Source organism: Capra hircus, chromosome 3, assembly GCF_001704415.2.
Source record: "Capra hircus breed San Clemente chromosome 3, ASM170441v1, whole genome shotgun sequence".
Lineage (NCBI taxonomy): Eukaryota > Metazoa > Chordata > Mammalia > Artiodactyla > Bovidae > Capra > Capra hircus.
Window position 1 is genome coordinate 88138330 of NC_030810.1, and position 72089 is coordinate 88210418.

The window sequence follows — 72089 nt, forward strand, 5'->3', positions numbered from 1 at the left end:
ACATAAATTGCAGCAATATTTTTCTTTGGGTCTGTCCCCTAGAGTAACAGAAAAAACACAAATATAAACAAATGGGACCTAATGAAACTTAAAAGCTTTTGCACAGCAAAGGAAACCATAAACAAAACAAAAATACAATCTACAAACCGGGATAAAATATTAGTAAACAATGCTATCAACAAGGATGAATTTTCAAAATATACAAACAACTCATATAGCTTAAAATTAAAAAAAAAAAAGTCAAAAAATTGGCAGAAGGCCTAAATAGAAATTTCTGTAAAGAAGACATACAGGTGGCCAACAGGCACATGAAAAGACACTCAAATTGCTAATTATTAGAGAAATGCAAATCAAAGCTATAAGGAGGTATCACCTCACACTAATCAAAATGGTCATCATTAAAAAGTCTACAGATAATAAATGCTGGAGAAGGCGTGGAGAGAAAGGAATGCTCCTACAATATTGGCAGGAACGTAAACCATTGCAGCGGCTATGCAAAACAGTACGGAGATTCCTTAAAAAACTAAAAATAGAACTACCATATGATGCTGCAATCCCACTCCTGGGCATATATCCAAAGAAAACTCTAATTTGAAAAGACACATGCACTCCAGTATTCATAGCAACACTATTTACAACAGTCAAGACAGTATCAACCTAAACGTCCATTGACAGATAAATGGGTAAAGACTATGTGGTATATATATACACAGTGGAATATTACTCAGTCATAAAAAAGAATGAAATAGTACCTTTTGCAGTAACAGGCATGGACCTGGAGATTATAATACTAAGTGAAGTGAGTCAGATAAAGACAATCGCCATACAATATCACTTACATGTGAGATCTGAAAAATGATATAAATGAACTTACAACAGAGAAATAGACTTTTAGAACTGGAAAATAAACTTATGGTTACCAAAGAGAATACTGGGGGTGGGAGGTAGATAAACTAGGAATATGGGCTTAACATATACACACTGCTATATATAAAATAGATAAACAACCCTAACCTTACTAGCATGTGAAATGAGCACAATTGTACGGTAGTTTAAACATTCTTTGGCATTGCCCTTTTTGGAGATTGGAATAAAAATTGACCTCTTCCAGTCCTGTGGCCACTGCTGAGTTTTTCAAATTTGCTAGCATATTGAGTGAAGCACTTTAAGAGAATAATCTTTTAGGATTTAAATAACTGAGCTGGAATTCCATCACCTTCACTAGTTTTGTTTGTAGTAATACTCCTAAAGGCCTACTTGATTTCACACTCCAGGATGTCTGGCTCTAGGTGAAAGAACACATCATGTGGTTATCCAAGTCATTAAGACCTTTTTTTGTATACAGTTCTATGTATTCTTGTCACTTCTTCTTAATCTCTTCTGCTTCTGTTAGGTCCTTATTTTTCTGTCCTTTATCATACCCATCCTTGCATGAGACGTTTCCTTGATATCTCCAATTTTCTTGAAGAGATGTCTAGTCTTTCCCACTTTACTGTTTTCCTCTAGTTTTTTTGTGTTGTTCATTGAAGAAGGCCTTTTTATCTCTCCTTGCTATTCTCTGGAACTGTGCATTCAGTTGTATATATTTTCCCCTTTCTTCCCTGCTTTTCACTTCTCTTCTTTCTTCAGCTATTTGTAAAGCCTCATCAGACAACCACTTTGCCTTCTTGTGTTTCTTTTTCTTTGGGATAATTTTGGTCATTGCCCCCTATGCAGTGTTACAAACCTCTGTCCATAGTTTTTCAGGTACTCTAACTACTAGATCTAATTCCTTGAATCTATTTGTCACCTCCATTGTATAGTCAGAAGGGATTTGATTTAGGTCATAGCAAAATGGCCTAGTGATTTCCCCTACTTTCTTCAATTTATGCCTGAATTTTGCAGTAAGGAGCTCACAGCCTGAGCCATAGTCAGCTCCAGGTCTTTTTTTGTTTACTCTATAGAGCTTCTTCCTCTTTGATTGCAAAGAATATAATCAATCTGATTTTGGTATTGACAGTTTGGTGATTCCCATGTGTAGAGACATCTCATGTATGTTAGAAAATGGTGTTTACTATGAGCAGTGTGTTGTCTTAACAAAACTCTGTTAGCCTTTGCCCTGTTTCATTTTGTACTCTGAGGCCAAACTTTCCTGTTACTCCATGTATTTCTATTTTTTTTTTTTAGAATTATGACTGATCTTTTTAAAAAATGTATTTATTTTCATTGGAGGCTAATCACTTTACAATATTGTAGTGGTTTTTGCCATAGATTGACATGAATCAGCCATGGGTTTATATGTGTTCCCCATCCTGAACCCCCCTCCCACCTCCCTCCCCATCCCATCCCTCTGGGTCATCCCAGTGCACCAGCCCTGAGCACCCTGTCTCATGCATCGAACCTGGACTGGCAATCTGTTTCACATATGATAATATACATGTTTCAATGCTATTCTCTCAGATCATCCCACACTCGCCTTCTCCCACAGAGTCCAAAAAACTGTTATATACATGTGTCCCTTTTGCTGTCTCGCATAAATAAAAGACGCTTACTCCTTGGAAGAAAAGTTATGACCAACCTAGATAGCATATTCAAAAGCAGAGACATTACTTTGCCAAGAAAGGTCCGTCTAGTCAAGGCTATGGTTTTTCCTGTGGTCATGTATGGATGTGAGAGTTGGACTGTGAAGAAGGCTGAGCGCCGAAGAATTGATGCTTTTGAACTGTGGTGGTGGGGAAGACTCTTGAGAGTCCCTTGGACTGCAAGGAGATCCAGCCAGTCCATTCTGAAGGAGATCAATCCTGGGATTTCTTTGGAAGGAATGATGCTGAAGCTGAAGCTCCAGTTCTTTGGCCACCTCATGCGAAGAGTTGACTCACTGGAAAAGACTCTGATGCTGGGAGGGATTGGGGGCAGGAGAAGGGGACGACCCAGGATGAGATGGCTGGATGGCATCACGGACTCGATGGACGTGAGTCTGAGTGAACTCCGGGAGATGGTGATGGACAGGGAGGCCTGGCATGCTGCGATTCATGGGGTTGCAAAGAGTCAGACACGACTGAGTGACTGAACTGAACTGAACTGATATAGGGTTATCATTACCACCTTTCTGAACTCCGTATATATGTGTTAGTATACTGTATTGGGGAGAAGGCAGTGGCAACCCACTCCAGTACTCTAGCCTGGAAAATCCCATGGACGGAGGAGCCTGGTAGGCTGCAGTCCATGGGATTGCTAACAGTCAGACACGACTGAGTGTCTTCACTTTCATTTTCTCCTTTCATGCATTGGAGAAGGAAATGGCAACCTGCTCCACTGTTCTTGCCTGGAGAATCCCAGGGACAGGGGAGCCTCCTGGGATGCCGTCTATGAGGTTGTACGGAGTAGGACATGACTGAAGCAACTTAGCAGCAGCAGCGGCATATTGTATTGGCGTTTTTCTTTCTGGTTTACTTCACTCTATATAATAGGCTCCAGTCTTGACTTCATCCTTTTACATTCCAATTCCCTGTGATGAAAGGACATATTTTTTTGGTGTTAGTTCTAGTAGGTCTTCATAGAACTGTTCAACTTCAGCTTCCTCAGCATCTTTGGTTTGGGCATAGACTTGGTTTACTTAGGTTTTAGGTTTACTTTGGTTTACTTAAGTTTGGGCATAGACTTGGATTACTCTGATGTTGAGTGGTTTGCTTTGGAAATGAACTGAGATCATTCTGTCGCTTTTGTGGTTGCACTCAAGTACTGCATTTCAGATTCTTTTGTTGACTATGAGGGCTACTCCATTTCTTCTAAGGGATTCTTTCTCAATCCCTTAGTAAATATAATGGTCATCTGAATAAAATTCACCCATTCCTGTACATTTTAGTTCACTGATTCCTAAGATGTCAATAGTTCTTTGTCATCTCCTGCTTGATGACATCCAATTTACCTTGATTCATGGACCTAACATTCCAGGTTCCTATGCCATATTGTTCTTAACAGCTCAGATTTTACTTTAACCACTAGACACATCCACAACAGAGGATCATTTCCTCTTTGGCCAGCCGCTTCATTCTTTCTAGAGCTATTTGTAATTGCCCTCCACTTTTCCTCCATAGCATAATGGACATCTTCTGACCTGGGTGGCTCATCTTCTGGTGTCAAATTTTTTGTCCTTTGAAACTCTTCATGGGGTTTCACAGGAAGAATCCTGGAATGGTTTGCCTTTCCCTCCTCCAATGGACCAGATTCTCTCAGAACTCTTCACTATGACTCATCCATCTTGGTTGGCCCCGCATGGCAGGGCTCATAGCTTCACTGAGTTACACAGCCCCTTTCCCATGACAAGGCTGTGATCCATGAAAGGGTTGCTTACGCTCATCATATCAAAAAAAGTCACCAAATCAGAACACACCACAGAAGAGGAGAAAATATCTGCATCACGGAGAATGAAAAAAGTCTTATATTCAAAATTGATAAAGAATTCCTGCAACTGGATAAGAAAAGTATAATACAGAGAAAATGGGCAAAAGATTTGATATAAGTTCAGTTCAAGCGCTCAGTCATGTCCGACCCTTTGCGACCCCATGGACTGCAAGCCAGGCTTTCCTGTCCACCACCAACTCCCAGAGCTTACTCAAACTCATGTCCATTAAGTTGGTAATGTCATCCAACCATCTCATCCTCTGTCATCTCCTTCTCCTCCCGCCTTCAATCTTTCCCAGCATCAGGGTCTTTTCCAATGAGCCAGTTCTTCACATCATGTGACCAAAGTATTGGAGCTTCAGCTTGAGCATCAGTTCTTCCAAAGGATATTCAGGACTGGTTTCCTTTAGGATTGACTAAAGTTTGATCTCTGGAGAAAGAGATGCAACCCCTCCAGTGTTCTTGCCTGGAGAATCCCACGGACGGTGGAGCCTGGAGGGCTGCCGTCTATGGGGTTTCATAGAGCTGGACACGACTGAAGCGACTTAGCAGCAGCAGCAGCAGCAGCAGCAGCAGCAGCAGTTTGATCTCTTTTCAGTCCAAGGGACTCTCAAGAGTCTTCTCCAACACCACAGTTCAAAAGCATCAATTCTTCAGCACTCAGCTTTCTTTATAGTCCAACTCTCACGACTGGAAAAATGATAAGCTTTGACTAGATGGACCTTTGTTGGCAAAGTAATGTCTGTTTTTTAGCATGCTATTTAAGTTGGTTATAGCTTTTCTTCCAAGGAGCAAGCATCTTTTAATTTCATGGCTGCAATCACAATCTGCAGTACTTTTGGAGCCAAAGGAAATAAAGTCTCTCACTGTTTCCATTGTTTCCGCATCCATTTGCCATGAAGTGATGGGACTGGATGCCATGATCTTAGTCTTCTGAATGTTGAGTTTTAAGCCAACATTTTCACTCTCTTCTTTCACTTTCATCTTTAGTTCTTCTTCACTTTCTGCCATAAGGGTGGTGTCATCTGCATATCTGAGGTTATTGGTATTTCTCCCAGCAATCTTGATTCCAACTTGTGCTTCATCCAGCCCAGCGTTTCTCATGATGCACTCTGCATATAAGTTAAATAAGCAGGGTGACAATATACAAACTTGATGTACTCCTTTCCCGATTTGGAACCAGTCTGTTGTTCCATGTCCAGTTCTAATTGTTGCTTTTGACTTGCATACAAATTTCTCAGGAGGCAGGTGAGGTGCTCTGGTATTCCCATCCCTTTAAGAATTTTCCATGGTTTCTTGTGATCCACACAGTCAAAGGCTTTGGCTTAGTCAATAAAGCAGAGTAGATTTTTTTTTTTTTTTTGGCGGGGGGAACTCTCTTGCTTTTTCAATGATCCAGCAGATGTTGGCAATTTGATCTCTGGTTCCTCCGCCTTTTCTGAATCCAGCTGGAACATCTGAAAGTTCACAGTTCACAAATTGCTGAAGCCTGGCTTGGAGAATTTTGCAATTATTTTGCTAGCATGTGAGATGAATGCAATTGTGCAACAGTTTGAACATCCTTTGGCATTGTCTTTCTTTGGGATTGGAATGAAAACTGACCTTTTCCAATCCTGTGGCCGCTGCTGAGTTTTCCAAATTTGCTGGCATATTGAGTGCAGCACTTTCACATCATCAGCTTTTAGGATTTGAAATAGCTCAACTGGAATTCCATCACCTCCACTAGCTTTCTTCTTAGTGATGCTTCCTAAGGCCTACTTGACTTTGCACTTCAGGATGTCTGGCTCTAGGTGAGTGACCACACCATCGTGGTTATCTGGGTCATGAAGATCTTTTTTGTATAGTCCTTCTGTGTATTCTTGCCACCTCTTCTTAATATCTTCTGCTTCTGTTAAGTCCATACCATTTTTGTTATTTATTGTGCCCATCTTTGCATGAAATGTTCCCTTGGTATCTTTAATTTTCTTGAAGAGATCTCTAGTTTTTCCCATTCTATTGTTTTCCTCTATTTCTTTGCACTGATCACTGACGAGGCTTTCTTGTCTCTCTTTGCTATTTTTGGAACTCTGTATTCAAATGGGTATATCTTTCCTTTTCTCCTTTGCCTTTCGCTTCTCTTCTTTAACAGCTATATTTGTAAGGCTTCCTCAGACAGCTGCTTTTCCTTTTTCCATTTCTTTTTCTTGGGGATGGTCTTGACCACTGCCTCCTGTACAATGTCACAAACCTCCATCAATAGTTATTCAGGCACTCTATCAGATCTAACCCCTTGAGTCTGTTTGTCACTTCCACTGTATAATCATAAGGGATTTGATTTAGGTCATACCTGAGTGGTCTAGTGGTTTCCCTACTTTCTTCAATTTAAGTCTGAAATCTGCAATAAGGAGTTCATTATCTGAGCCACATTCAGTTCCTGGTCTTTTTTGCTAACTGTATAGAGCTTCTCCATCTTTGGTTGCAAAGAATATAATCAATCTGGCTTCAGTATTGACTATCTGGTGATGTCCATGTGTTGAATCTTCTCTTGTGTTGCTGGAAGAGGGTATTTGCTATGACCAGTATGTTCTTTTGGCAAAACTCTGTTAGACTTTGCCCTCTGTTAGACTTTGCCCTCTGTTAGACTTTGTTTCATTCTGTACTCCAAGGCCAAATTTTCCTGTTACTCCAGGTGTCTCTTGACTTCCTACTTTTGCATTCCAGTCCTCTATAATAAAAAGGATATCTTTTTTGGGTGTTAGTTCTATAAGGTCTCGTAGGTTTTCATAGAACCCTTCAACTTCAGCTTTTTCAGCATTACTGAAAAAGGGTATAGACTTGGATTACTGTGATATTGAATGATTTGCCTTGGAAACAAACAGAAATAATTTTGTCATTTTTGAGATTGCATCCAAGTACTGCATTTCAGACTCTTTTGTTGACTAGGAAGTCTACTCCATTTCTTCTAAGGGATTCTTGCCCACTGTAGTAGATATAATGGTCATCTGAGTTTAACTTACCCATTCTATTCCATTTTAGTTCACTGATTCCTTAAATGTCGACATTCACTCTTACCATCTCCTGTTTGATCTGGACCCAACATTCCAGGTTCCTTTGCAATATTGTTTTTCACAGCATCCTCCTTTACTGCCATCACCAGTCACATCCACAATTGGGTGTTGCTTTTGCTTTGGCTCCATCTCTTCATTCTTTCTGGAATCATTTCTCCACTGATCTCCAGTAGCATATTGGGTACCTACTGACTCAGGCAGGTCATCTTTCTGTGTCCTATCTTTTTGCCTTTTCATGCTGTTCCTGGTGTTCTCAAGGCAAGAATACTGAAGTGGTTTTCCATTCCCTTCTCTAGGTGACCACATTTTGTCAGAACTCTCCACCATGACTCATTTGTCTTGGGCGGCCCTACATGGCATGGCTTATAGTTTCATTGAGTTAGACAAGGCTGTGGTCCATGTGATTAGATTGGTCAGTTTTCTGCAATTGTGGTTTTCATTTTGTCTGTCCTCTGATTGAGAAGGATAAGAGGCTTATGGAAGTTTCCTGATGGAAGAGAGTGACTAAGAGGGAAACTGGCTCTTGTCCTGATGTGGGGCTAGGCTCAGCAAATCTTTAATCCAATTTTCTGTTGATGGGTGGAGCTGTGTTCCCTCCCTGTTGTTTGGTCTGAGGCCAAACTATGGTGGAGGTAAAGAAGATAATGTTGACCTCCTTCAAAAGGTCCCATGCATGCACTGCCACACTCAGTGACCCGAACCCTGCAGCAGGCCACTGCTGACCCACATCTCCACCAGAGGCTGACGTGGCACTTTACAAAAGAGGAAATTCAAACAGCTGGTAAACATAATATATTACTCAAATTCATGAGCAATCAGGGAAATAAGATATCACTGCATACATATTACTTTGGCTAAGTAAATAAACAACAGAGCTGACTAGTTTCTTTATTAAAATATGAAATATTGGGAAATCTTATATATTGCTGATGAGTACATAAATTAATACAATCCCTTGTACAACAGTGTGACACGTTCTTTGATGCAGTAATTTCACTCTTAAATAAACATCCTACAGAAATACATAGTGAAATGCTCAGGGACATAGTATAAATTTGTTTTAGAGAAACACTGTCTATAGCAGCTGAACACTGGGGAAATTCCCAATGCCTATCAACAAAAGAGTAGATAAATCGTGACATATTCATGATGAATATTAGATGTGATGAATATTAGATCATGATAAAATATTAGATGTCAATGAAAATGAATTAACTAAATGATGATTTTTAAAACATAATACTGAATTAAAAAACAACACTCCAGTAAATATATACAATATATTTCTATTGAAAATCTTTAGACTTATGCTATATTTTCCATCAAAAAATTTAATTATCATTTTTAATAGAGGAAAAATATAAGTATCTAGAAATAAATTTCTAAAAAGTTATACAAGAGCTTCTTGGAGAATATTTTAAAACTCAGTTGAAAATCATTATAGAAAACTTAAATAGAAAAATACACCATGCTTAGAGATTGTATCTGTTAACATTATACAAGATACTAAGTCACTTTAGTCGTGTCTGACTGTGTGTGAACCCATAGACGGCAGCCCACCAGGCTCCCCCGTCCCTGGGATTCTCCAGGCAAGAACACTGGAGTGAGTTGCCATTTCCTTCTCCAATGCATGAAAGTGAAAAGTGAAAGTGAAGTCGCTCAGTCGTGTCCGACTCTTAGCGACCCCATGGACTGCAGCCCACCAGGCTTCTCTGTCCATGGGATGCTCCAGGCAAAAGTACTGGAGTGGGGTGCCATTGCCTTCTCCGATTATACAAGATAATACATGTTAATTATCTCCAATTTAATCTATTGATATAATCCAACCTGAATACATACCAACAGATTACATTATGGAATTTGAGAAGATATTCCTAAAATTTATGTAAAGATGCTAAGGATCAAAACACCAAGATACTGCTGATCAAGAAAAGTAAGATAGGGTACATGCCAAGATTTATATTAGAGCTATTGTAATTAAGGCACAAGTACTCACTGAGTTATAGATAGCACTTAACTTAAGTTAGGTACAGCTATACTAATATATATACATAGATATACTAAGAGAAAGACCAGAAAACAAACCCATACATGTACGGACACTTGCTATACGATAAACTTGATATTACCTGTCAAAAGTGAAAAGATGGACTTTTCAATTAAGAATCTTGAAACAATGGGTTAATCATTTGGAAAGAAATGGAATTGAACTCATTCACACTGTACATACATGAAAACCAATAGGAAGCAAGTTAAAGAACAGACTTGGAAAGGAAAAAATTCTAAACTCTTAGCAGAAATTGTTGGAGAATTTTAAAGTAAATTCAGGGTAGTGTATAAGTCAGAGTTCAATCAGAGAAGCAGAATCACTAGAATGTGGAATATGTATGTTTGTGTATATGCAAAAGGATTCATTCTAGGAATATAATCTTCTTGCCTCCTTGTGAAGAGCTATTGTCTCCCTATCTGATCGTGAAACTTCAAGTCCACAGGGCAGGAAATCAGCAAGAAATTCTGAGGGAGAGGAAGAACAAGTTGGAACATACAAGGACAAGCTGAGGGCCACAGGACAGATTGAAATTTGTGTCGATTCCTGTTGTCTCTGACCTTGATGGTATGCATGTCTTCTTTGTCACAGACCTAAACTTAGTAATTTGGCCAATAAGTAAGAGAAGCTGAAGAAAGATACAGGGAAGATGAAGTAGTTCCAGATCTGGCCACACCTCACAACAAAGAGATGTGCCAGTAGATCAGACAATCTGTGTGAGCAATAAAATGGCTACTGCTTTGCTTTTGCCTCCCAAGTTTCCCACAGAAGTCTTTCTTGTAGTCCACCCTAACTAGAAATACTACATACAAAAGGAAGTTCTAGGAAATGTAGCTTAGCCTAGCCAAGCTTAGTACAAAGCCACTGTTGTTCAGTCACTCAGTCATGTCCGACTCTTTGTAACCCTATGGACTGCAGGACACCAGGCTTCCTTGTTCTTCTCTATCTCCAAGAGTTTGTCCAAACTCACGTCCATTGAATTGGTGATGTCATCAAACCATCTCATCTTCTGTTGTTCCCTTCTCCTTCTGCCTTCAATCTTTCCCAGCATCAGGGTCTTTTCCAATGTCAGCTCCTCGCATCAGGTGGCCAAAGTATTGGAGCCTCAGCATCAGTCCTTCCAATGAATATTCAGGGTTAATATATTTTTAAAACACATTATGCAAGGAATACCCTGGTGGTCCAGGGTTAGGACTCCGTGCTTCCAATGCAGGGGACTGGGTTTCAACCCCTGGTGGAGGAACTAAGATTCTGCAAGCTATGGGGCTAAAACAAAAGCCCTACAATGAATGAGCTGTAATAGCACATGTTAAAATAGTTTTATTCAATAAGGAAACCTGAGAAGCGTATTTTCTGGGCTCTTGTATATTTGAGAATATCTTGTTATAGATATCATTTTTCATTCAGAACTTCAGTTCAGTTCAGTTCAGTTCAGTTCAGTCACTCAGTCATGTCTGACTCTTTGCGATGCCATGAATCACAGCACATCAGGCCTCCTTGTCTATCACTAACTCCCGGAATCCACTCAAACTCATGTTCATTGAGTCGGTGATGCAATCCAGCCATCTCATCCTCTGTCGTCCCCTTCTCCTGCCCCCAATCTCTCCCAGCATCAGAGTCTTTTCCAATGAGTCAACTCTTCCCATGAGGTGGCCAAAGTATTGGAGTTTCAGCTTCAGCATCAGTCCTTCCAAAGAACACCCAGGACTGATCTCCTTTAGGATGGACTGGTTGGATCTCCTTGCAGTCCAAGGGACTCTCGAGTCTTCTCCAACAGCACAGTTCAAAAGCATCAATTCTTCGGTGCTCAGCTTTCTTCACAGTCCAACTCTCACATCCATACATGACTACTGGAAAAACCATAGCCTTGACTAGACGGACCTTTGTTGACAAAGTAATGTCTCTGCTTTTGAATATGCTATCTAGGTTGGTCATAACTTTCCTTCCAGGGAGTAAGCATCTTTTAATTTCATGGCTACAATCACCATCTGCAGTGATTTTGGAGCCCCCAAAAATAAAGTCTGACACTGTTTCCGCTGTTTCCCCATCTATTTCCCATGAAGAAATGGGACCAGATGCCATGATCTTAATTTTCTGAATGTTGAGCTTTAAGCCAACTTTTTCACTCTCCTCTTTGACTTTCATCAAGAGGCTTTTTCGTTCCTCTTCACTTTCTGCCATAAGGGTGGTGTCATCTGCATATCTGAGGTTATTGATATTTCTCCTGGCAATCTTGATTCCAGCTTGTGCTTCTTCCAGCCCAGCGTTTCTCATGATGTACTCTGCATAGAAGTTAAAGAAGCAGGGTGAACTTAGGTATGCAGAAAATTCTTAAAAAAAAATTTTTTTTTTTTTTGGAGCATCATTGATTTACAGTGTGAGGTTTCAGGTGTACAGCAAGGTCAATCAGTATTACATATATCCACTCTGTGTTTGTTTGTTTGCCACACCTTGCAGCATGTGGAATCTTGGTTCCCTGATCAGGGATTAAACTCATGACCCCTGCAGTGGAACTGTTAACCAGTAGGTTGCCAGGAAAGCCCTGCACTTTTTTTTTTTAAGATTCTTTTCCCATATAGGTCATTGCAAAGTATTGAGTAGGGTTCCCTGAGTGAAGTCAAACACAGAAAGACAAATATCATATGGTATTGCTAATAGGTGGAATATAAAAAAGGGATACAAATGAACTTATTTAAAATACATAAGTAGAGTCACAGATGTAGAAAAAAAATTATGGTTATCAGGAGATAAGGGGGAAGCGGGGGAGGGATAAATTGGGAGATTGGGAAAATTCTTTACACTTTATCGCTCAGAACCATAAAAGTTGTGCTTCCCCTTCTTCTTAAAATTATTGAAACAAAAGTATAAATTTATGAAACATTTAGCTACCTCTTAAGTAATATTATATTTGTCTAAATAGTTTAGAATATTCATTCTTTTTCCCTCTAAACCTAAATTTTTTTTATAAAAATGTAGATATGGTTTTTGTGGCAGACATTATCAGTAGCCTACCCAGTAACCTCTTCCTTTCTTCTTTATTCAACAGAAACTAAATTTTGTTTGAATAGTAATATTCCTAGGTTAAAAAAAAAATCCCAGGCTTCGTTACAGATGGTCATGTAAAATATTTCGGCCAATAATCTAATAACACATGAAGATATGATGAGATGTTTTGCTTTCCTAATATATTTCTTCTTTGAGTGTGTGTGTATGTGTGTGTGTGTGTGTGTGTGCGTGTGTGTCTTTCTTCCTGCATTTGAAACTAGAATAAGACATTGGAGATGAAGCAACCTCCACATGACTATTCATTCTCTCTTCATGTTCACTGGGAATACATCAGTGAAAAAAAAATAGACCTCTCTCTAACTTTAACTTAGGTGCAACTTAAACTCTGCTGTATTATCAACATACAATAATATAATTAAGTATTAATAAAACATTCAGTATACCGATAATGAAAACAAGAGCAATGGAAAAAGTAATATCAGAATATGGAATTCCAGGTAGCTGGTGGGTATAAAATAAAATAGGGTAGTGAGAAATGTTTCACTGATAAAATGATATTTAAGAAAAGACAAAAAATGTGAAAGAGCAGGTCATGCAGTTATTTAGAGGAAGAACAGCCAGTGGTATTGGGAATAAACCAATGCAAAGACATAAGCCAGAAATGTGCCTGCTATACTAAGGAAAAATAAGAACTTAGTTTGGCTGAAGTTCAGTGGAGAGGGGGAGACCAATAGAAGATGAAGTTAGAGAGGAAGCAAGGGAACAGTGAGTATAGGGCTTCCTATAGGAAATTAGTATAAGGCTTTCCCATTGTACAGAATTTGGCATCTAATTTGAGTGAGATAGAAAGCCACTAAGAGGATTTTGAACAGGGGAGGGAATATTCTGATCTTCATTTTTTAAAGATTTTGTTTTGTTTATAAACTTTTTGATCTACTTTTAGAAAAACAGAAAACTTGAAAAAATTGTACAAAGAGTTCCTTTATATCCCTTATCCCACTTCCCCTATGTTAAGATCAAAAACAGGAAATTAATACTAGCACAATACTGTTAACTAAGCTATAGATCTTTTTCAAATTTCACATTTTTCATTCATGTCCTAGAATCCTACTCTAGGTCCCATATTGCATGAAGTTTTGTGTTTTTTTTTTTTCCCCCCTCTAGCCTCTCCCAGTCCACAACTGTTCTTTACTCTTTTCCTTGTCTTTCATGACCTTGACAATTTGGGAGAATACTAATCAGTAATTTTATAGAATGCTCCTCAAATGGGGTTTACTCATATTTTCTCATGGTTGGAAAGAGTATTAATTCAGGCTTCCATAACAAAATATCACAGACTGAGTGGCTACAGTAACAGATATCTATTTCTCAGTTTTGAAGGCTCAAGTCCAAGGACAAGGTTCCAGTCAATTCAGTGTCTAGTGTGAACTCCAATGTGAACTCTCTTCCTGGTTTGCAGATGGCTGCATTCTCACCATGTCTTCACTTGATCTTCTTCAGAGCAAGCATGCTGGTTCAGTACATTCTTGCTGGGAGGGGTGATTGTGGGGGATCATTCTAAAGTTTCATGAGGACACTAATCATTAAATCACAGTCTCATTCCTATTACCTCATTTAACCTCATTTACTTCCTTAGAGGCCTCATCTCCACACTGGGGGTTAGGGCCTCAGTGTATGAATTTTAGAAAGGACACAAACATTCAGCCCATAACAGAAAGGTTTTGTATTTGGAGGAAGACTACCACATACAAAAATGTCTTTATGCATCATATCAAGGGATTCATGATAATGATATGTCTACTTACTAGCGTTATTTATCTTGATCATTTGGATAGGTTGGTGTCTGCTGTTTCTCCCCTAAATTATAGTTACTTTATTTCCCTCTCAGAGAAGGCAATGGCACCCCACTCCAGTACTCTTGCCTGGAAAACCCCATGGATGGAGGAGCCTGGTAGGCTGCAGTCCATGGGGTTGCTAAGTCAGACATGACTGAGCAACTTCACTTTAACCTTTTGCTTTCATGCATTGGAGAAGGAAATGGCAACCCACTCCAGTGTTCTTGCCTGGAGAATCCCAGGGATGGGGGAGACTGGTGGGCTGCTGCCTATGGGGTTCCACAGAGTCGGACACGACTGAAGTGACTTAGCAATTATTTCCCCTTATAGTTAATAAGTATCTTTGGGGAGGTATTTTGAGATTGCAAATCCTTCTCAAACTTTTGCCCCCTAATTTTAGCATGCATTGGTGAATCTTGTCTGCAACAAATATTACTAGGGCACTTAGAATGATGATTCTCTATTTCCCCTTTCCATCTACATTTAATTGAAATTCAACTGTAAGGAAGAGCTGTCTCTTTTCCTTCATTTATGCATTTGATTTTTATATTTGCATATACTTCCTGAGTATACTATTCTAGGGGTTAAAGTCAAACACTATTATATTGTTATTCACATTATTCCAGTTTTGGCCATTAGATGCTCCTTTAGATTGGCTTCTCTGTTTCTAATAAGCCTCCATCTTTTGTAGGAGCATTTCCTTACCTTCTGACATCACAATATGCCCCAAGTTAATCTTCTATTTTCTTTGCTCCAGGCTGCCCTGGAATCAAATTATCCAAGGAACTCTGGTTCCTTATGTTGGAGCATGGCATTTAGACACCAAGATCTGGTATTAGGTGTGCTCATTGTTCTGGAGTGTCAACTGCTTCTAGGCCTTCTCAGTGAGTGAGTTAGGAAATATGAATGTATACTAACCCACACATATGCCCATATTATATATTTATGTGTCTGAATTATATACTAAAAACCATGGATCTATGTGGATGCCTCTTATTCTAATCCAATACCACAGGCTTGACTTTATCCTTCTTCCTTTCTTTACAAAGTAACAGTAAGAAGCCTGGCTCTCACTATCCACATATATGTACTTACTTGTTCAATTCTAGTGCATAGTAGGCAAATGCAGTTTCAGGGTTACTAACTCATATACCTGTAAGAAAAACATTTATTAACCAGAGCACAGTGCTTAAGACTTTAGCTTTGTGCCTAGTGAAGATACTGCTTCTAAGTTGCTTAGGCTGATTTTTTTTTTTCTCCCATCTCCTTAAGTATGGTCATGTTATTCTTTCACAATACATTTACTTTCATTTGTTAGTATTGGCATTCCAATTTTGTCATTTCCTGCTTGTGTTTTAGTCATTTGTTTATTTAAGGATATGTGAAGCGTATGCAAGATTGTAAGAATCATACAAAAAGATATCATCAGAGAAATGTTACTCTACTTCATTCTTGCTAACATTATTGTCATTCTCTTCTTCTTTCTACCCCTTTCCTTTAGGTAGTCTATCTTGTTAGCTTTTGGTTTATGCTCCTTGTATTTATTTTGTACAAATGAGCAGATGTTTGTTTTCTTATAGCTCTTGTGCCTGCTCAGTCACTTCAGTCATGTCTGACTCTTTGTGACTCCAAGGACCACAGTCTGCCAGTCTTCTCTGTCCATGGGATTTTCCTGGCAAGAATACTGGAGTGGGTTGCCACGCCCCCCTCCAGGGGGTCTTACCCACCCAGGGATCCAACCTATGTCTCCTGCATTACAGACAGATTCTTTACTGCTGAGCCACAAAGGGGAGATATGATATTATGAAGGGTAGATACATGGAGGGTAACATGCTATACTCTTTTTTTTTTCCATTTTAAAGCATGTCTTAAAAATTACTCCATGTCTTAGAAATCACTTATCAGTTCATAAAGCTCTTCCTCATCCCACTATGTAGACATATGTTTTTTTCAACTACTCTCCTATGAATGGGCATTTAAGTTGTTTGCAATACACTGCAATTAAAAACTATTATAATTAATATATTTTTGTATATACTTTAATACTGTTGGAGGGATATCTTCAGGATTCCTGAAAACGGAGGAGCTGGCCCCACTGATTGAATCAAAATTGGTTCATATGTTGTTACATACCATCAAATTTCCCTCCAGAAAAACTGTATCCATTTGTAGTCCCATCAGCAACATGTGAACATGACTATTTCTTTACAGTCTTGCCAACATGTGTCGCCATATTCTTAAGTATTTTCCATTCTTACCAATGAAAAATGTTGAATTTTAATTTGCATTTAAACCAGTCCATTCTGAAGATCAACCCTGGGATTTCTTTGGAAGGAATGATGCTAAAGCTGAAACTCCAGTACTTTGGCCACCTCACGCAAAGAGCTGACTCATTGGAAAAGACTCTGATGCTGGGAGGGATTGGGGGCAGGAGAAGAAGGGGACGACAGAGGATGAGATGGTGGATGGCACCACTGACTCGATGGACATGAATCTGAGTGAACTCCAGGAGTTGGTGATGGACAGGGAGGCCTGGCATGCTGCGATTCATGGGGTCACAAAGAGTCGGACACAACTGAGCGACTGAGCTGAACTGAATCTCAAATGAATTTGAATATTTTTCATTTGAAGGTTGTTTATCTTTCATCGTGAATTATCTGTTCATATATTTTGCCCATTCTCATTCTGCTTTTGGTTCTTTTTCTTCTCATTACCTCTACTTTTGGGGCTTCCCAGGTGGTGCAGAAGTAAGTTTGCCTACCAATGTAGTAGCCACAAGAGATGCAAATTCAGTCCCTGGGTTTGGAAGATCCCCTGGAGTAGGAAATGCCAACCCATTCCAGTATTCTCACCTGGAAAATTCCATGGACAGAGGAGCTTGGCAGATCCACTCCTCAGGGTCACAAAGAGTTGGACATGACTGAGCATGCATGCACTTATACTTTTAGCAAAATTATTTGGCTATTGCGCTAAGTAAAGGTTGTAGGAGGACACTGGTGGAAGCAGGGAGATGGTTGCTTCAATAATCCAAATGACAGATAATGCAAGGCTGTCACCAAACAGGTGGTAAACAATGGTCAGATTCCAGGTAAATGAAGACAATTTCCTAACTGACTAGGGTAAGGGAAAAAGAAAAATCAAGGTGTACTACAAGGTTCAACTGTGGTGTACTTAAGTCACTCAGTCATGTCTGACTCTTTGTGATCCCATAGACTGCTGCCCTCCAGGGACCTCTGTCCATGGGATTCTCCAGGCAAGAATACTGGAGTGGGTTGCCATGGCCTCCTGTAGGGGATCTTCCCAACCCAGGGGTCAAACCCAGGTCTCTGCATTGCAGGTGGATTCCTTAGTAACTGAGCCACCAGGGAAGCCAAGAACACTGGAGTGGGTGGCCTATCCCTTCTCCAGAGAAGCTTAGATTAGGGTATAACAAAAAGAAAACTCAAGGTGTACTCCAAGTGTGTACACTTGAGCAAGTGGAAGCCTGGATTTGTCATTAATCCAGAGATCTTGGTTGAGGAAAATTGTGGGTGTGGATTAGAACTTGGGTTTGGTCTGTGTTAATTTTGAGGTGCCCACTGAACTTCTAAATAGAAATATCAAGAATGTGGTTGGAAACACAATGTTGAAGTTCAGAGAAAAGTTGCTGTATATAGACGGTATTTCAATTCATGAGAACTAGATGAGACTATTGTAAGTGAACATAGGTATAAAATCAAAGACACACCAAGACTGAGCTGTATGTAACTTCAACACTAAGATATCATGAAGGAGGGAAAAAAATAACGAGACTAAGGAGGAGCAACCAGTAAGGCAGCAGGAAATTAAGACTACGATGTCTTGGTAGCAAGAGTGAAGAACAAATTTCAATGTTGTTGCTGTTCAGTCACTCAGTTGTGTCCAACTGGATGGAGAAACGAGAAACTGACTAAACAGGTACATGGAAACTCTTTGGAGCAACAGAAACACATCTTGCTTAGTATGTACATAAGTGTGTGTATCAGTTCAGTTGCTCAGTCGTGTCTCTTTGTGACCCCATGAACTGCAGCACTCCAGGCTTCCCTGTCCATCACCAACTCCCAGAGCTTGCTCAAACTCATGTCTTATCGAGTTGGTGATGCCATCCAACCATCTCATCCTCTGTCATCCCCTTCTCCTCCTGCCTTCAACCTTTCCCAGCATCAGGGTCTTTTCAAATGAGTCAGTTCTTTGTATCAGGTGGCCCAAAGTATTGGAGCTTCAGCATCAGTCCTTACAAATATTCAGGACAGATTTCCTTTAGGATGGACTGGTTTGATCTCCATGCAGTCCAAGGGACTCGCAAGTCTTCTCCAACACCACAGTTCAAAAGCATCAGTTCTTTTGTGCTCAGCTTTACCATCCAGCTCTCACACCATACATGACTACTGGAAAAGCCACAGCTTTGACTAGATGGACCTTTGTTGGCAAAGTAATGTTTCTGCTTTTTAATATGCTGTCTAGGTTGGTCATAGCTTTTCTTCCAAGGAGCAAGAAGTCTTTTAATTTCATGGCTGCAGTCATCACCTGCAGTGATTTTGGGGCCCAAGAAAATTGTCAAATTTCGATGACTTATAAAAACTGTCAAATGCTCTAACAGGTCAGGTAATATAAAGACTAAGCATTGACCATTAGATTTAGCAATATGTTGGTATTTGAAGACCTTGAGAAAAATAGCTTTAATGGAGTGATAAAGATAAAACCCTAATTTGAGTGAATTTCAGAATGAGAAATGAGTTTGAGACCATTAGTTTTGATAAATTTTGAGAATTTTTCTCTAAAGAATTCAAGCTACGTTTCCATATTATGGAATTTATTATCAGAAGAAATGGGTGCTTGATAATTCCATGAACAGCAAAACCTTAATAATGAAAGCAAAAATATCGAAAGGACGAGGTAAAGAAAGAAAATGAAATGAAAATGGATGCAGTATGTCTATTAGGATGATTTTAGATGATTTTATTTAACAAATACTGATACATCGCTGTCAGGGACTATCCAAGGATTTATAAATACAATTCATTCAAGAAGCTTCTGATTCTCAAAATTCACCTGAGACTGCCCTTTTCCCAATCTTTAATTGTAAGACATGAGCCCACAAGTTCACCTTCTTCTCTGTTTATTCTGTTTCCCTAAGTGAAGTTATTCAGACCCATGGCTTCAAATGGTATCTATTTACTGATAGCCTTTAACTATGTATCCCCAAGCTCCAACATTTAATATTTTAGCTTGATAGGAAAGTGAAATTTTAATATTTTGGATTGTTATTTGCAATTTTCCCACAATGGACACGTACTGCCTCTTTTTTTAAAACTTAAATTTTTTTAAAGGAGGTAATTAATTCATGAACTAATCTCCCCACAGATAGATAAGAAGACCGACAACTGACCACTGAATCTAGGAACATGGTAGTCGCTGGTGTCCTTAACAAAATCTAATACGGTGGAGTAGGGGGGGAAAAATCTGCCCGGAATAATCTGGCAGTTCCTCAAAGTTAGGGTATGGCCCAGCAATTACACTCCTAGGTATATATCCAAGAGACTTAAAAACATTATGTCCACACAAAAACATATACCCAAACATTCAGGAAAACACAGCAATATAACATCCTAGTAGCCAAAGTGTACACAACCCAAATGTCCACAAACGAATGGATAAACATGTATGGTATATCCATACAATGGAATATTAGCAATTTAAAAAATGAAGTATGAATACATGTGACAGCACAGATGAACCTTGAAAATATTAAACTAACTCAAAGAAATCAGTCACAAAGGAAAATATACTGAATGGTTCATTCCATGCATATGACTGTCTAAACTATGAAAACTTAGAGAGATAGAAAGTGTATTGGTGGGTTGCCAAGGGATGGGGAAAGAAGGGTCTGGGGAGTGATGGCTGATGAGTATGATGTTTTCTAGGTGGTAATGAAAATGATCTAAAATTAGATCATGTTGAAGGTTATACAACTCTGTGAATAACAACTGTACACTTCAAAAGGGTGAAACTTACAATATGCAAACTATCTTAATAAAGTTGTTACCCAAAAAAATGGGGCAGGAGAATCTAGTTGACACTCAGTTTGCATTTGTTTTATTCCCTCTCAGTATTTTCTGACTTTCTATTTTGTTGCCAATGTCCAGGTTTTATTTGACCTTATTTCCAGAATTTTATCATTTCTTAAAAATAACCTTTTCCTCCTTCCCTGTAATCCCTATCTCTATGCCACTCTCAAACTCTCCAAATCAAAGATAACCAGAGATTAAAATGTCTGGCTCTATTAAGAAAAACTACACTTTACAATTTTAAAAAGTATTAAATGCGGCCATGTTCAGATTTACTTTTCACACAATCTTAGTCATATATTTACATATTTCAAAAAAGGGACGCATTTGCCTAGAGATAACATACCACTTTAAGCAAACAATACATTATATAGCCTGAATTCTAAAACCCATTTTGTATCATGTGAAATTACTTTGTAAAAGTTACAAAACAAACATCCCTCACTCTTGAAAAATGTTTGAATTTCTTAATAATGCTGCTATAATAATTTTCTTTCATGAAATTTAAGAAAAACTTACAACAGTGAGTAGAAGGTATCGTCATTTTATGGGTAAAGAGACATATAAAGATACAAGCCCATTGGTAAAGTTAAGTTTTGAGCTGATTTCCTATCTTGGATTATATAATTTTAAAAGTACACAATAATTAACTATTGTTGGAATAACATCTGAGCAATTTAGCTAAACATACAAACAATAACAAATATTCAAACTTAGGGAATTCTAGTTGAAGTAATAGAAAAATAGAAAATTTTTCCTTCCAAAAAAAGGTATCTATAGACAAAGATTCAGATATCCTATGAGTTATTCATAAAAGTCAAATGTGAGTTAACCTTTTCTGTATTTCTTACATAAAATTTTACAATCAGCTGATGAAAAGACAACTTTTACATTCCAAAACACTTTCAGAATGTCCTATAACTAACTTAATGTAAAAGTATATGAAAAAACACAGCTATTTCACTGATGCCTTTAAGAACAGCCATTTTACTATTTTTGATGCATCTTCTTACGCATTTCTTCAAGAGCAGCTTCTTTCTCTCTCAGCACTTGCTTAAGTCTTCTTATCTTTTCATCTCTAATGGTTTCTTCTAACTCTGGTGGTGTCATTGGGAAAATATCTTCAGTATAACTTTTATTAAAGGAATGGCTTTGTTCAAAAGCTGTACTTGAGCTCAATGTGCCTTTTGCTTGGTTTCCATGAGTACAGTGCTCTACCTCAGTTCTCTTTTCTTCTCTGGTTTTGTTGCAGTTTGTGAGGATGTTATGGTCTGACACATCTGAAGTTGGTAAAATACTGCTAATGAGCTGGGAACTGGTGACATTAGTTCCTCCATTTATAGTTGTGTTATTAACACTATTGGTTCTTCTCTTCTTTGGGTGATCCATCTTCTTAGTGGTTTTTGCTTTTCTTTTCTTATCAATGCCCTGCTGCAATTTTGAGTAAGACATCAAAAGAAAAATATTATTGCTGAATATATACTGTGCTCTTGAATTTAAAAATATGTCCAATTACGAATATTTAGCCATTAAATTCAACTCAACAAAACTACTGAGAACAACTACAGGGAGAAAGCAATGTTTGTCACTGTATGGTATCAAAGTGAATGGCAATGTCCCAATGATACTGAGAATAAATTGCCTATTTTCCTGCTTAAGTCAACTATCAGAAGCTATATTGATCTACTACAAAAGCCTAACAATCATTTGTGAAGAGCCTAAGAAATAGAATTAAACATTTTTTTTTCATCTGCACAGTAGGCATGTATGAAAGACTATCACTGGGAAAGGTTGACTGGTTTCTGATCTGAAGTTCAGAATATTAAAAAATAAGGAAACATTTGTAAGTAGAATGACAGTAGACAAAATTACAGGGATTTTTTGGTTCACCATTATTGTGTAGATTTCTCTTAAGGCTTATATTAAAAGCAATACTGTAGTGAATATCTACATGCTTATATTTTCCCTACATTTCTGTCATTTATTTTCCTTTTTAAATTTTTTTGGCCACACTGTGCAGCTTGAGGGATCTTAGTTCCCTGAGTAGGGACTGGGCCCTTGACAGTGTGAATGGCAGTCCTAACAACTGGACTGCCGGGGAATTCCCTAAACAACATTTTAATTAACTGGGGATATCTTTTTACCTGTGCATATCTTATTTTCTTATATGTTTTGGTATAATACATATAGACAATATGTGTAAAAACTATCATTCATATTAATGCATAAGGCTAAAAAATAAAAATCAAGAAAATTAATACATTCATGTATCTTTGGAGTACTTACAAAGGATACTTTAAAATCTATTACCTGTTTTCTCCCTTCCTCCTTCACTATAAACTCTGCCTCTTTGTAAGTTTCACTCTTCACCAAAGGGCTAAAGGAATCAAAACCTTCTCCAGAGCCCAACTGCTGAGCAATCCGAGTAAGGCACACTCTCAAATCTTTAGTGATACCAAATATCTTTTTAAGTTCAGCATCACTCTTCAGATATGACGCCTTATTGCTTCTTCGTTGAGAACTGTTCTTGCCATTTCTTTCTTGAGTAACTTTTTCTAATGTTGATGCCATCTCATTCTGGATCTGGAAATAGGAAAAGAAAACACACAAACAATACTGCCAATTACTTAAGCTATTTAATCACACTAGGAACTAAGTAATTACCTCATCTTACTTAAAATGCCATGCTTTAAAGTCCTAAATGGTTAGATTGCATTACTCTTACATTACTACCCACACTTGAAAAGCTGAACTTTACTGGGCAAAACCAAAATGCTCCCCTACAATTTTACTTTCTTGTACTAGGAAAGTAACAGGTAGTCAATTCTCAAACAAATGAAATGAGAATACAGACTAATAACAAATTGAAAATAATCTATATGACATTATGTTAGAAATTATCATTTTTTGAAAAACCCTTATACCTTTAATCAATCGTACTTAATCATAATTTACCTCCTTATATCCCTGGAGTTCAGTGAATTCTGTACAAAAGGGGAAAATACTGAGATTATTAAGTAGACCTCTAAGTACAAATATTTAGAGGTCACACATACACATATCTTAAGTAGAACTGAAATAATTACATGGATATGTTGGGTAACTGAATGAGAAAGAAGGGCTAGAAAAAGGAAAAGGAAACTTGTATATTAAAAAAAAAACAATCAAGATGTTGATAAATTTTTTCCACATATGAATGAAAGGTGTTAGTCAAGCCCTACCACTTCCACCATCTACCTAAAAAACTGCCAGATAGCTCCCTACCACAAAACAAACAAACAAATCTCAGCTCTCCTCTATGTGTAACATTAATCTCTTCATATACTAAAAGTAAGCTCCTAAATATATGTATGTACATGTACTTATGTGTACAAATATAAGCATGCATATACATATTTACACACATAATTTTACGAAGCTTTGAATTCACATTATCCTTCTCCAACTCTTCTGAATCTTGTTGTTCTGTGATTTGTTTGTTTAATTTTGCTTTGAAGATTTGGCATGCCAAATGATTCAAGAGAAAAATACTGTTTGGGCTTCATTACACTTCTCAAACATTTCCCTCAAATGAAAGCTTTGGCTTAAGCATTCACGTGTGTATGGTATGTATATGATGAAAAGGAGGATGGGAGAGGAGGGAAAAAGAGGTATCATAGATAACTAACTTTAAGAATCAAGACAGAAAATTTTTCTATATACATAAGATAAAAAGAACACCCTGACATGGGAAAATTACCTTTGGTTCTTGGTCTCTGAAAACACACTGTTGTGAAGTAACAGTTGTTGCATCAACAGAGGAACTTATTTTCTCTATGCTCTGGATGATATTTCCTTTCCTGGGGGCATTTTGTCCTGTACTAAATCCATCTGGTAAGACTGGCTTTGAGAATAAAGTCTTACTCTGCTTTAAGTAGTTAATAGATTGGTTCATACTATGTGGGTTTGGGGCAGAAAGAGATGGTTTCTCCACTTTCTTATTCTTCTCTGCCCTTAAATTGGCCATGGAAGCAAGCTGAGTATTTGAAACTGATTTTGTCTCCATCTGGGAAGATTTATTTTTAGCCAAAACAATATTTACAACCTCTCTGGATATTTCTGTGACTGGACTTGAACTCACTATCTGTGATGCATCTTTTCTTGGTGGAATATCAGAAGAAACTGAATTCTGTTTGTCAATTACTGATGGCAAAACATCTGTCCCCTTTTTAGCCAAGAGATAGACTTTCCCATTAAACATAACCAGAGCATTATCTTTAATAGGCATACTTTTGGATTGTGTCCCACTAGGACTGATGGTACTCAATGGTGGCATATTTACAGCATTATCTCCCAAATTTTTTCTATCTACAAAAGTTTTTAAAATCTTTGAAGCCACATTATTTGAAGATTTAACAGGAACAATAGATGGAGTGCAAGGCTGTAGATTTTCTTGAAAAATCCATTTCACTGGAGCAGCTTGAGAATGCTGACCACCTTTTAACTGTGTCTCTTTAGCAACATTCATTGGAATCTGTGTGGTGTTTAGTATCATTGGCTTTGCTATTTCTGTAACAGGTTTTGGGTAAATGTTTTGAAAGTTCTTGGTAACTACATTTTTCACTGTATTTACAGGAGATACATAAATAACAGTAGGTATTTGGGAGGGCTCAACTGTTCCTGAGGTACTTGTGGTGGCAGTTGCAAGTATCTTTTGCTGAACTGAAGGAGGCAATGATGACGCTGGTACAGATTTCACTTCAGCATGGGCTGGAATCTGTAAATGATGCCCAGAAGGCAAAACCGGAGACTTCACAGTCATTGGGAGACTCTGGGTATTTACTAAAATGTAAGATGAATCATTTTGTGTTGAAGAGGGAGAAACAGCAAATGTTTGCATGGTGAGTCCATCAATTTTCACACCATGACTCTGAACTTTAGAAACTGATGAAGTAAAATTTTCAGTTCCCACAGAAGTAACTCTAACTTTTTCTGCTGTATCTACTGTTCTTGTAAGAAAATAGTTTGAAGAACTGGCTGGCTGAAAAATGGGCAATTGAACTGATGCACTTGTGGAAGAGCTGGAAATCTGAGTCTGAAAAGTAACTTGAACTGGACTTCCTGTATTCCCTTTCAAAGCATCAGACATGACTGAAGATTGAACTAGTGGCATAAGATTTCCAGAGGAATTAGGAATTGGAAGTAATTGCAGAAGGTTTTTTCCATCCGAGCCAATCGTCTGAACTACTTGGTACATGCAGCCTGAAACACTTAAAAAAAGATTGAGTAAATAAATACAACATACTACATGGTATATACATTTTATTTAAAAACAAGTATTTGTAAATATTATTTTTTTAAAGTAAAAATTTATAAAATATAAGTATGTAATTTGACACTTTGAGTTTTCAAAGTGAAATACTGCAAAGGAAAGATTTTGAAGTAGAAGAGATAATCAAAGATATGGCGAGCTTTGATTTAGATCTTCTCATATGATTAGGCAATGCATATGAGATACTAGCATTTATTCCTAAAACTAAAAGTAGACTTTTCTAAGGTTTTATCTTGTATAAAATTTCACCTACTAGAATATGCTCCTCTTAAACCACGTATTCTCCCTTCTTCTTTTCCTTAAATTCTTTCTTCTAGTCCTTCTTCTTTACTATTACTGACCATGATTCTCATTTTACCTCCATTTATGTCATTCTATTTCCCTTGTTCTTTTCTTTCCCTAGCTAATCTGTTCTGTATTCTTCCGACTGATAATGACAAGTTCTACTGTCAGCTATTATTTTGCTCAACACATCTCTTAAGACACCACCTTCATGCATCACATGTCTGGAGACTAAACTGAGTTACTCATGTAGGAAGCAGATTCTTCTTTGATTTCAGTATGTTTGACATTTAGTACTAAATAGCTCTTAGTATGGCAATTACTCATATTAGGTTCAACTGTCAATCCATATTTTAATAGCAACATCATTTCAGCTGAATGGCTTTCAATGAATATGGAATATGAACGACATCATTCCCTGTAAACTATCAAATACACTGGAAGTCAGTATTTCTTTTTAACAGCCTATTTTGATCCTGATAGTTATTAGCTATTACTTGGCACAGGTTGTCTGATTTTAAAGAAAAAATAAATACATACCAGTATCAGATTATATAATCAATTATCTGTAGATTAGTTAAATGCAGACAACTAAAGCTATATACCTAAAACCAACCTTCAGCTCTTGGAATACTAAACCCTTAGTATGGGAATCAGGGTCATCACACATGCTATTAGTTATTAATTAGTTATTCTTCATCCACCCATGTAACTTAAAGTCTCAACATAAATGATATTTCCCAGAAGATACATCCTCTTGCCACTTTTAACTACCCTTGCTCCTCCTTCATAATTAATAGCATTACATCTATTAATGTTCTTCATGGAATATATATATCACAAGTTTTTACCATATCTTAATTTTTTTTCCACCAGTTTATGTACTGTCTCTCATGCTAAATTCTCGCAATATGGGTAGAGTCCATGTCCTACACAGTTAACACGGCCTTATATGACTAAGATCAGATGAAAAAAAATTGAGAATGAAAAATAATGAAATAATAATTAGAATTCTCAGTAGTGTAAAGGTATGTTTTACTACCTAAAGGTATTTTTTAAGCCTCAGGTATTAATACAAATCAAAGTAAAAAATTCTATGCAGTACACAAACTAAGAATGCTTTAAAAAAAATTTTTTTTTTAAATCACAAATATTTTGTGATATGTAAAAATTATGAATTTCAAAGTCACTGATGGACAGGGAGGCCTGGTGTGCTGTGGTTCATGGGGTTGCAAAGAGTCAGACACGACTGAGAGACTCAACTGAACTGATCCATAAATAGTTTTATTAGTACAGTCACCCCTACTTTTTATGTACTGTACATGGCTGTTCTCATGCTACAACAAGAGTTCAGTAGTTGCAGCAGAGATTATATGGCCTATATAGCCTAAGTATTTACTATCTAGCCCTTTATAGAAAATGTTTGCTAGCTTCCAATGTAGTTCAACCCACAATCCCTAAAATAACTTAAACTGTTGAGTTCATGAATATGTAAACAGGCAATTATCATTGAGATGATGATCTATTTGTATGACAACAAACATGCTTACTCCTTTCTTAAAACATCTTCTTCCTAAGGCTTCCTAGATACCATATTCTTCTATCTTTGTAGTGGTTCCTGAGTTTTCTTTGCCAACTCCATCCTTGAATCAGCCTTAAAATGTTGGAATTCAACAAAGTTTAAAGTGAACTCTTCCTACTCAATAAGCTTTGCCCCACATGATTTATTTCATATACATGACTTAAATTACCATTTATATATCAACAATTCAAATATTTATATCTTAGCTCTTTTGAGTCAGATTTGTATGTCCAACTTCCCTGTTGACATTTCCATTCACAATCGCAAATGCACCTAAAACTAAACAGTCTTTTCCAGTGTTCTTCCTTCAGTAAATGGTATCCCAACTATCTTAGATGCCTAAATCTAAGTAAGTAATTCCAGCTTTCTAACCATATGTATCCAACCTATCTCAAAATCCTATTGATATTATTTCCTAAATTTCTCTTGATCTAGTCAACTGTTTCCAAATCAATTGTTTCCACTCCAGTCTCTCTGGCTTGGTCTGTTATAGTAGCTTAACAACCAATCTTTTCTTCAGTCTATCGTCTTCTCTTCAAATTACTTAGCACTCTTAAAGCTGGCTGGCCCTTCCCTACTTAAAATGTTTCATCAACTTCCCACTTTCTCTGAGTGGTAAAAAGGAAACCAAGAGATTCTGAGGAAATTGAAGACAAAGGAAGAAAGAGTTTCAAGAAAACTGCGTAATTCCACTGAAAGTTTCTGAGAGACCAAATCAAAGGCAGATTACAAATGTATACAGAAACTACTGGCATAAGGATCACTGATGGCATTAAAGGGCAGTTTTGTGTGGAAAGAAGTTGGTAGGAGTGAATATGAAGAAAGAATATGAAAACAGCAAGGATAGATAACACTTTTATGAACTTTGGATGTAAAGGGAAAGAGAAAAACTGTCAAGTAGCTGGAAACTAAATGAGGTCAAAGAGGAGAATTTTTTTTTTTTTTTAAATGTTAGGTAAACTAGAGCAGCAGTCCCCATTCTTTTTGGCACCAGGGACTAGTTTCATGGAAGACAACTTTTCCATGAACCAGGGTGGGGGGATGCTTTCAGGATGATTCAATCACATTACATTTATCATGCATTTTATTTCTATTATTATTACATCAGTTATTACATCAGCTCCACCTCAGACGATCAGGCATTAGATCCGGAAGCTGAGGATCTCTGAATTTGAGCATGAGTATTCATGTGAGTCACCAAAAGGAACAGACTGGAAATAAAGGAGAAAGAGGGATAATTAATAATGTAAAGTTTGCAAAGGAGGTAGGAAATTGAGACCACAAGTCAGGTGAAGAGACTAAACCTTAAAGAGACCTGGGGAAGTGTCTCTTTTCATTGGAAAAGAGGATAGGTACATTTGGAGGTAAGTTTAAAGCTTTGGCATTACAAGGTTGAGGTAATTCTGATCTAGTGACTTTTATTTTCACTGTGAAATAAGGAAGTAACATCATTTGTTAATAAGAGCAAAAATAGGGGGAGATTTAAAGAAATCAAAAACACAAAAAATCTCAAATAGCCAAAGCAATCTTGAGAAAGAATGGAACTGGAGGAATCAACCTACCTGACTTTAGGCTCTACTACAAAGCCACAGTCATCAAGACAGTATGGTACTGGCACAAAGACAGAAATATAGATCAATGGAACAAAATAGAAAGCCCAGAGATAAATCCACACACCTATGGACACCTGATCTTTGACAAAGGAGGCAAGAATATACAACGGAGAAAAGACAATCTTTTTAACAAGTGGTGCTGGGAAAACTGGTCAACCACTTGTAAAAGAATGAAACTACAATGGCACCCCACTGCAGTACTCTTGCCTAGAAAATCCCATTGACAGAGGAGCCTGGTGGGCTGCAGTCCATGGGGTCGCAACTTCACTGTCAGTTTCACTTTTCACTTTCATGCATTGGAGAAGGAGACGGCAACCCACCCCAGTGTTCTTGCCTGGAGAATCCCAGGGATGGCGGAGCCTGGTGGGCTGCCGTCTATGGGGTCGCACAGAGTCGGACATGACTGAAACGACTTAGCAGCAACTTAGCAGTAGCAGAACACTTTCTAACACCATTTACAAAAATAAACTCAAAATGGATTAAAGATCTAAACGTTAAGACCAGAAACTATTAAACTCCTAGAGGAGAACATAGGCAAAACACTCTCTGATATAAATCACAGCAGGATCCTCTATGACCCACCTCCCAGAATATTGGAAATAAAAGCAAAACTAAAAAAAATGGGACCTAATTAAAATTAAAAGCTTCTGCACAACAAAAGAAACTCCAAGGTGAAAAGACAACCTTCAGAATGGGAGAAAATAATAGCAAATGAAGCAACTGACAAAGCACTAATCTCAAAAATATACAAGCAACTCCCGAAGCTCAATCACAGAAATATAAACGACCCAATCAAAAATGGGCCAAAGAACTAAACAGACATTTCTCCAAAGAAGACATACAGATGGCTAACAAACACATGAAAAGATGCTCAACATTACTCATTATTAGAGAAATGCAAATCAAAACCACAATGAGGTACCATTTCACGCCTGTCAGAATGGCTGCTATCAAAAAGTCTACAAACAATAAATGCTGGAGAGGGTGTGGAGAAAAGGGAATCCTCTTACACTGTTGGTGGGAGTGCAAACTAGTACAGCCACTATGGAGAACAGTGTGGAGCTTCCTTAAAAAACTGGCAATAGAACTGCCTTATGACCCAGCAATTCCACTGCTGGGCATACACACCAAGAAAACCAGAACTGAAAGAGATGTGTACCCAATGTTCATCGCAGCACTGTTTATAATAGCCAGGTCATGGAAGCATGGAGAAGGCAATGGCAACCCACTCCAGTACTCTTGCCTGGAAAATCCCATGGACGGAGGAGCCTGGTAGGCTACAGTCCACGGGGTCGCGAAGAGTCTGACATGACTGAGAGACTTCACTTTCACTTTTCACTTTCATGCATTGGAGGAGGAAATGGCAACCCACTCCAATATTCTTGCCTGGAGAATCCCAGGGACAGAGAAGCCTGGTGGGCTGCCATTTATGGGGCCGCACAGAGTCAGACACGACTGAAGTGACTTAGCAGCAGCAGGTCATGGAAGCAACCTAGATGTCCATCAGCAGCTGAATGGATAAGAAAGCTGTGGTACATATACACAATGGAGTATTACTCAGCCATTAAAAAGAATACATTTGAATCAGTTCTAATGAGGTGGATGAAACTGGAACCTATTATACAGAGTGAAGTAAGCCAGAAAGAAAAACACCAATACAGTACACTAACGCATATATGTGGAATTTAGAAAGATGGTACCGATAACCCTGTGTGCAACACAGCAAAAGAGACACAGATGTACAGAACAGTCTTTTGGACTCTGTGGGAGAGGGTGAGGGGTGGGATGATTTGGGAGAATGGCATTGAAACATGCATAATATCATGTGAAACGAATCGCCAGTCCAGGTTCAATGCATGATACTAGATGCTTGGGGATGGTGCACTGGGATGACCTAGAGGGATGGTATGGGGAGGGCGGTATGAGGGGGTTGCAGGATGGGGAACACATGTACACCCATGGCAGATTCATGCTGATGTATGGGAAAACCAATATAATATTGCAAAGTTAAAAAAAAACACACACACAAATACAATACGAGAAAAACTTAGCTAGGGGAAAAAAAAAAGAAATAAAAAAGATGCAAAAACAGTCTTTTAGCAAGAATAAGCTGACTTTAGAAAATATCAGCATCATCAGACACTGTAAATAGCCCAGAGAGAGAGGTAACGATCATTAATTTACAGTGATAGCAACTGTACTGGTTAGTCTCCTTGTTTTACCAGGTATAGCCAAAGAGAAAGTGTTATCACTAAGTTCATCCAAGGTTGCAGTGGCTTCAGAAGGGTGTAACAAAAATCAAAGAGGAGCAAATGATTTTAGGGTATTGAAAATTTTTTTCAAATAATGAAATGTAGAATCTCTTCAGGATGGGATGAAAATTAGAAGATAAAAGGCTAACATCTAGGGAGAAAGGTGCTTCCCTGGTGGCTCAGACAGTCAAGAATCTGCCTACAATGCAAGAAAGCCGGGTTTGATCCCTGGATGAGAAGACCTAGAGAAGGCAATGGATACCCACTCCAGTATTCTTGCCTGGAGAACTCCCCAGACAGAGGAGCCTGGCAGGCAGCAGTCCATGATGTTGCAAAGAGTCGGACGTCACTGAGCAACTAACATTTTCACTTTTTCACTTTCATAGGGAGAAAATAAAGGGAATGGACTGAAGGGCCAGATAAAAAAGTCAGCGTGGAAGTACTTAAAACAACTAAGCTAAAACACAGGAACTGGTGTTTGGAAAGCAGGATGCCTAAAACCAAGACTTTTGTAAATGCAGCAATTTCATCTGATAACAACAACTACAGAAGTGGATTGATGGTGATAGAATGGAGAAAACATTGAAGAAAAAGATCTATGAACTGAAAGACCAGGTGACAAAAGAGATTACTCATATAGATGCTGAAGTCATTTGGATTAGAGAGATAATTAGGATGTGGGTGCTTACATTCAGTGACAGGAAGTTGGTACATTTGTTAATGAACCACAGTTAAAATCATCTACCAACTTTCTGTTGCTGATACTCTAGAAAGTTGACTTGAAGCTCACTGTCTTCTGCAATCTATTTTTCCCCCCCATATTCTACTATACCTTATTTTCAAAGATTATCAAGTATGTCCTCACATTTAAATCTGGCTTACTCTCTGTCTTCATTTTCTAGGTGCTCTCTGCTGAAGCTAACATTGGTAGCTAATTATCTCCCTATCTGGAACTTCTTCCTAACACCGTTTCCATTGTGTACAATATTTCTCTTGTCTTTCTTACTGTTCTATTTCGTATTAATTTTCTGCATTTTAAGCATCCAATTATGACTACTCCTGAAAGTACAGTTCTTGACTATTTTTCTTTCAAGACATTCCTTTGTAAATCAACCATACTTCAATTAAAAAAAACTTTTTAAAGGCATTCTTCCATAAAGACTGCATCAAGGTAACAGTTCAAAGCTTCATCTATTATCTTGAATTATCTCCTTTGCAATAATGACTCTATTATTTATCTCTATTTATTCCTATTCCTTAATATTTATCTCAATTCCATATTTGTACTGTCTGACCAAATATTTTCAGTTTTAAAACCATTAAAGTTAAAATTACTGTATTGAAAACTAATACTTTCTTATCATCCAGTCATGTGTCAGCATACTATTTTCCAAGTCACTTAGGTCTTAAAATACCTAGTCAGCTCTATCTTTACCACTCTCCTTATTCACCTTTAATTCACTAAGAATACCTTGTATAGATACCTAGATACCTACAAAGGATAAACATACAATAAACATATACTGAATGGATCACCAAGTCCATATTTTTCCCCTTTTTCTAACATATCTTTGTCATATTCTCTCTCTTCGTCTTCGCTACTTCTACTTCCTGGATTAGACCTGTATCACCTTGTGTCCTGTCCTCATTATCTCATTCCTACATTTTTTGGCTTTGACTTTTAAACTAGATTGCTTGACTGAAGCCATTATTATCATGTATCTCTGGCAAACTAAATCACTGTTTTCATCCTGTTACCTTCTTGCTCAAAGTTTCAATAATTCATGACTGCCAATTCAGTTTAATGTTAAAATCATCTACAACCTAGTCCCAACAAATCTCCTATAACATCTCAACATAAAATCTCTGGTCTTATCATAAAGGTCTTTACTATTCTGGATTGTCCCATGTACAATATTTACTCTATTAAAGTTTTTTTTTCTTCTCTAACAATTTAAAACAGTTATAAATTGAGGACAAATCCATTTTCTCTATGAAATATCTCCTAGACACTCAAACTCACATTAATTTCTCCCAACTTGGAATCCCTAAAGCACTCTTGTTGTTGCCATTAATGCTGGGAGTTATATAATGCCTTCTGTATTGTCTTTAATCTATTAGTTAATTTTTAAAAATGAGTAAACTATTGTCTTTCTCAGTAAGGCTGAAACTCCTTATGGTCACAGACTATATCATTTATTTTGTAATTGTTCTTCCAATAACTAGCACAGAAGGCCCTAACAAAATTATATAAAAAATAACACAACTCTTTGAAATATTTCAAACATATTTTAGTTAATGTATTTCATCTGTCAGTAATATCTGACTAACAGTTTAGAAGTTTCAACAGAACAGAATCTATGCTTTTATAATTAATTGTTTGCATAGTGGAAAACACATTTTGGACCTCCCTGGTGGCTCTGATGCTATGGAATCTGCCTGCTATGTAGAAGACCTGGGTTTCATCCCTTTGTCAGGAAAATCCGCTGGAGAAGGAAATGGCAACCCACTCCAGTATTCTTGCCTGGAGAATTCCATGGATAGAAGAGCCTGGCAGGCTACAGTCCAAGGGGTCCCAAAGAGTGGGACATGACTGAGCAACTAACACGTAGTCTTTTAAGGGCTTCCCAGATGGCACTAGTGGTAAACAACCTGCCTGCCAATGCAGAAGACGTAAGAGTTGCAGGTTTGATCCCTGGGTCAGGAAGACCCCCTGGAGGAGGAAATGGCAACCCATTCCAGTATTTTTGCCTGGTGAATCCCATGGACAGAAAAATCTGGCCAACTATACCCCATAGGGTCACAAAGAGTCAGATATCACTGAAGTGACTTAGCACACACGTAAACACATTTTAATTAGCACAGTAGTTAAGCAAATCACACAGGCTTCCAAAAGGTCATTCACATACTTTATTATATGACCCTTGCATTCGTTTTATAAAAAATATTTATACTATACAAACTTTTAAAATCGAATCCAGAGTTTTTCCCTCTTTTTCACTTCCCCTCAAAAAACGGATGGAAAATACAGTCTCTTCTATGTCAGTATATCAGTAGAGATTTATATGATCTGCCAGAGACCTATTCATATCTATGTTCTCTATACCTAATAGAGCAACTGGCACACTGTTAACAATATTAGCTAAACTGAATCCTACAAGCTGTAATTTTTTTTAAAAATCCATGATTTCCTAATAATAAATGGAATGAGTTACAAAGATTAAACTGAAATGCAGAATGCTAAGGCAAGAAGTGATAAACCAGGATGAAATTCATACTTCTTCAATCACTATACATTTTTTTCAAATACAGAAGAGACATTCCATTTAACATAATAAAGATTATATTCTTCTAGCTAAAGTTAGAACTAAAACTAGAGCCAGATTTTGCATCCCATGCTCTGGTTAGGCCACTTAAACAAAGAATAATCAACATGCTAATTACTTTAAATCAATTAGGATTTGAACTGAGAAATTACATTGGAAAGTTATAGTTTAAGACTTTAAAAGAGAACAGAGAAATGCATTAGAAGATTACTGGCTTCTAATCCTAGCTCTCCCGATTATTAATTGACTTTGGTAAACTTAATTTCTTCGAATCTCTCTTTATTTGTAAGTTTTGTTATAACTGGTTGAGATCCTGATAAGCTCCCAATACATGCTAGATATCATCTTCCATTAAAATATTATAATTGCTGTCCAAGATAAAGTAAATGAATCAGGTAATCTTTTGAAAATGTGAGAACTTTAATAAAAGATATTAAATAAACATTATATAACTTTTAACATTTTTGACTTTTCATTTTGAATGAAGCATTTACAGATTTGATACGGAATCATAAAAATTTTGCAGGTTAGGACTTTTCTGATGGTACAGTGGATAGGAGTCCTCGTGACAATGCAGGGGATGCAGGTTCGATCCCTGGTCCGGGAAGATTCCCCACATCACAGGTAGCTAAAGCCCACGTGCCACTATTGAGTCCATACTCTAGAGCCCGTGAGCCACATCTAACGAGCCGCTGTGGTGTAACTACTGAAAATGATGTGCCTAGAGCCTGTGCTCAGCAACAAGAGAAGTCAACACAATGGGAAGCCTGTGCACCATGACCAAGAGAATCCCCTGATCACTGCAACTAGAGAAAGCCCATGCTCAGCAACAAAGACCCAGTGCAACCAAAAATAAATTATTTAAAAATTTTTTTGTAGGTTAATAAACATTTTGTAGATAATTTCACAAAATTTTCGACTGCTAAGAGATTTTTTCCAACTTATTCTCTATGATTATTATGACAATCTCTGTATTATTCTCTATTATGCACACACATAATATATACAAGTATATAATGTAGTAACATATATGATAATATATTTCACATGACATCATATGCATAACAGATATTGTTATAAACAGTTGTCATTAACTCTAATCCTAATAAACAGTCCAACAAGGTAGGTACTGCCATTCCCATTTTATAGTTGAGAAAATGGAAGTTTAGTAATATTAAACAACTTATTCAGAATGACATGCTTTCTTGGGCAATCCCATTCACTCTTTTGTATTTACTTTAGCATAATCTCAATATAATATAGTCCTCAAAATTCATGCATAAACTGAGGTATTAATGAGAAATAGATTTCATTTAACCAGTATAGTATGTCTCTCTCTCTCGTACACACACACACTCAAATCACATAAACAAAGATAATAACACACAGTACAAAACTACATGCACATCAAACTGACAAGGGAACATTTTATAACCACACCAAGTCCCCTGCTGAGGACACCCATTTAGTTCCCTATTTAAGAACAAAGGGTCAAAGGCGGATAGAAGCCAACTGCCAATCACATGGCATCCTAACTCTTATTATTGTGGGATATATTATCACAGGCTTTTATTATAATTCTTCTAAGCTGATGACTCACAAGTCTCTTTGTGAACTCTGACTCTCAAATTTCCAGCTTTGATTCTACCTGAATTTCAGATTCAAATATCTCACTGATTGCTTTCTTGGTGTATTCCTCATCTCAATTAATTCGCCAGTATCTGCCCAGAAAACTGGCATCATAATTGACCCACTTTTCTTCATACCAATTCACTGACAAGATCTGCCCATTTGCCCTTCTTTATTTCTTCGAATCCAACCCTTGCTCTACATTCTAGCACAGGCTTTCAGAATCTCTGAAAGGACAACTGAAATACAATCTTTATTCGTCTGACTCAGCACCTCAAATCCACACTGTCATCAGTTACCTAAAATGACACGTGACTGTAACAGTTCCTTTCTTAAAATCCTCAGAAGGGTCTCCAATGGAGAGAAGTCTAATCTCTTCATCAAATCCTTATGAGCTATCTAGTTATCCTGCTTGTAGTATAGACTCAAACAATAAATATCAATTACTAGTAATACATCATACTGCGTTTTTTAAAAATATCAATTTCCTCTGCCTGGGTATAGGCATTCATCTTTTAATTGGACAGCTAATACTTAATATTCCCCAACTCGGCCACTCCAGAAACCTTTCCCACAATTTCCTTTCTCTATGCCCTCACAGGATCATCCTGTACATATTATTATTAACAAGTGTATTATGTTATAATTCCCCCTAGATGTTAATGTTTTTCATGGGCATGGTCCATAGCCTATTCTTTAATCAGTCTCTCCACTTAGTACAGTCTGTCACACAGTAGGCACTTAGTGAACAGCTTTTAACCAAATATTTTAACTATACTAAGTGATGAACTAGAACATGAATCTAGGTCTCTGTAACTATCTTCTTTCTCCAACTCTACCAAGGTCTTTGTACCTCAACTGTACCATTCTGACTCCAGCTTTGCTCTTTACATATACAGTCCAAATCTAAATAAACTTAATGCCTACTATCACAGATATCTTCCAGATTTCTCCTTTGTGCTATAAGATTAAATCTGGGTTTTACATTTTATACCCTGATGAACTAAAGAGATACTTTTAAAGCAATCAACATTCTGTATCACATTACTGAAAGCTTTTACAGCAGGAAAGAGGTAACTCAAGAAAAATCCAAGTATCCATAGAAAATAAGAAAATCATATAATCATTTTAAGCTTATAAAAAATGATTTTACAATAAAAATATTATCAGATATGTAAGACCATGAAGCTTCCAAAAAACTAAAGAGCTGACATTAATCCACGTATTTACAAAAGTATCTTTGAATGTCCTGCAGATTAATTATAAAACAACAGAATCAAATATGCAAACAGTAACCAAAATAAATGTCAAAGAGCTTCAGAAAGGCATCTGGCAAATGTCCCAAATACGTGATTTAAAACCTCAAGGATTTGAAGAAAAATGCATTCAAAGATGATAAAAATAACGCATAAACCAGTGAGTTAATTAACTCCAAATAATTGATAAATGTAGAAAACACAATTCAATTTGCAATGTTTTTAAATATAGCCAAAAGTAGAAACAGGATAATAAAGTACACAATTAACAAAAAGTAACGTTCTTACTCTAATTTCTGGTATTTAAAAAGAATGAAACCCTAAAACAAATTGTATTAAACTAGGATAAATCAAACGTTATCAAATATACAGGTATTGAAACAAGATAGAAGAAATCAGCAACCATTAAAGACTAGTTCCATTTTTGCGTATCCATACAAGGCACTATCTCTGACTTTCCTCTCAACTTCCACCAAAAATAAACCAACAAAAAACGTACATGCACAAAAGCTGGCTCTTGTTCTGACCTGAAATACAATGGCTCTTTCTTGGCAGTTTTCAGTGCAGTTTTAGCTAATCACTTTTGATGACCATTTCATTTTAGATTATTAAGCATGCTTTTTTAAAGTGTTTATCACAATTAGGTTTCATATCTACTCATAACTACCTACTTCCTGGGCTAAAATTTTTACAGAAGTAAAATCGTATCCTTAAAATTATAATAGCTAACATTTAAACAATGCTTTTCTATTTTTACTGCACTAAGTATTTTAGTATATTCAGTCTTGTAATCCTTAAAATACCTCTGGGTGTTCTTACTTACATACTGGAAACCAAGTCATGGCCTCACAAATAGTGACCAGAAAATCAAGGATTAAACGTAGTGATACTGGTTTTCTTCAAGCATAAATGTTCTTCCATGATTTTTACATCTCCATTTCTATGATTTCTTCTTCACATTTTCTTCTACAAGGACTCAACCTTTTTCTCACCACTTATTATATACTCACAAACCATGGATAGTTTAACTTAAAATGCTTACAATTTTGTTCGTTTTATTTCATCTTGAATAATATGTTTTAAAAAAAAAATGAGTTAGTGATACACCATTGCCTAAATTTACAAACAAGTGTCTAAGAAGTACAGGAATCTACCTCTGACAAATGTAGTTCCTCTACATATACATCCAATTCGAGATGGCATTCTCATTATACCTTCTTCAAATATGCTGTTCCAAAGGATTTTACATAATTCCTCTTTCATTTTTTAATATCTTCAAATAAAGCTATCATTTGAACAAATTAAAAAAAATTGATTTCCTTATTCTAAAACAACTTTTCAGTTTCTATATTATCAATTACCACACAACAACAATAACAACAACAACAACCTTTCCTTCCCACAAACTCTTACATTACAGATATTTTCCCTGACGATCCAGCGCCACCTGTGCTGCATTTGCTAATTCGCTCTCATTGCTGCGTGTTTTTCTGCGAGTGCGCGAGAATCTTCCAGAAGGTTTTGGTCATACAGGCGCGCCGGCCATGTTGATTTTTCTCTCCCATGGAGATCTACTCTGTCAGCCTATGAAATTCAGACGCTGGAGTCCTGCGGCGCCAGGGCAGAGGCTGACTGCGTCAGACTCTGAAGGGGGACGTGCGCTAAGAGCTCTAAACGCCAAACTGCCGCGCACTTTCCCTGGAATGCTCACACAGAGGGATCAAAGGCGTCTGAATTGCAGAACGTCAGGAAACGACGGCTGACTCGACATCCTGCTAAGAGACGGGAGAGGGGCCGCCGGGTCGAGGGAGATTAGAAACCGGTACTTACCAATGCGAGGCGTTGCCTGACTTTTCCTCTGTAGGTTTCAAGAAGACCTTCTGTGGGTTATTGGACATTTTATAGGGTTGGGAGGGGCCAATACATCCAGGAAAGGGGGCAGTGTCGGGGCCGAGGTCCTCCAAGGGAAGAGAACGAGAGCGAGAGCGAGAGCGAGAGAATGTTGGGCTGGAGTTGTCTCGGAGCACAGAGGGGTTCGAAGCTGAAAGGAGAGAGACGGCAGGCTCTCTAGAGGGCGTATCCTCAGGCTTCGGAGGGAGGCGGCGTAGCCACCAAAAACCGGAAGAATAGAAGAGACTGACGGGGCGGTTCCGTCCCTAGCCTCTCAGAGAAGGGTCTCGAGTCTCCACCCACTTAGCGCCAGGGACTTCGCTCCAGAGCCGCCCGGAGTCAGCGCTGGAGGCGTGGCCTTAATGGCACCGCCCCTATGGGTGCTGGGTCAGCCGTGAACAACCGAGCCAGCAGGGCCCGACCGACCCCGCCCACCAAAGCCGCCAGCTAGCAAAGCTCAGCCTGCCAGCTTCCGGTATCGTCACATCCGGTCACCAAGATGACTGGCTCGCTAGCGCCCCGCCCTTATACTGCGATCCAATCAAAGGTGCTGTCTGCCATCTCTTCTTCCGGATCAAGGAACGAATCGCAAAAGAAAATTCTCCAGATGCCTACGCAAAATAAAATGTTTCCGGGGCAATCGCAAATTTCCTCCCTTTGTATTTGCCGCTGGTCTGTTTTCTTTTCCGCCCGTGCTCTAAAAGACATTGGAGGGCTCTTTCGGAGTCATATGAACTTACGGAGTGAGAAAATTTTAAGACACCTGCGTGTGGCAAGCGTCTGTTTTATTGCTACTTCCTGAGGGTTTCTCGGGTTTTATTCTCTTACTTAAAGGTTTGCCTCGAGACTTAATCTACGCTCTCCCTCCACCCCTTAATACTCGCTGGAAATAACACTGTCATATAGTTTCTTCATTCCCTAAAAGTTTCGTTTCTTGTATTGAGTTACTTTTTGGCATCTTTACCTGAATCTCCAGAGAAATACTTGGCAGATGTCTCTTGATTACTGTTAAGTCTCTTATCTGAGAAACGGGTTGAGTCTTTGGCTTCAGCTGGGACTAGGAGGAAGTTGTGGGAGGAGTGGTTTAAAAGATCTAGTTTTATTAGCTACCAGCAGTAAAGATGTAAACAGGCTCATACTGTTCAAATTTAGGAGACTGATGTATGGTAGCTAAGTTAAAGGTTTATTTTGGTCTTTTAGAAATGCTGGTTAGTCGTTCTCCTAACTCGTTAATGAAATGATGAAAGATCTTGACGTCTCGATTATCATAGAGTAATACTTTTAAACTACTATTCACTCTTTGGTAAAGATTAATTTTGACGATATCGAATCCTGTGTGTGTGAGTGGTATTTATCTTTCAGCCAAATATTCCCATACTAAAGAGGAGGCAGAGAGTTGAGCCCTTTTTACTATCTTGGTTTTGATCTTTATCTTCCTCCTGTCTGTGAGACTTCCCTGGTGGCTCAGACGGTAAAGCGTCTGTCCGCAATGCGGGAGACCTGGGTTCAATTCCTGGATTGGGAAGGTTCCCTGGAGAAGGAAATGGCAATCCACTCCAGCACTCTTGCCTGGAAAATCCCATGGACGGAGGAGCCTGATAGGCTACATCCCATGGGGTCGCAAAGAGTCGGACACGACTGAGTGACTTCACTTCCTGTCTGTGAAAGCAAAATTACTTAAATGAGTTGCTCATTCTTGGCTTGTTTCATTTTTCTCACCACTCATTTCTTAACTTTTGCGTTTCTTAACTTCTCCTCATATCCATCAGCACTTCTCATAAATGAAGCTCATTGTCACAGATTGGGTTCCCTGGGAGGCAGACTCTTCAGATAGACTTTGGTGGGCAGGACGTTTATTAGGGATCAGTGTCTGTGGAAGGAAGGCATGTTGTTTAGCTGTAAGTCCTGTTGGATTCTTTGTGACCCCATGAACTGTAGCCCAACCTGTCTCCTCTGTCCATGGGATTTCCCAGGCAGGAATGCTTTAGTGGGTTCCGGTTTCCTTCTCTAGACGATCTTCCCTACCTGCAAACCCAAGTATCCTGCACTGGCTAGCAGATTCCTTATCATTGAGTCACCAGGGAAGCCTAGAAAGGAAGAAAAGGGAGCAAAGTTGGGCAAAGGGAGAAATTAGGTTGTGATGCCCAGTCTTAACAAAGGCCTTAGAGAATCCCACATAGAGCTCTAAAATTAAGATGAACTTTTGAAGCCTTCCCAAGTGGGATTCAGGCTTTGCCAGGGAAGGGTGCATGAGCTTAGGTGAGGAGGATCTCTTTAGCCACGGCAATTACTCAAGGAGGCATAGCTGAGGCATAGCTAAAGCATATCTGCTGGCAACGTTCCCAGTTGGAATGTGAGCAGAATAAAACTTTCATTTCGCAAAGAAGTTCTGGGAAATGCATCAGAGTGTCAAGTGTACTCATTAAACCACTCATTCAGCTATTTCAGTAGATGCTGTTTATCACATTTACTTATATCTTTATTCAGTTCTGTTCAGTTCAGTTCAGTTCAGTCTCTCAGTCATGTCCGACTCTTTGCGACCCCATGAATTGCAGCACGCCAGGCCTCCCTGTCCATCACCAACTCCTGGAGTTCACCCAAACTCATGTCCATTGAGTTAGTGATGCCATCCAGCCATCTCATCCTCTGTCGTCCCCTTCTTCTCCTGCCCCCGATCTCTCCCAGCATCAGACTCTTTTCCAAAGAATCAACTATTTGCATGAGGTGGTCAAAGTATTGGAGTTTTAGCTTCAGCATCAGTCCTTCCAAAGAACACCCAGGACTGATCTTTAGGATGGACTGGTTGGATCTCCTTGCAGTCCAAGGGACTCTCAAGAGCCTTCTCCAACACTACAGTTCAAAAGCATCAATTCTTCGGAGCTCAGCTTTCTTTACAGTCCAACTCTCACATCCATACATGACCACTGGAAAAACCATAGCCTTGACTAGACGGACCTTAGTCGGCAAAGTAATGTCTCTACTTTTGAATATGCTATCTAGGTTGGTCATAACTTTCCTTCCAAGGAGTAAGCGTCTTTTAATTTCATGGCTGCACTCACCATCTGCAGTGGTTTTGGAGCCCCCCGAAATAAAGTCTGACACTGTTTCCACTGTTTCCCCATCTATTTCCCATGTAGTGATAGGACCAGATGCCATGATCTTAGTTATTCAGCAGCACATTAATCCTTCTACTTGGTGCCATTGGTAATGTATTTTCTTGGATTCCCTCCTACTTTTTTATGTACTCATTTTCAGTTTCTTTTGAAGTTTTATCCCTCACATGGCCATTAAGCAGATTTCCTCAAATTTGATCATTGATCCTTTTATTTTCTCTAACTATCCTGTCTCCTAAAGTGACTGTAAACATGCTTGTGGTTTCAATGACCACCTCTAGCCATTTTTATCCAAACACCTACATAATATTACATGCCAAGCACTACCCTAAGTACTTTTTATAAATATTAATTTGTTTACTCTTAACAGCTAGTGAAAAATAGTACATTTGGTGGAGAAACTGATGCACAGAGAATAATACAACAGCATGGATAAAGGAATGAGACATCAAAGAGAAACAAGAGCATATTAAGATAAAGATATTGCTAGCTAAAAGAGTGACAAATTTAGCAACAATGGACAGAAATCAGTAGATTCACAAATCAACAAATGTAGAGGATGGTTTTATAGACATATATCTCTGAGAAATTAATAGTTAAAACATACAAAAGCTGGGCATAGATTTCAAATTTCTAAACAATGCAATAAACCAGATTGTGACATCAGGTGTGTAAATAACTCTCCACTCATTGAATAATTCACATTATTTTTGAGACCATATAGAATATGTATAAAATAATGTACTATATCTACTATGTTTACCAACCATAAGTTGGTTAAAATTAGTTATTCAGATAATTAAGAATTAGCTTTAAGATATATTTGTAAACTGAGTAACCTATTACTAAATTATGCCTGAATTAAAGATGAAATTATAGTGGAAATTAAGTGATTTAAATGTTTGTCATAATAATATTTAAACACATGAGTTGCATACACTGTAACTAAAGATTCTACATGCTGCAACTAAAAAAATTTGAAAAAAGATCCCACATACCACAAGGAAGATCTTGCATACTAAAACTTAGACACAACACAGTCAAATTAATTAATTAATTTTTAGAAAGTTAAGAATCCAATTTAGACATATTTTTAGAAGCAACAGAATACCAAAGGAAACAAGAATAAGCAAGTGAAGTAAATAATAATAATAATGCAGTAAGTTAACAAAGCCATAAGCTGATTCTTTGATAAAATCAATACTAGACATAGACATTAAGAGAGATTAATAAAGCCAAAAAAAAGCAAAAATACAGAATAAAAAAGGGAAATGACTATAAACACAGCAGAGATTTTTCTTTGCAAGTACTATAAATAATAATTATAACACAAGATTTGTTGAATCCTGCTACAGTGATGGGAGAAGGCAATGGCAACCCACTCTAGTACTCTTGCCTGGTGAATCCCATGGATGGAGGAGCCTGGTAGGCTGCAGTCCATGGGGTCGCTAGGAGTCGGGCACGACTGAGGGACTTCACTTTCACTTTTCACTTTCATGCATTGGAGAAGGAAATGGCAACCCACTCGAGTGTTCTTGCCTGGAGAATCCCAGGGATGGGGGAGCCTGGTGGGCTGCCGTCTCTGGGGTCACACAGAGTCGGACACGACTGAAGCAACTTAGCAGCAGCAGCAGCTACAGTGATGAGCAAGAACTGCTGTTTCCTTCCCCTATATTATAAAAGGAAAACATATTCTAAGAACTAAGAACATTGTTGCCTTAAAACTCAACATTCAGAAAACTAAGATCATGGCATCTGATCCCATGGTGAAGTGAAGTCGCTCAGTCATCTCCGACTCTTTGTGACCCCATGGACTGTAGCCTACCAGGCTCCTCCGTTTGTGGGATTTTCCAGGCAAGAGTACTGGAGTGGGTTGCCATTTCCTTCTCCAGGAGATCTTCCCAACCCAGGGATCAAACCCAGGTCTCCTTCATTGCAGGCAGACGCTTTACCATCTGAGCCACCAGGGAAGACTATGGTCCCATAACATCATGGCAAATAGATGGGGAAACAGTGGAAATGGTGACAGAGTTTATTTGGGGGGAGGGGGCTCCAAAATCACTGCAGATGGTGACTGCAGCCATGAAATTAAACGATGCTTGCCCCTTGGAAGAAATTGAAAAGCAGAGAAGTTACTTTATCAACAAAGGTCCATCTAGTCAAAGCTATGGTTTTTCCAGTAGTCATGTATGGGTGTGAAAGTTGGACTATAAAGAAAGCTGAGCACTGAAGAATTGATGCTTTTGAACTGTGGTGTTGGAGCAGACTCTTGAGAGTCCCTTGGACTGCAAAGAGATCCAGCCAGTCCATCCTAAAGGAAATCAGTCCTGAGTGTTCATTGGAAGGACTAATGTTGAAGCTGACTCCAATACTTTGGCCACCTGATGCAAAGAACTGACTCATTTGTAAAGACCCAGAGGCTGGGAAAGATTGAAGGCAAGAGGAGAATGGGACGACAGAGAATAAGATGGTTGGATGGCATCACTGACTCGATGGACGTGAGTTTGAGTAAACTCTGGGAGTTGGTGACAGGGAGGCCTGGCATGCTGCAGTCCATGGGGTTGCAAAGAGTCAGACACGACTGAGCAACTGAACTGAACTAAACTGAAGAACATTTTTAAAACTCCAGAGGGAACTGATTTCAGTTAAGTTGTGTCGCTCAGTCGTGTCCGACTCTTTGTGACCCCATGAATCACAGCACGCCAGACCACCCTGTCCATCAGCATCTCCCGGAGTTCACTCAGACTCGCGTCCATCGAGTCAGTGATGCCATCCAGCCATCTCATCCTCTGTTGTCCCCTTCTTCTCCTGCCCCCGATCCCTCCCAGCATCAAAGTCTTTTCCAATGAGTCAACTCTTCGCATGAGGTGGCCAAAGTACTGGAGCTTCAGATTTAGCATCATTCCTTCAAAAGAACAACCAGGGTTGATCTCCTTCAGAATGGACTGGTTGGATCTCCTTGCAGTCCAAGGGACTCTCAAGAGTCTTCTCCAACACCACAGTTCAAAAGCATCAGTTCTTCAGTGCTCAGCCTTCTTCACAGTCCAACTCTCACATCCATACATGACCACAGGAAAAACCATAGCCTTGACTAGACGGACCTTAGTCGGCAAAGTAATGTCTCTGCTTTTTAATTACTATCTAGGTTGCTCTTAACTTTTCTTCCAAGGAGTAAGCGTCTTTTAATTTCATGGCTGCAGTCACCATCTGCAGTGATTTTGGAGCCTAAAAAAAATAAAGTCTGACACTGTTTCCACTGTTTCCCCATCTATTTCCCATGAAGTGAAGGGATCCAGATGCCATGATCTTCGTTTTCTGAACGTTGAGCTTTAAGCCAAATTTTCACTCTCCTATTTGACTTTCATCAAGAGGCTTTTTAGTTCCTCTTCACTCTCTGCCATAAGGGTGGTGTCATCTGCATATCTGAGGTTATTGCTATTTCTCCCAGCAATCTTGATTCCAGCTTGTGTTTCTTCCAGCCCAGCGTTTCTCATGATGCACTCTGCATATATGTTACATAAGCAGGGTGACAATATACAGCCTTGACCTACTCCTTTACCTGTTTGGAACAAGTCTGTTGTTACATGTCCAGTTCTAACTGTTGCTTCCTGACCTGCATACAAATTTCTCAAGTGGCAGGTCAGGTGGTCTGGTATTCCCATCTCTTTCAGAATTTTCCACAGTTTATTGTGATCCACACAGTCAAAGGCTTAGGCATAGTCAATAAAGCAGAAATAGATGTTTTTCTGGAACTCTCTTGCTTTTTCAATGATCCAGCGGATGCTGGCAATTTGATCTCTGGTTCCTCTGCCTTTTCTAAATCCAGCTTGAACATCAGGAAGTTCATGGTTTGCATATAGCTGAAGCCTGGCTTGGAGAAATTTAAGCATTACTTTACTAGCGTGTGAAATGAGTGCAATTGTGTCGTAGTTTGAGCATTCTTTGGCATTGCCTTTCCTTGGGATTGGAATGAAAACTGACCTTTTCCAGTCCTGTGACCACTGCTGACTTTTCCAAATTTGTTGGCATATTGAGTGAAGCACTTTCACAGCATCATGTTTCAGGATTTGAAATAGCTCAACTGGAATTCCATCACGTCCACTAGCTTTGTTCATAGTGATGCTTTCTAAGGCCCACTTGACTTCACATTCCAGGATGTCTGGCTCTAGATGAATGATTACACCATCGTGATTATCCGGGTCATGAAGATCTTTTTTGTACAGTTGTTCTGTGTATTCCTGCCATCTCTTCTTAATATCTTCTGCTTCTGTTAGGTCCATACCAGTTCTGTCCTTTATCGAGCCCATCTTTGCATGAAATGTTCCCTTGGTATTTCTAATTTTCCTGAAGAGATCTCTACTCTTTCCCATTTGTTCTTTTCCTCTGTTTCCTTGCATTGATCACTGAAGAAGGCTTTCTTATCTCTTCTTGTGATTCTCTGGAACTCTGCATTCAGATGCTTATATCTTTCCTTTTCTCCTTTGCTTTTCACCTCTCTTCTTTTCATAGCTATTTGTAAGGCCTCCCCAGACAGCCATTTTACTTTTTTGCATTTCTTTTCCATGGGGATGGTCTTGATCCCTGTCTCCTGTACAATGTCACGAACCTCATTGCATACTTCATCAGGCACTCTGTCTATCAGATCTAGGCCCTTAAATCTATTTCTCACTTCCACAGTATAATCATAAGGAATTTGATTTAGGTCATACCTGAATGGTCTTGTGGTTTTCTCTGCTTTCTTCAATTTAAATCTGAATTTGGTAATAAGGAGTTCATGATCTGAGCCACAGTCTGCTCTGGGTCTTGTTTTTGTTGACTGTATAGAGCGTCTCCATCTTTTGCTGCAGAGAATATAATCAATATGATTTCGGTGTTGACCATCTGGTGATGTCCATGTGTAGAGTCTTCTCTTGTGTTGTTGAAAGAGGGTGTTTGCTATGACCAGTGCATTCTCTTGGCAAAACTCTATTAGTTTTTGCCCTGCTTCATTCTGCATTCCAAGGCCAAATTTGCCTATTACTCCAACTGTTTCTTGACTTCCTACTTTTGCGTTCCAGTCCCCTATAATGAAAAGGACATCTCTTTTGGTTGTTAGTTCTAAAAGGTTTGTAGGTCTTCATAAAACCGTTCAGCTTCAGCTTCTTCAGCATTACTGGTTGGGGCATAGACATGGATAACTGTGGTATTGAACGGTTTGCCTTGGAGATGAACAGAGATCATTCTGTCGTTTTCGAGATTGCATCCAAGTACTGCATTTTGGACTCTTTTGTTGACCATGATGGCTACTCCATTTCTTCTGAGGGATTCCTGCCCATAGTAGTAGATAGAATGGTCATCTGAGTTAAATTCACCCATTCCAGTCCATTTTAGTTTTGCTTATTCCTAGAATGTTGGCGTTCACCTTTGCCATCTCCTGTTTGACCACTTCCAATTTGCCTTGACTCATGGACCTGACATTCCAGATTGCTATGCAATATTGCTCTTTACAGCATCGGATCTTGCTTCTATCACCAGTCGCATCCACAGCTGGATATTGTTTTTGCTTTGGCTCCATCCCTTCATTCTTTCTGAAGTTATTTCTCCCCTGACCTCCAGTAGCATATTGGGCACCTACTGACCTGGGGAGTTCCTCTTCCAGTATCCTACTATTTTGCCTTTTCATACTGTTCATGGGATTCTCAAGGCAAGAATACTGAAGTGGTTTATCATTCCCTTCTCCAGTGGACCACATTCTGTCAGATCTCTCCACCATGACCCGCCCATCTTGGGTTGCCCCGCGGGCATGGCTTAATTTCATTGAGTTAGACAAGGCTGTGGTCCTAGTGTGATTAGATTGACTAGTTTTCTGTGAGTATGGTTTCAGCGTGTCTGCCCTCTGATGCCCTCTTGCAACACCTACCATCTTACTTGGGTTTCTCTTGCCTTGGGCTTGGGGTATCTCTTCATGGCTGCTCCAGCAAAGCACAGCCTCTGCTCCTTACCTTGGATGAGGGGTATCTCCTCCCGCTGCCCTTCCTGCCCTTCAACGTGGGGTGGCTCCTTTAGGCCTTCCTGCAGCGGCACAGCCACCACTCCTTGGGCATGGGGTTGCTCCTCCTGGCCGCCGCCCCTGGCCTCAGACGCGCAGTAGCTCTCGGCCACGCTTAGTGTGCCAGCCCGTTGCCACCGCCTGAACGCTGTCAAAAATGAACATGTAGGAAAGAAAGTAGTTGTGGTCTGAGCTCAGAAAACTAAAGTCATAAGTTTGAAAAAGGCAGTTTTAAGTTATTTCTGTTCCCTCTCTCCCACATTGCCTGGGATTATCAATGTCTGTCCATCCACTCAGAAGGAAGTTAAAGAAATAGTCAAGATTCCTGGTGCAAGTGTTCATGATAATATCAGGTCAGCAAAGAGCACTTTAGGCTTCTCTGGTGGCCCAGATGGTAAAGAATCTTCCTGTAATGCAGGAGACCTGGGTTTGATCCCTGGGTTGGGAAGATCTCCCGGAGAAGGGCATGGTAACCTATTCTAGTATTCTAGATTGGAGAATCCCCATGGACAAAGAGCCTGGCGGGCTAGAGTCTGTGGGGCTGCAAAGAGTCAGACACAACTGAGTGACTAAGCACACAAAGTGCACTGCTGTGGTGAAGAGTTGAATAAGATATTAATAGATAAATAGTTTGAGATGCAGGCATCTCTGTCTCTCTAAAAAATCCTAAGACTTATAGATTAGAGTCTAGGATGCAGCTTCCTCCCAAAATTCCAGTGAATTATTTCAGTCGAGTGAAACCCTCACTTGGGGACCTGGTTTGTGGGGAGACAGAAAGCAGGAGTATTTTACTGTTTGGGGATAACTGGAGTTCTCTGTTCTAGACTCAACCTACCCACTCTCCTTCGTTTTAATGGAAAAAATGACATAAATATGGGTAAGGCCTTTGGCCCTTGCTTAAAACGCATTAACAGGTAAAGCAACCACAGTCAACAGGAGAATATGGCATCACAAACCAAAGTAAGTAAAAAGGAATACACTATTTCAGAAGAAGACAAATGGAATTATTGCAAAAATACAATATGAAGAAGAGTTACTAAAACAGATAAACCAAAATTTTAAATATGCATTATCAATCAAGTTAAGATAAGGAAATTAAAGGAAATTATAATTGGAAAACCACCCAAAAATGTATTTATTAGGTCAGTAATATATGAGTTAAAAATACATTAGATACGACAATTAGTAGAATCATACAGCCTAAGGAAAACTTAGGGAATTGAGAGAACACATCAAGAAAAATGTTGGAAAGCAGCTGGAAAATAGAAAAAAATAATATTAATTAATAGCAATCTTTGAAATTTAATAATAAATAATAAAATTGTGTTAGATAGAAGCTATGTGCCAAAATCTAGATAACAAGAGTTGCAGAAAGAGAAAAATGAAAACAATTTTTTAAATCTGTAAACTATTTTTCCAGGATTAAATAAAGTAGAAAGATGTCAGATGAAAAGAGCTGTAAAGAAATGAGTAGAGAAGAAAAGGAAAGAAACAGAGACAAAAACCATGCCTAAAAATTGAGAAAATAGAGACTACAAAAGAGAAAGAGAAAATTTAAAGCTTCTAGAGAGGAAGACTGTATTAGTTATATAATGCTGCATTACAAATTACCACAAGTTTGGCTAGTGAGAATTACCCACACTTTATTATCGCATGGTTTTTCTGGGTCACAAGTCCAGGCACAGATTAGCTGAGCCATCTGCTTTAAGGTCTCTCACAAGGCTGCAGTCAAGGTGTTGTCCAGGACTGCGGTCTCATTTGAAGGTTCAACTAGGCAAGATCTACATTCAAGCTCCTGTGGTTAGCAGAATTCAGTTCTTTGCAACTGTTAGATTGAGGGCCTCACTTTCTTGCTGGTTGTTTCTTCAGAGGCTGCTTTCACTTCTTTGCTATGTGAGCTGTAAGAGATAATCACAGCTGGGGATTAGTTAAAGCAGTGAAAACATTTCTGCTGCCAGTAAGAGAAAGAACCTGAGCCTCATACCAATTTGTGAGGAAGTGTTCTGGTATTTTAAAGGGAAAATCAAGGAAAGGTGAATGGAGACTCAAGGAGAGTTAAAGAAGTGAAAAATAATGAAGGGTCGGTCAGTATAAATGCAGCTGGGCCAGTGTCTGCTAGCTGGCAATTATCAAGGTTAAGATTTTATCTTCCCCTAGAGACTGGGAGTGCTCTATCCTTCCTTATGATTACATTTTGAAGCAATGACTTTCTGGTCTTTGAGAAAGACACGTCTAGTTGTAGGACATAGATATACATCTCAAAAGGACAGAGAAAGGATTCATAATTGTAAGTCCTTTTATAGTAAATGCTCGAATTAAGGGACCATGAAGATAGCAGTGGCCTATCATTAGGTACTGGGTAGGACAAACAGTATATTCTCTTGGCAGTGTTTAGCTTTCTCGGGCAGGCATTTTAGTGGAGTCATCCTTAGAATTCCAGGATGTCAGACTCTAGGTGAGTGGGCACACCATTGGGGTTATCTGGGTCATGATCTTTTTTGTATACTTCTGTGTATTCTTGCCACTTCTTTTTAATATCTTCTGCTTCTGTTAGGTCCATACCATTTCTGTCCCTTATTGTGCCCATTTTTGCATGAAATATTCCATTGGTATCTCTAATTTTCTTTAAGAGATCTCTAGTCTTTCCCATTCCATTCTTTCCCTCTATTTCTTTGCACTGATCACTGGGGAAGGCTTTCTTATCTCTCCTTGCTATTCTTTGGAACTCTACATTCAAATGGGTATATTTTTCTTTTTCTCCTTTGCTTTTTGCTGCTATTCTTTTCAAAGCTATTTGTAAGGCCTCCTCAGACAGCCATTTTGCCTTTTTGCAATACTTTTTCTTGGGGATGGTCTTGATCCATGTCTCCTGTACAACGTTACAAACCTCCACCATAGTTCCTCAGGCACTCTATTAGATCTAATCCCTGAATCTATTTCTCACTTCCACTTTATGATCATAAGAGATTTGATTTTGATCGTAGTTGAATGGTCAGGTGGTTTTCTCTATTTTCTTCCATTTAAGTCTGAATTTGGCAACAAGGAGTTCATGATCTGAGCCACCGTCAGCTCCCCATCTTGTTTTTGCTGACTGTATAGAGCTTCTCCATCTTTGGTTGCAAATAAGATAATCAATCTGATTTAGATATTGATCATCTGGTGAGGTCCATGTGTAGAGTCTTCTCTTGTGTTGTTGGAAGAGGGTGTTTGCTATGGCCAGTGTGTTCTCTTGGCAAAACTCTATTAGCCTTTGCCCTGCTTCATTCTGTACTCCAAGGCCAAATTTGCCTGTTATTCCAGATACCTCTTGGCTTCCTATTTTTGCATTCCAGTCGCCTGTGATGAAAAAGACATCTTTTCTGGGTGTTCATTCTAGAAGGTCTTGTAGGTCTTCAAAGAACCATTCAGCTTCAGCTTCTTCAGCATTACTGGTTAGGGCTTAGATTTGGATTACTGTGATATTGAATGGTTTGCTTGGAAATTAACAGAGATCATTCTGTTATTTTGCCTACAAGTACTGAATTTCAGACTCTTTTGTTGACTAGCATGGCTACTCCATTTCTTCTAAGGGATTCTTGCCCACGGTAGTAGATATAATGGTCATCTGAATTAAATTCACCCATTCCATTCCATTTTAGTTCATTGATACCTAAAATTAGGATATTCACACTTGCCATCTCCTGTTAGACCACTTCCAATTTACCTTGATCCAGGAACCTGATATTCCAGGTTCCTATGCAATATTGTTCTTTATAGCATCGGACTTTACATCCATCATAAGTCACATCTAGAACTGGGCGTTGTTTTCACTTTGGCTCCATCTCTTTATTCTTTCTGGAGTTATTTTCCCACTGTTCTCCAGTAGCATATTAGGCACCTACTGACATGGGACATCATGAGAAACGCTGGACTGGAAGAAACACAACCTGGAATCAAGATTGCTGGGGGAAATATCAATAACCTCAGATATGCAGATGACACCACCCTTATGGCAGAAAGTGAAGAGGAATAAAAAGCCTCTTGATGAAAGTCAAAGAGGAGAGTGGAAAAGTTGGCTTAAAGCTCAACATTCAGAAAACAAAGATCATGGCATCCAGTCCCATCACTTCATGGCAAATAGATGGGGAAACAGTGGAAACAGTGTCAGACTTTATTTTTGGGGGCTCCAAAATCACTGCAGATGGTGAGTGCAGCCATGAATTTAAAAGACACTTACTCCTTGGAAGAAAAGTTAAGAGCAACCTAGATAGTATATTCAAAAGCAGAGACATTACTTTGCTGACTAAAGTCCATCTAGTCAAGGCTACGGTTTTTCCTGTGGTCATGTATGGATGTGAGAGTTGGACTGTGAAGAAGGCTGGAGCCAAAGAATTTATGCTTTTGAACTGTGGCATTGGGGAAGACTCTTGAGAGTCCCTTGGATTGCAAGGAGATCCAACCAGTCCATTCTGAAGGAGATCAGCCCTGGGATTTCTTTAGAGGGAATGATGCTAAAGCTGAAAATCCAGTACTTTGGCCACCTCATGAGAAGAGTTGACTCATTGGAAAAGACTCTGATGCTGGGAGGGATTGGGGGCAGGAGGAGAAGGGGACGACAGAGGATGAGATGGCTGGATGGCATCACTGACTCGATGGACACGAGTCTGAGTGAACTCTGGGAGTTGGTGATGTACAGGGAGGCCTGGCGTGCTGTGATTCATGGGGTCACAAAGAGTCGGACATGACTGAGCGACTGAACTGAACTGAACTGAACTCACATGGGAAGTTTATCTTACCTTACCTGCCTCCTGAGAAATCTGTATGCAGGTTAAGAAGCAACAGTTAGAACTGGACATGGAACAACAGACTGATTCCAAACTGGGAAATGAGTACATCAAGGCCCTATATTGTCACTCTGCTTATTTAACTTATATGAAAAATACATCATGCAAAATGCCAGGCTGGATGAAGCACAAGCTGGAATCAAGATTGCTGGGAGAAATATCAATAACCTCATATATGCAGATGACACCACCCTTATGGCAGAAAGTGAAGAAGAACTAAAGAGCTTCTTAATGAAAGTGAAAGAGAAGGGTGAAAAAGTTGGCTTAGGACTCAACATTAAAAAAACTAAGATTATGGCATCTGGTCCCATCACTTCATGGCAAATAGATGGGGAAACAATGGAAACAGTGAGAGACTTTACTTCCTTCAGCTCCAAAATCACTGCAGATGGTGAGTGTAGCCATGAAATTAAAAGATGCAGACTCCACAAGAAAATTACTAGAGCTAATCAATGAATATAGTAAAGTCGCAGGATATAAAATCAACACACAGAAATCCCTTGCATTCCTATACATTAATAATGAGAAAGTAGAAAAAGAAATTAAGGAAACAATTCCATTCACAATTGCAACGAAAAGAATAAAATACTTAGGAATATATCTACCTAAAGAAACTAAAGACCTATATATAGAAAACTATAAAACGCTGATGAAAGAAATCAAAGATGACACTAATAGATGGAGAAATATACCATGTTCATGGATTGGAAGAATCAATATAGTGAAAATGAGTATACTACCCAAAGCAATCTACAGATTCAATGCAATCCCTATCAAGCTACCAGCAGTATTTTTCACAGAGCTATAACAAATAATTTCAAGACTTGTATGGAAATACAAAACACCTTGAATAGCCAAAGCGATCTTGAGAAAGAAGAATGTAACTGGAGGAATCAACCTGCCTGACTTCAGGCTCTACTACAAAGCCACAGTCATCAAGACAGTATGGCACTGGCACAAAGACAGAAATATAGATCAATGGAACAATATAGAAAGCCCAGAGATAAATCCACACACATATGGACACCTTATCTTCGACAAAGGAGGCAAGAATATACAATGGAGTAAAGACAATCTCTTTAACAAGTGGTGCTGGGAAAACTGGTCAACCACTTGTAAAAGAATGAAACTAGATCACTTTCTAACACCCCACACAAAAATAAACTCAAAATGGATTAAAGATCTAAATGTAAGACCAGAAACTATAAAACTTCTAGAGGAGAACATAGGCAAAACAGTCTCCGACATAAATCACAGCAGGATCCTCTATGATCCACCTCTGAGAATACTGGAAATAAAAGCAAAAATAAACAAATGGGATCTAATTAAAATTAAAAGCTTCCACACAACAAAGGAAACTATAAGCAAGGTGAAAAGACAGCCTTCTGAATGGGAGAAAATAATAGCAAATGAAGCAACTGACAAACAACTAATCTCAAAAATATACAAGCAACTTATGCAGCTCAATTCCAGAAAAATAAACAACCCAATCAAAAAATGGGCCAAAGAACTAAATAGACATTTCTCCAAAGAAGACATACGGATGGCTAACAAACACATGAAAAGATGCTCAACGTCACTCATTATTAGAGAAATGCAAATCAAGACCACAATAGGTACCACTTCACACCAGTCAGAATGACTGCGATCCAAAAGTCTGCAAGCTGGAGAGGATGTGGAGAAAAGGGAACCCTTTTACACTGTTGGTGGGAATGCAAACTAGTACAGCCACTATGGAGAACAGTGTGGAGATTCCTTAAAAAATTGCAAGTAGAACTGCCTTATGACCCAGCAATCCCACTACTGGGCATACACACCGAGGAAACCAGAACTGAAACAGACACATGTACCCCAATGTTCATCGCAGCACTGTTTATAATAGCCAAGACATGGAAGCAATCTAGATGTCCATCAGCAGATGAATGGATAAGAAAGTTGTGGTACATATACACAATGGAGTATTACTCAGCTATTAAAAAGAGTACATTTGAATCAGTTCTAATGAGATGGATTAAACTGGAGCCAATTATACAGAGTGAAGTAAGGCAGAAAGAAAAACACCAATACAGTATACTAACACATATATATGGAATTTAGAAAGATGGTAATGATGACCCTGTATGCAAGACAGCAAAAGAGACACAGATGTGTAGAGCGGACTTTTGGGCTCTGTGGTAGAGGGAGAGGGTGGGATGATTTGGGAGAATGGCATTGAAACATGTATACTATCATATAAGAAATGAATCACCAGTCTATGTTCGATGCAGGATGCAGGATGCTTGGGGCTGGTGCACGGGGATGATCCGGAGGGATGATGTGGGGTGGGAGGTGGGAGGGGGGTTCATGTTTGGGAGCTCATGTACACCCGTGGCAGATTCATGTCAATGTATGCCAAAACCAATACAGTATTTTAAAGTAAAATAAAGTAAAAATAACAATTAAAAAAAAGTAAAAAAATAAAATAAAATTAAAAATTCTTGCTTCTCGGAAGAACAGCCATGACCAGCCTAGACAGTATATTAAAAAGCAGAGATATTCCTCTGCCAACAAAGGTCCGTCTAGTCAAAGCTATGGTTTTTCCAGTAGTCATGTGTGGATGTGAGAGTTGGACTATAAAGAAAGCTGAGCACTGAAGAACTGATGCTTTTGAACTGTTGGAGAAGACTCTTGAGAGTCCCTTGGACCCAAGGATATCCAACCAGTCCACCCTAAAGGAAATCAGTCCTGAATATTCATTGGAAGGACTGACGCTGAAGCTGAAACTCCAATATTTTGGATACTTAATGTGAAGAACTGACTCATTGGTAAAAACCCTGAGGCTGCAAAAGATTGAAGGCAGGAGGAGAAGGGGACGACAAAGGATGAGATGGTTGGATGGTATCACCGACTCAATGGACATGAGTTTGAGCAAGCTCCAGGAGTTGGTGATGGACAGGGAAACCTGGCGTGCTGCAGTCCATGGGGTTTCAAAGAGTCAGACATGACTGAGTAACTGAGCTGAACTGAACATAGTGCCATCATAAGAGCACAATTTCTTGCAGCTACAAGTTTTACAGTTCTCTGACCTTCCCAATTTGGCACCTTGCTTTGTCAAATCCAACATGGAAGAGATTCTAGTAACAAGATGAAGGTCACAAGCTCATGTGACCTAAACGCAGAGGTGATATCCCATCATTTTTGATGAATTCAATTCATTACACTTGAAAAGAGATGATTACACTAGATAGTCAACAGAAGAAGATGGGAATCATTGGAGACCAATCTTTAAGGCTGCCTGCCACAACTAGCAAGCATTAAAAAATGATATTGGCATCATACATCTCAAAAAGCAGTTGTTGCAAAAGTAAGGTGAAGGGGACTTCCCTGGTAGTTCATTGGTTAAGACTCCATATTTCCATTGCAGGGGTTGTATGTTTGATCCCTGATCTGGGAACTAAGATCCCACATGTAGTGCAGCAAAGCAAAAAAAAAAGAAAAAAAAAAGTTTTATGGAGTTTTTGAACTGTTAAATGATAATTGAAGAAAAGTAAAATTATGGCTTTCATGTAAAATTAAATGAGCATGTATTAATAATTTCATGTAACCTATTAATTAATGAGGGAACAATTAAGATGTTGAAATAGGTTTAAACAGAATCCTAAGAGCAGGCAACTATTTAGGCAATGGGGAATGCTGAACTGAATTTGATAATAGGTGTAAATAGGATATTTACCCAATATCTGCTGGGTAATAAAGCAAAATGTAATATTTAAAATCATTTCTCTCACAGAGGTTTGAGAGGGGGTGTAGAATCAAATGCATTTCTACCATACAAAATTCACTTGCATCTTTTTTGAGAGGAACCATTTGTTTCATCACTATCAGGCTTTTAAAAAGTTAACTTCATCACTAAAGAGTTGAAAAATTATCAGAGATATTGGAAAGTGTATTCTATAGACTCTGATAACCCTTAAAGATAATTATGGATAAAGTCCAGCATTCCTTTGAAAGAATATGTCATCTTTTTTCCATTTCCTGCCAAATTTTCTGAAAGAATGAAGAAATTTATATGAAGAAAAATTATCACTTAATATGATATTCAAATCCTTAAAAAGATTTTCATTCTAATATATACATGAAAAGTATTTTAATTAAATACTAAAATAAAAAGAAAAACAAGTCCAGGAAATAAAAGGGGAAGATAGTTCTTCTATAATGTTTGATTTGAAAACATGATTTGTTACTAGACATTTGGTATATTACAGAAGAATTTGAGAGGATGTAAATTTTGCATTTCCTTAACAGCAGCCATGAAATTAAAAGACTCTTACTCCTTAGAAAGAAAGTTATGAGCAACCTAGACAGCTTATTAAAAAGCAGAGACATTACTTTGCCAACAAAGGTCCATCTAGTCAAGGCGATGGTTTTTCCAGTAGTCATGTGTGGATGTGAGAGTTGGACTATAAAGAAAGCTGAAGCCAAAGAATTGGTGCTTTTGAGCTGTGGTGTTGGAGAAAACTCTTGAGAGTCCCTTGGACTGAAAGGAGATCCAACCAGTGCATCCTAAATGAGATCAGTCCTGAGTGTTCATTGGAAGGACTGATGTTGAAGCTGAAACTCCAATACTTTGGTCACCTGATGCAAAGAACTGACTCATTTGTAAAGACCCTGATGCTGGGAAAGATTTAAGGCAGGAGGAGAAGGGAACAACAGGGGATGAGATGGTTGGATGGCATCACTGACTCAATGCACATGAGTTTGGGTAAACTCTGGGAGTTGGTGATGGAGAGGGAGGCCTGGCATGCTGCAGTCCATGGCATCACAAAGAGCTGGACATGACTGAGTGACTGAACTGACTGAAGGACAATTTTGTACCTAAAAAACACTAGGTAACTGCAAAAGACTGCACCCAGATGAACTGAGAAATGTAGGTCATAAAACACATGTTTCCACATGCCTCAAGGACAATGAGCCCCACACATCCATATCTGGTGTTGAAATTCTCCATATTATCTTGGACAATCCTCCTTCTATCACTTGACAATAATTCACAAGTTATATCCCTTCAAATGGTCAATTTGGCTGCTCAGCCTAGTACATTCTAGTTTTAATTTCCTGTCTGTCTTGTTAGACTATTTGCACTTTTTTCTTCATGTTCTCATTTTTCTTTTTAATCTACCATTTCTCTCAATGTTTTTAAAAGCTCTTTTGCTTTCTTTCTCATACATACAGCATGGTGACGGTGAGGTGGGCTGGCTGGCAGAAGAATGAGCATGCCCTCCCACAAGTAAATTTCAGATTTTTCACAAGGTACAGTGCCATGTTTATTATAGTATTTATGTATTTATTAGTCATTATACCTGTTGAAAAGTGTACTTCCATTTTTATTTAGTACTTATCTTTTTATTTAATGTGTCAGTATTTTCTGGTGTTGTGTTCATAACCTAATTTTCCTATGAGCAAAATGGGTTTTTATTGCATAATTTTGCATGGTGTGGCGATTTTTAGGAATGTCTATATCATACTATATTAAAAATGACTGAAAAGATAATTAAAAAAAAACTCTGAGTAAAATCACTTCTGGACAAGACAGAGTAACAGGGACTGGATTTAGCTTCCAACTTGAAGCAATGACAATAACAACAATCAGACAAGAATGTATGAAACAACTGTTTTCAAGACAATCAGATAATGAACAATCAGATAATGGACAATGAATCAGATAATGAACAATGTTTCAGTCAGCTTGGGCTGCCATAAAAATTACCATAAAATGGTGGCTAATAAATGGCAGGCATTTATTTCTCACAGTTCTGGAGGCTAAGATCAGGGTGCCAGCATGTTCAGATTCTGTTGAGAGCAGACTATCAACTTCTCATTGTATTCCCACGTGAAAGAGAACAGAAAGAGGACAGGAGTTCTAACTCTTATAAGGGCACTAATCTCATTGATGAGGACTCCACCCTCATGCCTCCTTCTAATTCTAGTTACTTCCCAAAAGCCCCATATTCAAATATCATCACGCGGAGCAGGTGGGTAGGATTTCAACACACAAATTTAGGGAGACACAGACATTCCCATCAGACAGTGATCACTGAAAGATGGGAAACAACTGAGTTAAAGCTTACAAACGCCTCAGATTACTGCTTTGAGGGTTTCTACACTACAAGTCAGGGAGGGGAAAGTGAGGAAGACATTTCAGACTAGCTGAGTTGTGAAGATGGAGCTGATGGCCTAGGATACAAGGCAGCTAGAGTTGATAAGGTAAAAAATCCATCTGCAATATAGGAGATCCCAGTTCGATTCCTGGGTCAGGAAGTTCCCCTGGAGAAGGGATAGTTTACCCACTCCGATATTATTGGGCTTCCCTGGTGGCTCAGCTGGTAAAGAATCTGCCTGCAGTGTGGGAGACCTGGGTTCAATACCTGGGTTGGGAAGATCCCTGGAGAAGGGAATGGCTATGCACTCCTATATTCTGGCCTGGTGATTTCAAGGGCTGTGTGGTCCACAGACTGTGTATTTTGATAAATGGGGCTAGGAAAACTGGGCTGCTACATGTGAAAAAATAAATTTATAAATTTTCTCATACAATATACAAAAATAAGCTCAAAATGGATTAAACACCTAAACATAAGATGAAAAACAATTAAACCTAATATAGAAGAAAACATAGGCAATCTCTTTGACATCTGTCTTAGAAATTCTTTAAAATGTTTCTTCAGGGAGACAAACAAAAATAAACAAATGGGACTGCGTTCAGTTCAGCCGCTCAGTCATGTCAGACTCTTTGTGACCCCATGAATTGCAACACACCAGGCCTCCCTGTCCATCACCAGCTCCTGGAGTTCACTCAAACTCTTGTCCATCGAGTCGGTGATGCCATCCAGCCATCTCATCCTCTGTCATTCCCTTTTCCTCCTGACCCCAATCCCTCCCAACATCAGAGTCTTTTCCAATGAGTCAACTCTTTGAATTAGGTGGCCAAAGTACTGGAGTTTCAGCTTTAGCATCAGTCCTTCGAAAGAAATCCCAGGGCTGATCTCCTTCAGAATGGACTGATTGGATCTCATTGCAGTCCCAGGGACTCTCAAGAGTCTTCTCCAACACCATAGTTCAAAAGCATCAATTCTTCAGCGCTCAGCTTTCTTCACAGTCCAACTCTCACATCCATACATGACCACTGGAAAAACCATAGCCTTGACTAGACAGACCTTTGTTGGCAAAGTAATGTCTCTGCTTTTGAATATGCTATCTAGGTTGGTCATAATTTTCCTTCCAAGGAGTAAGTGTCTTTTAATTGCATGGCTGCAGTCACCATCTGCAGTGATTTTGGAGCCCCTCAAAATAAAGTCTGACACTGTTTCCACTGTTTCCCCATCTATTTCCCATGAAGTAATGGGACCAGATGCCATGATCTTAGTTTTCTGAATGCTGAGCTTTAAGCCAACTTTTTCACTCTCCTCTTTCACTTTCATCAAGAGGCTTTTTAGTTCCTCTTCACTTTCTGCCCTAAACTACATCAGACTAAAAAAAAAAAAAAAAAAAGAAAACATATGCATGGTGAAGGAAACTGTCAACAAAATGAAAAGGTCACCTACTGAATGGGAGACCATATTTGCAAATAACATATCTGATAAAGGCTTTATATTCTAAAAGGTAAGAAGAACTCATACAGCTCAACATCAAAAAAGCAACCTGTTTATAAAATGGGCAGAAGACCTGAATAGGTATTTTTCCTATGTAAACAGGAAATAGGTATTTTTCCTATGTTTTCCTAAGGAAACATACTAATTGCCAGCAGTTAGATGAAAATATGCTGAACACCACTAATCATCAGGAAAATACAAATCAAACCCACAATGATGTGGATTCATGTCAATGTATGGCAAAACTAATACAGTATTATAAAGTAAAAATAAAAATTAAAAAAAACCATAATGAGATCATCTCATACTCATTAGAATGGCAACTATCAAAATGACTACAAATAACAAGTGTTGGAGATGTTGTGGAGAACAGGTAACTCATATGCTGTTGGCAGGAATGTAAATTTGTACAATAGCTTTGGAAAACAGTGTGGAGTACTTCCCCAAAAAACTGAAAATAGAACTATCATGCGACCCAGGATTTTCACTCCTGGGTGTTTATTCAAAACCTATGAAAACACTAACTTCAGGAATTCCTTGAATAAACTTTCTATAAACATTTATGTGCAGGCTTTTTTTGTGGATAAAAATTTTAACTCATTTGGTTAAACAATCAGGATCATGACTGCTGAAACATGGTAGAGCATGTTTAATTTTGTAAAACGTTTCCAAACTGTCTTCCAAAGTGGCTGTACCATTTTTCATTCCAACCAGCAACGAATGAGATCTCCCACTGCTCCAAATCCTCACCAGCCTTTAGTGTTCTCAGTTGTTTAGGTTTTGGTCATGGTAACAGGTGTGTAGTGCTATCTCACTGTCGTTTTAATTTGCAACTCCCTAATGACATATGGCATCTGTTTCCATCACTTCATGGGAAATAGATCGGGAAACAGTGGAAACAGTGTCAGACTTTATTTTGGGGGGGCTCCAAAATCACTGCAGATGGTGACTGCAACCATGACATTAAAAGACGCTTACTCCTTGGAAGGAAAGTTATGACCAACCTAGTTAGCATTTTCAAAAGCAGAGACATTACTTTGCCAACAAAGGTCCATCTAATCAAGGCTATGGTTTTTCCAGTGGTCATGTATGGATGTGAAAGTTGGACTGTGAAAAAAGCTGAGCGCCGAGCAATTGATGCTTTTGAACTGTGGCGTTGGAGAAGACTCTTGAGATTCCCTTGGACTGCAAAGAGATCCAACCAGTCCATTCTAAAGAAGATCAGTCCTGGGTGTTCTTTGGAAGGACTAATGCTAAAGCTGAAACTCCAATACTTTGGCCACCTCATGCGAAGAGTTGACTAATTGGAAAATACTCTGATGCTGGGAGGGATTAGGGTCAGGAGGAGAAGGGGATGACAGAGGATGAGATGGCTGGATGGCATCACCGACTCGATGGACAAGAGTTTGAGTGAACTCCGGGAGCTGGTGATGGACAGGGAGGCCTGGCGTGTTGCAATTCATGGGGTCGCAAAGAGTCAGACACGACTGAGCGACTGAACTGAACTGAACTGAATGACATATGATGGCTTCCCTTGTGGCTCAGCTGGTAAAGAATCTGCCTGCAATGTGGGAGACCTGGGTTCGGTCCCTGGGTTGGGAAGATCCCCTGGAGAAGGGAAAGGCTACCCACTCCAGTATTCTGGCCTAGAGAATTCCATGGACTCTACAGTCCATGGGGTCACAAAGAGTCAGACACGACTGAGTGACTTTCACTTCCCTTCACAATGACATATGATGCTGAGCATTTTTCATATGCTATTTGCCATCTGTACATCTTCTTTATGGAGATTTCTTTCTGCACTTTTTGCCCATTTTGGCAATGTTAATATTCTTTTTGTTGAATTTTAAGAGTTCTTTGTATACTTTGGATCCTTGTCCTTCATCTGACATGTGTTTTGCAAAGATTATTTCCCAGTCTGTGGCTTGTCCTTTCATTCTATTAACAATGTCTTTTGTAGAGCAGATGTTTTTAATTTAATGACGTACATCATATCAGTTTTTTCTTTTATGGATCATGTTTTTAGTTTTGTACCTAAGAAGGCATCAACAAATCCATGGTCACTTGGATTTGCATCATCTTCTAAAAGTATCACATTAATTTTGATATGATGAGCTTTTTTCTTGCTGTTCAGTCACCCAGTCTTGTCCGACTGTTTGTGACCCCATGAACTGCGGCATGCCAGGCTTCCTGTCCTTCACCATCTCCCAGAGTTTGCTCAAACTCATGCCCATTGAGTCAGTGATGCCATCCAACCATCTCATCCTCTCTCATCCCTTTCTTCTCCTGCCCTCAATCTTTCCCAACATCAGGATCATTTCCAATTAGTCGGCTCTTCGCATCAGGTAGCCAAAGTATTGGAGCTTCAGCCTCAGTATCAGTTCTTCCTATGAATATTCAAGGTTGATTTCCTTTAGGATTGACTGATTTGATCTCCTTGCAGTCCAAGGGACTCTCAAGAGTCTTCTCCAACATCACAGTTTGAAAGCATCAATTCTCCATCGCTCAGCCTTTTTTATGGTCCAACTCTAACATCTGTACATGACTACTGAGAAAACCATCGCTTTGACTATATGGACCTTTGTCAGCAAAGTAATGCCTCTGCTTTTTAATACACTGCTTAGTTTTGTCATAGCTTTTCATCTAAGGAGCAAGCATATTTTTTTCTCAGTAAAAAAATTCTTTCTAAAAGAAAGCCAGAGTAGCAATTCTTGCATCAGATAAAATGGGGTTTAATATAAGGACTGTTTTAAGACACAAAGAAGAACAATACATGATTATCAAGGGATCAACCAAAGATGAAATAACAATTTTAAGTATATATGCACCCAATATAGGAGCACCTCCATGTATAAGGCAAATGTTAACAGATAAAAAAGGAGAAATTAAGATTAGCACAATAATACTGGGGGAGCTTTAACCTCCCACTTACACTAATAGACAGATCATGCAGACAGAAAATCAGTAAGTAAAAATGGGTAGTAAGTGACACATTTGACCAAATGGACTTAACTAAAATTTATAGAGCTTTCTGTGTGAAAGTAGCATAATAAACATTCTTTTCAAGTGCACATGGAACAGTCTCCAGGATAGATCACATGTGGAACCACAAAGCAAGCCTTGGGAAACTCAAAAAAATTGAAATCATATCAATCATCTTTTTCAACAACAATGCTATGAGATTAAAATTTAATTACAAGGGGACAAAACCTTCAAAAAACACAAACACCTGGAGGCTAAACATTATGCTACCAAACAACCAATGGATCACCAAACAAGTCACAGAGGAGTGAAAAAAACAATTAGAGATAAATGAAAATGAAAACATAGTATGAAACATATGGGACAAAGCAAAAGTAGTTCTTTGAGGGAATTTTATAGTGATACAAGTTTACATCAGGAAAGAAGAAAAATGTCAAATAAGCAAACTAACTTACATCTAAAACAACTAGAGAAAGAACAAATAAAACTCGGACTTAGTAGAAGGAAAGAAATCATAAAGATCAGAGAAGAAATAAATGAAATAGATACTAAAAAATTAAAATGATCAATAAAACTAAAACCTCGTCCTTTGAAAAGTTTTTTTTTTTAAGTTGATAACCTTTAACCATATGTATCAAGAAAAAGAGCAGGCAGTTCCAAGTCGATGAAATTAGAAATGAAAAAAGTAGAAGTTACTACCAACACCACAGAAATACAAAGGGTCATAAAAGACTATTATAAGCAACTATATGCCAATAAAAAGGACAACTTAGAAAATATAGAAAATTCTTTAAAAGGTACAGTATTACAAGACTGAACCAGGAAGAAATAGAAAATATTAACAGACCAATTACAAGTACTGAAATTGAATCAGTAATTTTAAAACTCCCCCAAAACAAAAGCCCAGGACAAGATGGCCTCACAAATGAATTCTACCAAACATTTAGAGAAGAGTTAATACTGATCCTTCTGAAATTATTCTAAAAAATTGCAGAGGAAGGAACATTTCTGAACTCCTCTATGAGGCCACCCTCATCCTGATAACAAAACCAGACAGTTCAGTTCAGTTCTGTCACTCAGTCCTGTCCAACTCTTTGCGACTCCATGAATTGCAGCATGCCAGGCCTCCCTGTCCATCACCAACTCCCGAAGTTCACTCAGATTCATGTCCATTGAGTCGGTGATGCCATCCATACATCTCATCCTCTGTCGTCCCCTTTTCCTCCTGCCCCCAATCCCTCCCAGCATCAGAGTCTTTTCCAATGAGTCAACTCTTCTTGTGAGGTGGCCAAAGTACTGGAGTTTCAGCTTTAGCATCATTCCTTCCAAAGAACACCCAGGTCTGATCTCCTTCAGAATGGACTGGTTGGAACTCCTTGCAGTCCAAGGGGCTCTCAAGAGTCTTCTCCAACACCAGACAAAGACACCACAAAAAGAAAATTACTGGCCAATATCACTGATGAACTTAAACGTAAGATCCTTAAAAATAGCTAGCAAATTGATTCCACCAATACTTTAAAAGGATGATACACCATGATCAAGTGGAATTTATCCAACATCTTTACAGATTACTATCCCAAAACCCAAACAACCCAATCAAAAAGTTGGCAGAAGACCTAAATAGACATTTCTCCAAAAAAAGACATACAGATGGACAACAAGCACATGAAAAGATTTTCAGTATCACTAATTGGTCAGTTCAGTTCAGTCGCTCAGTCGTGTCTGACTCTTTGTGACCCCATGAATTGCAGCACGCCAGGCCTCCCTGTTCATAACCATCTCCTGGAGTTCACTCAAACTCATGTCCATTGAGTCAATGATGTCATCCAGCCATCTCATCCTCTGTCGTCCCATTCTCCTCCTGCCCCCAATCCCTCCCAACATCAGTCTTTTCCAATGAGTCAATTATTTGCATGTGGGGGCCAAAGTACTAGAGTTTCAGCTTTAGCATCAGTCCTCCCAAAGAACACCCATGGGTGATCTCCTTCAGAATGGACTGGTTGAATCTCCTTGCAGTCCAAGGGACTCTCAAGAGTCTTCTCCAACACCACAGTTCAAAAGCATCAATTCTTCGGCACTCAGTCTTCTTCACAGTCCAACTCTCACATCCATACACGACCACTGGAAAAACCATAGCCTTGACTAGACGGACCTTTGTTGGCAAAGTAATGTCTCTGCTTTTGAATATGTTATCTAGGTTGGTCATAACTTTCCTTCCAAGGAGTAAGCGTCTTTTAATTTCATGGCTGCAATCACCATCTGCAGTCATTTTGGAGCCCCAAAAAATAAAGTCTGACTAAGAGAAACACAAAACAAAACTACAATAAGATATTACCTCACACGAGTCAGAATAGCTGTCATCAAAATGGCTACAAATAAGCTCTGGAGAGGATGCAGAGAAAAGGGAATGCTCTCACATTGTTGTTGGTAATGTAAATTGATGTAGCCATAATGGAAACCAGGATGGAGACTCCCTTAAAATAGATTCGCTGTATGATCAAGCAATCCCATTCCTGGGCACAGAAACAAAGAAAACTCCAATTTGAAAAAATTAGTGTTCACCTCAGCATTAGTGACAGTAGCTGGGACATGAAAGCAACCTAAATGTCCATCAAGAGATGAATGGATAAAGATGTGGTGTGTATATACAATGGAATGCTTGTTAATCAGTCACTAAATCATGTCCAACTCTTTGCAACCCCATGAACTGCTGCATACCAGGCTTCCCAGTCCATCACTATCTTCCTGGAGTTTGCTCAAATGGAATACTACTGAACCATAAACAAATATGAAATAATGGCATTTGCAAAAACATGGATGAAATTAGAGATTATCATACTAAATGAAGTAAGAAAAAGACAAATACTGCATGATATCACTAATATGTGGAATCTAAAATATGATGCAAATGTACTTATTTACAAAACAGAAATAGACTCACAAACATTGAAAACTTGGTTATAAAAGGCAAAGTTGGGGAGGAATGAATTAAGAGTTTGGAATTAACAAATACAAACTACTATGTATTAAACAGATTAGAAAACAAAGTCCTATTTATAGCACAGGGTATGATATTCAATACCTGTAATAAGCCATAATGGAGAATATAAAAATAATTCTATATTTTTATAATGTATACGTGCATATGTATGCATGTATATATGTATATATATACACAGACAATATTACTCAGCCATAAAAATGAATGAAATAATGCCATTTACAGAAACATGGATGGACCTAGGGATGATCATATAAGTGAAGTAAGTCAGAAAGAGAAAGACAAATACCATATGATATCACTCATATGTGGAATCTAAAAATATGATACACTGTCATTTTGTTTACTGTTTCCTTCATTGTGCATAACTTTTTTAGTTTGACATGGTTCTGTCTGTTTGTTTTTGTTTCCCTCGCCTTTGGAGTCAGCCTCACAAAAACATTGTTAAGACTGATGCTACTGAGGTTACAGCCTGTATTTTCTTCTTGGAATTATATGTGTTTTGTCCTTAGATTTACATCTTTAATCCACTTCGAGTTAATTGTTGTGCATGGTGTAAAATGCCTTTCATGGAACACAGTCTTGCCACTGAGGAGGGTCTTGTTGGAAATGAAGCTGTTGGAAAATTCTGACCAAAAAAAAAAAAAAATCGTACAGTGGAGGAGGAATGGCAAACCACTTCAGTATTCTTGCCAGAAGAACCCCATGAGCAGTATGAAAAGGCAAAAAGATATGTCACCTAAAGATGAGCTCCCCCAGGTCAGAAAGTGTCCAATAGGCTATTGGGGAAGAGTGGAAGGGAATTACAAAAGTGTCCAGAGCATCTTTTCATGTGTTTGTTAGCCATCCGTATGTCTTCTTTGGAGAAATGTCTGTTTAGTTCTTTGGCCCATTTTTTGATTGGGTCATTTATGTTTCTGGAATTGAGCTGCATAAGTTGCTTGTATATTTTTGAGATTAGTTGTTTGTCAGTTGCTTCATTTGCTATTATTTTTTGCCATTCAGAAGGCTGTCTTTTCACCTTGTTTATAGTTTCCTTTGTTGTGCAGAAGCTTTTAATTTTAATTAGATCCCATTTGTTTATTTTTGCTTTTATTTCCAGTATTCTCAGAGGTGGATCATAGAGGATCCTGCTGTGATTTATGTCGGAGACTGTTTTGCCTATGTTCTCCTCTAAGAGTTTTATAGTTTCTGGTCTTACGTTTAGATCTTTCATCGATTTTGAGTTTACTTTTGTGTATGGTGTTAGAAAGTGATCTAGTTTCATTCTTTTACAAGTGGTTGACCAGTTTTCCCAGCACCACTTGTTAAAGAGATTGTCTTTAATCCATTGTATATTCTTGCCTCCTTTGTCGAAGATAAGGTGTCCATATGTGTGTGGATTTATCTCTAGGCTTTCTATTTTGTTCCATTGATCTATATTTCTGTCTTTGTGCCAGTGCCATACTGTCTTGATGACTGTGGCTTTGTAGTAGAGCCTGAAGTCAGGCAGGTTGATTCCTCCAGTTACATTCTTCTTTCTCAAGACTGCTTTGGCTATTCGAGGTGTTTTGTATTTCCATACAAATTGTGAAATTACTTGTTCTAGCTCTGTGAAAAATACCGCTGGTAGCTTGATAGGGATTGCACTGAATCTGTAGATTGCTTTCTCCAAAGCAGACATACAAATGGCTAACAAACACATGAAAAGATGCTCAACATCACTCATTATTAGAGAAATGCAAATCAAAACCACAATGAGGTACCACTTCACACCAGTCAGAATGGCAGCGATCCAAAAGTCTACAAGCAATAAATGCTGGAGAGGGTGTGGAGAAAAGGGAACCCTCTTACACTATTGGTAGGAATGCAAACTAGTACAACTGCTATGGAGAACAGTGTGGAGATTCCTTTAAAAATTGCAAATTGAACTGCCTTATGACCCAGCAATCCCACTGCTGGGCATACACACCGAGGAATCCAGAATTGAAAGAGACACGTGTACCCCAATGTTCATTGCAGCACTGTTTATAATAGCCAGGACATGGAAACAACCTAGATGTCCATCAGCAGATGAATGGATAAGGAAGCTGTGGTACATATACACAATGGAGTATTACTCAGCCATTAAAAAGAATACATTTGAATCAGTTCTAATGAGGTGGATGAAACTGGAGCCGATTATACAGAGTGAAGTAAGCCAGAAAGAAAAACACCAATACAGTATACTAATGCATATATACGGAATTTAGAAAGATGGTAATGATAACCCTGTATGCGAGACAGCAAAAGAGACACAGATGTTTAGAACGGACTTTTAAACTCTGTGGGAGAGGGAGAGGGTGGGATGATTTGTGAGAACGACATTGAAACATGTATACTATCATGTAAGAAATGAATCGCCAGTCTATGTTCGATACGGGATACAGGATGCTTGGGGCTGGTGCACGGGGCTGATCCAGAGAGATGATATGGAGTGGGAAGTGGGAGGTGGGTTCAGGATTGGGAATTCATGTACACCCGTGGCTGATTCATGTCAATGTATGGCAAAACCAATACAGTATTGTAAAGCAAAATAAAGTAAAAATTTTTTTAAAAAAAGTATCCAGAAAGAATGAAGCAGCTGGGCCAAGGTGGAAATGATGCTTAGTTGTGGATGTGTCTGCAAGTAAAAATAAAGTCCAGTGATGTAAAGAACAATATTGCATAGGACAATATTGCAAAGAACATTATTGTATGTTAAGTCCATGAATCAAGGTAAATTGAATGTCATCAAGCAGGAGTGAACATCAGCATCTTAGGAATCAGCGAACTAAAACAGACAGGAATGGCTGAATTTAATTCAGATGACCATTATATCTACTACTATGGACAAGAATCCCTTAGAAGAAACGGAGTAGCCTGCATAGTATACAAAGGAATCCAAATGCAGTACTTGGGTGCAATCTCAAAAACGATAGAATGATCTCAGTTTGTTTCCAAGGCAAACCATTGAACATCACAGTAATCCAAGTCTGTGCTCCAACCACTGATGCCAAAGAAGCTGAATTTGATCAGTTCTATGAAGACCTACAAGAACTTCTAGAACTAACACCAAAAAAAGATATCCCTTTCATCATAGGGGATTGGAATGTGAAAGTAGGATGTCAAGAGATACCTGGAATAACAGGCAAGTTTGGCCTTGGAGTACTAAATGAAACAGGACAAAAGCTAATAGAGTTTTGTCAAGAGAACACTGGTCATAGCAAATACACTTTTCCAACAACACAAGAGATGATTCTACACATGGGCAACACCAAATGGTCAATACCAATATCAGACTGATTATATTCTTTGCAGCTGAAAATAGAGAAGCTTTATACAGTGAACAACAACAAAAAAAGACCTGGAGCTGACTGTGGCTCAGATCATGAGCTCCTTATTGCAAAATTCAAGTTTAAATAAGGAAAACCACTAGACCATTCAGGTATGACTTAAATCAAATCCTTTATGATTATACAGTGAAGGTACTGATAGATTCAAGGAATTTGATCTTGCAGACAGAGTGCTTGAAGAACTATAAACAGAGGTTTGTAACACTGTACAGACAGCAGGGACCAAAACCATTCCAAAGAAAAAGAAATGCAAGAAGGCAATGTGGTTGTTTGAGGAGACTTTACAAATAGCTGAGGAAAGAAAAGGAGTGAAAAGCAAGGGAGAAGAAAGATATACCCGACTGGATGTAGAGTTCCAGAGAATAGCAAAGAGAGATAAGTCCTTTTTCAATGAACAATGCAAAGTAGAGGAAAACAATAGAATGGGAAAGACTAGAGATCTCTTTAAGAAAACTGGAGATATAAAGGGAATATTTCATGCAAGGATGGGTGCAATAAAGGACATAAATGGTAAGGACCTACCAGAGGCAGAAGACATTAAGAAGATGTGGCAAGAAAACACAGAAAAACTATACAAAAAAGGTCGTAGATAGCCACGATGGTATGGCTACTCACCCAGAGCCAGACATCCTGAAGCCAGTCCGAATGAAGTCAAGTGGGCCTTAGGAAGCATTATTATGAACAAGGCTAGGTGGAATTCTAGCTGAGCTATTTCAAATCCTAAAAGTGGGTGCTGTGAAAGTGCTGCACTCAATATGCCAGCAAACTTAGAAAACACAGCAGTGGCCACAGGATTGGAAAAGGTCAGTTTTCATTCCAATCCCCCCAAAGGGCAATGCCAAAGAATGTTCAAACTACGATACAATTGTGCTCATTTCACATGCTGGCAAGGTTATGCTAAAAATCCTTCAAGCTAGGCTTCAGCAGTCCATGAACTGGGAGCTTTCAGATGTACAAGATGGGTTTAGAAAAGGCAGAGAAACCGGAGATAAAATTGCAAACACTCGTTGGATCATGAAGAAAGCAAGACAATTTCAGAAAAACATCTATTTCTTCTTCATTGACTATGCTAAATGCTTTGACTGTGTGGATCACAACAAACTGTGGAAAATGCTTAAAGAGATGGGAATACCAAACCACCTTACCTGTCTCCTGAGAAACCTGTATGCAGGTCAAGAAGCAACAGTTAGAACCAGACCTGGAGCAACTGATGGGTTCACAACTGGGAAAGGAATAGCACAAGGCTATGCATTGTAACTCTGTTTATTTAGCTTCTATGCAGAGTACATCATGCGAAATACTGGTCTGGATGAATTAAAAGTTGGAATCAAGGTTGCTGGGAGAAATATCAACAATCTCAGATATGCAGATGTACCATTCTAATAGCAGAAAGTGAAGAGGAATTAAAAAGCCTCTTGATGAGAGTGAAAGAGTGAAAACACTGGCTTGAAACTCAACATGCAAAAAACGAAGACGTGGCATCTGGTACCATTACTTCATGGCAAATAGAAGGGGAAAAAGTAGAAACAGTGACATATTATTTTCTTGGGCTCCAAAATCACTGTGGAAAGTGGCTGAAGTCATGGCTGATTCATGTCAATGCATGACAAAACCACCAC

At 38.6% G+C, this 72089-nt stretch overlaps 1 protein-coding gene across 3 annotated transcripts; it reads right to left on the reverse strand.

The window, feature by feature from the left end:
- LRIF1 (ligand dependent nuclear receptor interacting factor 1) lies at positions 19271-40187 on the reverse strand. 3 transcript variants are annotated; one of them, XM_005677916.3, is made up of 4 exons: positions 39486-40187; positions 24144-25653; positions 22715-22987; positions 19271-21835 (listed from the first exon to the last, which is right to left on the reverse strand). In XM_005677916.3, the coding sequence occupies exons 1-4, from the start codon at positions 39551-39553 to the stop codon at positions 21395-21397; spliced, it is 2292 nt and encodes a 763-aa protein (XP_005677973.2). In that variant the 5' UTR covers positions 39554-40187; the 3' UTR covers positions 19271-21394. The 3 variants fall into 3 exon arrangements, with proteins under 3 accessions (XP_005677973.2, XP_013818000.2, XP_005677976.2); XM_013962546.2 differs by having other exon boundaries at positions 24144-25645; positions 39486-39555; XM_005677919.3 differs by lacking the exon at positions 24144-25653 and having other exon boundaries at positions 39486-39975.

What these genes read in the sequence shown, in the direction of transcription:
- LRIF1 (XM_005677916.3), bottom strand. Translation starts at nt 39,553, where the DNA reads ATGTCCAATAACCCACAGAAGGTCTTCTTGAAACCTACAGAGGAAAAG. An exon ending in TCAGAGACCAAGAACCAAAG is followed by an intron (nt 22,988 to 24,143) that starts GTAATTTTCCCA and finishes TCCTATTTCCAG; the next exon opens with ATCCAGAATGAGATGGCATC. An exon ending in AGGAGGAAGGGAGAAAACAG is followed by an intron (nt 21,836 to 22,714) that starts GTAATAGATTTT and finishes TCAAAATTGCAG; the next exon opens with CAGGGCATTGATAAGAAAAG.